General features: G+C 33.2%; 1 protein-coding gene and 1 long non-coding RNA gene across 2 annotated transcripts; both read right to left on the bottom strand.

The window, feature by feature from the left end:
* Positions 1-1,475: 1,475 nt before the first annotated feature.
* LOC139889983 (uncharacterized) lies at positions 1,476-58,271 on the bottom strand. Its single transcript, XM_071872893.1, has 4 exons — positions 58,152-58,271; positions 2,268-3,030; positions 1,863-2,218; positions 1,476-1,781 (listed from the first exon to the last, which is right to left on the bottom strand). The coding sequence occupies exons 1-4, from the start codon at positions 58,269-58,271 to the stop codon at positions 1,476-1,478; spliced, it is 1,545 nt and encodes a 514-aa protein (XP_071728994.1).
* A 4,531-nt stretch (positions 58,272-62,802) lies between these two features.
* Positions 62,803-63,810, bottom strand: LOC139893445 (uncharacterized). Its single transcript, XR_011774541.1, has 3 exons — positions 63,255-63,810; positions 62,991-63,175; positions 62,803-62,912 (listed from the first exon to the last, which is right to left on the bottom strand). It is a non-coding gene; the product is annotated as an uncharacterized lncRNA (long non-coding RNA).
* Between the last annotated feature and the right edge of the window lie 8,279 nt (positions 63,811-72,089).

A 72,089-nucleotide genomic window follows, 5' to 3' on the forward strand; every position in this document is an offset into this window, starting at 1 on the left:
ACACATACACACAGACCCACAAACGCAAAACAAACCACACCCCACTCGTCTATTCTAATTCTATTCCTCCACGTAAGCCTATCAGAAGTCATGTCCTCGGTCAATAAAAGCTCCTTCAAGTCGAGCTTAATTCTATCATCCCACCTACGAGTAGGTCTACCCCTTCTCCTAACATCGTCAACCGTAAGTGCCTCGATTCTCCTAACAGGGGCAGTAGGGGGTCGCCTCCTCACATGTCCAAACCATCAAAGTCGTTCTTCTCTTAGCTTGTCGATGATGCTTCTGACTTTCAGGTTCTCTCTAAAAACGCTATTTGGGATCCTATCTAACATTGTTTTACCGCATGTCCACCTCAGCATCCTCATCTCTGCCACCTCCATCCTTCTCTCTTGCGCCTTCGTCATTGGCCAACATTATGATCCATATAGCATAGCAGGTCTAATTGCCACCTTGTAAAATTTCCCTTTCAGCTTTAGGGGAATCTTCTTGTCGCATAAGACCCCAGTCGCTGCCCTCCATTTCATCCACCCTACTTTAATACGGTGTGACACGTCTTCATCGATCCTCCCCGATTTGTGTAGCATCGAGCCTAGGTATCTAAACGAGGTTTGCGGATGCAAGATCTGGTCTCCAATGCAGATGTTCCCTCCATCCTCTTATTCAATGATCCTATCAAAATCGCATCTAAGATATTACGTCTTTTGTCTACTAATTAGTAAACCATTACTTTCTAAGGCCACCCTCCATTGCTCCAGTCTTCTATTAAGCTCCTCCTTAGATTCGGCCACAAGCACAATATCATCGGCAAAGATCAAGCACCAAGGGATACACTCTTATATCCCTCCAGAAAGCTCATCAAGGATCAAAGCGAAAAGAAAAGGGCTGAGGGCCGAACCTTGATGCAAACCCACTTCTATTGGGAAGACTTCGATACTTCCCACTGTCGTTCGAACGCAAGACTTCACCCCATCGTACATATCCCTAATAGCACTAATATATGTACTCGGGATACTTCTACCATTAAGGGTCTTCCAAATCAAGTTTCGTGGAACGCAATCATAGGCTTTTTCCAAGTCTAAGAAAACCATCTCCAAGTTCTTTTGTTTTTCTATATACTTCTCCATAAGGTTCCTAATAATATGGATTGCCTCTATCGACGAGCGTCCTAGAATGAAACCAAATTGGTTTTCCGAAACATTTGTTTCGCTTCGCATTCGAGTCTCAATCACTCTCTCCCAAAGCTTCATAGTATGGCTGAGTAGTTTTATGCCTCTATAGTTGCCGCAGCTTTGAGCGTCCCCCTTGTTCTTATAGATGGGGATAGTCTCGCTCAATCTCCACTCCATAGGCATTTTAGAGCTTCGAAGCATCTTGTTGAAAAGGCAAGTCAACCACCTAACACCGTCATCTCCAAGGCACTGCCATGCCTCAATAGGGATCTAGTCTGGTCCCACAGCTTTATTTCTCCCCATCTTTCATAGTGCTAATCTTACTTCCTCTTCGTTGATCCTCTCACACTCTATGTTGTTCCGGGATTGTTCTCTATCAGAGCCTAGCAACTCTTCGTAACGCTGAGATCTTCCCCCAGTGAAGAGAGATGAGAAATATTCTTCCCATCTTTTCCTAATTTCGTCTTCCTTTACTAGGGTTTGACCATCTTCATTTTTGATAAACTTGATGTTATCTAGATCCATGCGCCTTCGCTCCCTAGCTTTGGCTATTCTGTAAATATCATTTTCTCCCTCTTTGGAGTCTAGTTTTTTGTATAAATCTTCGTATGCCTTTTCTTTTACATGAGATACAGCCTTCTTAGCTTCTCTTTTGACTTCTTTATATCTCTATACAACCCTAATTCTATTTACCAGGGTCCCCTCTTGACAAGAGATGAGCTCTCTAAACCTTAGTTGTTTGATCTCTACTTTGCTTTGAACCTCGTCGTTAAGCCACCATGATTCTCTATCAGATTTATGTCCTCTCGATGTTCTTACTGCCACACCTAAGGCTTCCTTAGCTACTTCTCTAATGGTGGACGCTAGACGATTCCACATCTGATCAGCATCATTCTGGGGTCCCATTTCCACTTCTGCACCAATTCTTTCTGCAACAGCAGTTTTAAAAGTCTCGGCCTTCTCTCCGCTCAGCTTCTTCCACCGGATTTTAGGTTGGACGATCCTGACACTCTTGGCGACTCGTCTCTTCCAGATCCATGACCACCAATCTGTGTTAGGAAGAGCGTGTCAATTCATTCAGGACTTTACAGTCCCTACATGTCCTAAAATCCCCTTTGCGAAGTAACAAATAGTCAATATGGGTGCGATGACCCCCGCTGTGAAAAGTCGCTAACTGAGCTTCTGTCTTCTTGAAACATGAATTCACAATAACCAGATCGTGAGCAACAGCAAATTCGAGAATAGAGAACCCTTCTTCATTTCTTACTCCATACCCAAAGCCTCCGTGGGCACCCGGGTAACCCTCGACATCCGTTCCTATATGACCATTTAGATCTCCACCAATAAGTAATCGATGGTCCGGGGGGCACATCCTCACAACCTCGTCTAACGATTCCCAAAAGAGTCTCTTTTCAGCTGCTCCAAGACCCGCATGAGGTGCATAAGCGCTTATGACTGTGTATGTCACCTCCTGGATAACTAACGTAATTGACATAATTCTATCGCTCCGTCTACCCACATCCACGACATTCTCATTATAGGGTGGGCCTATAATGATACCAATACCGTTTCTAGCTACTCTCGATCCCGAGAACCACAACTTGTAGTCCTTGACCTTAGCCACCCCTCGCCCCTTCCATCTAGTCTCTTGGACACACAAAATGTCCACTTTACGTTTGCGTAAAGTCTCCAGTAGTTCATACCGTTTGCCCGTCAAAGTCCCCACATTCCAACTACCTGTTCTAATCCTAACCGGTTTCGCTACCCTATTTCCTCTTCTAAGCCCTATAGACCTACTCGCCCCTGAACAAGAAGGACATGACCTCAAGTAACCATGAGAGCAATTAGAGTCTATCTTACCCTATGACACGATCACGAAAAAGAACGACAAAAGGATAAAAAACAACAAGTAATAATAATAGTAAAAATAATAAAAATATTAATAATAATAGTAAATAATAATAATACAAAAAGTGATAATAATTGTACGGAGTAATTAATAAGGGTAACACAATAATAATATAATAATAAAAATAATAATAATACTAATATTATTATTAATAATATAATAATAATAATAATAATAATAATAATATAAAAGTAGTAATAATAAAACTTACTATCACTAAAAAAATACTAATTAATAGTAGTAATAGACTAATAAACAATAACAATCAAAGGAATCAAACCAGAATCAATATCAAAAGGAAGTAACGGGCAGCAAGTAGCAGCGTAGAAAACACGGACTAAAATAAGTTACCATCCAAAAAGTAAGTTGCAGAAATTAAGCTATTAAAACACACACAGAAGAGCCGATCACATATTACTACTATAGATTGACTATATCGATGAATACGCAATAAAAATAGGCAGGGGATATGTATTTAAAAACTAAATTAACAGGTAAAAGCAAGAGATAAAGTGGGCGATGTAACCGGCCGGAGAGTTTGAGAAATTTTTCGGCAGCGTGGTCGGCGGCCGTCTAACAGTAGCGAATCGGGTAACCTGCACCAAAAAGGAAAGGCGTACGGAGACTGATTCGTTGGCTTTGCTGCAGCACACACCGGTTTCGACGTCGGGCTCAAACACCAAGACCTGCCGGAATATTTTCCGGCGCGTGGGTGGTCCGTTTTGTTGGAAGCTTCGACGAGCCCAACACACCCACTATAGAGGATCCAGACTATACAAGACTCACTACACCAACACTTTGGCGTTGTTTAGCCTTTAATTTTATAAATCCTTAGTGTACAATGTACTTAGGCGACAGTGTCGACCATATATCTTTAGGCGGTATAACAGACCATGTATTACTTAGGCGGCAGAGCCGACCATATAATAAGAACAACAAAAGTGTACTAAGAACTTAAACACAAACTAAGGCTTGATCGGGAAAGTTAACAAAAACACTTATATTAAATTACAATTACAATATTACTTACAAGCTTTCTCTTCTCTACTTTCGCTAACTCACACTCTTCTTCTCTTCTTCACAACTCACTTCTTATTTCACTCTTACTCACAACTCTCACAACTTACTTCACACTCTACAAATGAAATCCTCACCCTTATTTATACTACTCCATGGAAGTTTCTAGAAACTAGATATTTCCATGGATATATATAAATATCTAGATATTTTTATACATATAAATATCTAGATATTTCTTACACACATAAATATCTAGATTTTTCTTTACATTTTAATATCTAGATATTTTTCATATACATATTAATATCTAGATATTTTACCCATATACATATACTAATTCCATATTATTCTAAATTTGCATTGTATTTTAACACTCCCCCTCAATGCAAATTTTCTTTCAACGATGTCTTGCAGACCATTCCAAGTGCTTCTCTGAATTTTGTAAACTTCGGTTTACTTAGGCTCTTGGTGAATATATCTGCAACCTGTTCATCTGTCTTTGTTGGAATCATCTTGATCTCTCCTTCAAGGACCTTCTCACGAACATAGTGATAGTGCACTTCTATATGTTTTGTTCTCGTATGAAAGACTGGATTTTCTGCTAGACGAATAGCTGATAGGTTATCGCAGAAAAGCTTTACTTGATAATCTGTTGATTGATGAAGATCTTCCATTAGTTGCTTCAACCACATAATTTCTTGTGTTGCTGATGCTGCCGATCGATATTTTGCTTCAGTGCTTGACAAGGATACTGTTGGTTGTCTCTTGCTGCACCATGATATTACTCCCGATCCAAGACTAAACATGTATCCAGTTGTTGACCGTCGTGTATCATAGTCTCCAGCGTAATCGGCGTCACAATATCCAGTCACGTGACATTCTTTTGTTTTCTTGTATAAAATACCAAAGTTAATAGTGCCTTTAACATACCTTAAGACACATCGTACAACATCAAGGTGAGGCTTCTTCGGATTGCTCATGTATCGACTAACCACTCCAACTGCATAAGATATATCTGGCCGGCTTATTGTGAGATAAATAAGACTTCCGACCATCTTTCGATACATGGTAACATCTTGAAGACATTTTCCTTCATCTGCTCGTAGTTTTGTATTCGGATCCATCGGAGTTGAGATAGGTTTGAAATTAAGCATTCCGTACTTTTGTAAAAGATCTCGCGCATATTTCTGTTGTCCCAGAAATAATCCTTCTCTTTTCTGCTCTATTTCGAGTCCAAGAAAATGTTTATGTTCTCCAAGCTCCTTCATATGAAATCTGATAGACAGATTCTCCCTTGTTCTTTGGATCTCCTCATAGTGATCTCCCGTGATGATTAAGTTATCCACATATACTAGCACTATGGCTAGTTTTCCTTGATCTTGTTTCACAAATAAACTAGAATCTGAAGGAGCAACTGTGAAACCACTTTGTACTAAGAACTCGCCAATCTTCCCGTACCAAGCTCTTGGAGCCTGCTTCAAGCCGTATAGTGCTTTCTTTAATTTGCAGACATGCACAGGATGGATCTTGTTCTCAAAGCCTCTTGGTTGCTCCATATAAATGTCTTTGTCAAGTTCTCCATGTAAGAAAGCGTTCTTGACATCCATCTGCCATAACTTCCAAGATTTGCTAGCAGCTAAAGCTAGTAGAGCTCGAATTGTTGTGATCTTCGCCACTGGACTAAACGTTTCTTCATAATCCAGCCCATGTTGCTGAGAAAAATCTCTAGCAACAAGTCGAGCTTTATACCTTTCAATGGAGCCATCTGATCGAGTCTTCACCTTGTAAACCCATTTACAAGATATTGGTTTTACATATTTTGGCTTTGGAACTAAACTCCATGTCTGGTTTTCTTTTAGTGCATTAATTTCTTCTTCCATCGCTTTCTGCCATTCTTGACTTTGTGCTGCTTCTTCATAAGTGGAAGGCTCAATAGGTATTGATTCATCCACATGAGCAGCATTGGCATACCTCGGATTAGGTTTCCTCGACCTTGTTGATCTCCGTAATTCTTGCACATGCTCCTCGGCATCCATTTGGCTTGGACGAACCTCTTCGGATGTAGATTGATGTACCCCAGTTTTCCATGGACTCGTTTCCTTAGAGTACGATCCATCTCCTTCTTTAATTAGATCCGATATGTGCTCTTTATGTTCTTCTTTTTCTTCTGGACCTTCTTCTAATCCATGAGATTCTGGAAGCTCTATCTTTTGAGGTGACCACCATGAAGACGCTTCATCAAATACCACATTTCTTGAAGTATGACACTTTCCGGTATTTGGATCACAACATCTCCATCCTTTTCTTGATTCATCATAACTGACAAAAATGCACCGAATTGCCTTCTTCTCAAATTTGCTTCGTAGATGATCTGGCACGAAGACGTAGCATACACATCCAAAAACTTTGAGATGGTTGACGGTTGGTTTGATCTTCCATAATCTTTCATATGGTGAAATATATCCCAACTTTGTTTGTGGGAGTCTGTTAATCACGTACGATGTCGTCCTCATACATTCGGCCCAAAATCTGCCTGGTACATTCTTACCATGAAGCATACTTCGACAAGTTTTGGCAAGGTGACGATTCTTGCGTTCCGCCACTCCATTCTGCTGTGGAGTATTGGGACAAGTTGATTGTATTCTAATCTTGTGCTTCTCAAGATAGATATAGAACTCAGTCGATAAATATTCTCCTCCATTATCTGTGCGTAAGCACCGGATTTTAGTATTGAGCTCACTTTCTACCTTGTTCTTGAACTCTTTAAACTTCAGAAAAGTCTCCGACTTCTCCTTCATGAAGTAAACACACACATATCTTGAGAAGTCATCAATGAATGTCACCATATATTTCATACCTCCAAGTGATGTTTGTTTCACTAGGCCGAAGACATCTGATAATGCTAAAAACGAACATATATTTCATAGCATTATTCCTTAAGAAAGACAAGCTTTTAGTTGCAATTGTTCTATTTACAAGTGATATTCGTTTAAATAATAAAAGGTGAAGACAAAAGACAGATTCAACGAATTGAAGACGCAAACGACCAAAAAGCTCAAAAGTACAAAAGACAATCAAAGAGGTTCCAATTATTGATAAGAAACGTCTCGAAATTACAAGAGTACAAGATTCAAAACGCAAAGTACAAGATATTAAATTGTACGCAAGGACGTTCAAAAATCCGGAACCGGGACCAGAGTCAACTCTCAACGCTCGATGCAACGGACTAAAAATTACAAGTCAACTATTCACATAAATATAATATAATATTTAAATAATTCTTATAATTATTTATATATTATATAAATATTTAAAACCGTCGGTAAACAAAGAGCCAAACTTGTGTGAGCTGTAAAAGCAAACTCCGCGACTCGCTGAGTTTGAAGGCAAAAAATGCCGCGAGTCGCGGAGCCCCAAACTCTGAAACTCCCTATAAAGCAAACCGAATTCTGATCATTTTTAACATTCCTAATCTATCTCTCTTTTAATATATACGTAAAAATATATATATAATTTATATTTTAATTTTAATTTTAATTTTAAATCCTAATAATAAGGGTATGTTAGCGAATATTGTAAGGGTGTAAGTCAAAATTCTGTCCGTGTAACGCTACGCTATTTTTAATCATTGTAAGTTATGTTCAACCTTTTTAATTTAATGTCTCGTAGCTAAGTTATTATTATGCTTATTTGAGCCAAAGTAATCATGATGTTGGGCTAATTACTAAAATTGGGTAATTGGGCTTTGTACCATAATTGGGGTTTGGACAAAAGAACGATACTTGTGGAAATTAGACTATGGGCTATTAATGGGCCTTATATTTGTTTAACTAAATGATAGTTTGTTAATGTTAATATAAAGATTTACAATTGGGTTTCCCTATAAATTACCATATACACTCGATCGGACACGATGGGCGGGGTATTTATATGTACGAATAATCGTTCATTTAACCGGACACGGGAATGGATTAATAGCCACTAGAATAATTAAAACAGGGGTGAAATTATGTACAAGGACACTTGGTATAATTGATAACAAAATATTAAAACCTTGGATTACACTCAGTCGACATCCTGGTGTAATTATTAAACAAAGTATTAAAATCTTGTTACAGTTTAAGTCCCCAATTAGTTGGAATATTTAACTTCGGGTATAAGGATAATTTGACGAGGATACTCGCACTTTATATTTATGACTGATGGACTGTTATGGACAAAAACCAGACGGACATATTAAATAATCCAGGACAAAGGACAATTAACCCATGGGAATAAACTAAAATCAACACGTCAAACATCATGATTACGGAAGTTTAAATAAGCATAATTCTTTTATTTCATATTTAATTTCCTTTATTTTATATTTAATTGCACTTCTAATTATAGCACTTTTATTTGTTGTTATTATATTTAATTGCACTTTTAATTATCGTACTTTTTAATTATCGCAAGTTTATTTTATCGCACTTTTATTATTCGCAATTTCATTATCGTTATTTACTTTACGCTTTAAATTAAGTCTTGTATTTATTATTTTACGTTTGGTTTTAACTGCGACTAAAGTTTTAAAATCGACAAACCGGTCATTAAACGGTGAAAACCCCCTTTATAATAATAATATTACTTATATATATATATATATATATATATATATATATATATATATATATATATATATATATATATATATATATATATATATATATATATATATATATATATATATATATATATATATATATATATATATGTATTTTTATAAAAGTAAACTAATATAGCGTTAAGCTTTATTTAAAGATTTCCCTGTGGAACGAACCGGACTTACTAAAAACTACACTACTGTACGATTAGGTACACTGCCTATAAGTGTTGTAGCAAGGTTTAAGTATATCCATTCTCTAAATAAATAAATATCTTGTGTAAAATTGTATTGTATTTAATAGTATTTCCTGCTAAAATTAATAGCTATTTTATATACACCTCGCACGACATCAAGTTATTTTTGGCGCCGCTGCCGGGGAACTCTTAAAAGCCGGAAGCGCAACGCTAATATAAAAATAAAAAAAAGGATTTTTAGTTTACTTTTATTAAAATTCGTTTTTATAAAAATACGTTTTAAATATTCAAAAATATAAAAAGAAAAACAAAAATATAAATATTTTTAAGATTTTGTTAAATATTTAAGTTTTATAAAGTATCTTTAGTTTGTAAAAATATAAGTTTTTATTATATATAAATTTTAGATTATAAAACAGAAAATTATAAAACAGAAAAAAAAATATAAAAAAAAACGCGTCAATTTAAACTGTACCAGAGTTGAATTCTGGAACCCCGCGACTCGCGGGGTTTGTAGCTTAGGGAACCGCGACTCGCGGAGCCGTCTGACACGAACCTGGTCCAGCAATTAATACGAGTTAGGTTTTAATTATTTATTATTATTATTATTAAACCTAATTAGGTTTTATATATAATATTATTTAGTTTAAGTTTTTAATTAATTTGTAATATTAAATTTTAATTAGTTTTATTTATATATAAAAATTAATACTATTGTAAAATAAATAATATAAAAATAATATTTTTATAAAAATTGTATTTTTTACAACTTTTTGTATATTTTTATATTTTATCCCTTTTTAATCGTTTTAGCGTAATATTTGTATTTTTAGCTCATATTTAGTTTTAAACTTAGTTTTTGCCATAGTTATTTTTACTTCTAGATTTTTAGGCTTTGCCGTAGAATTCCTTAAGTGCTTTTTCTTTAGACTAAGATTTAGGTACTCTAGAATTTTGCGACGCCTTTTTAAGTTTTAGTTTCTTTTCAAGTTATTTCCATTTGGGATTTAGTTTTTCCTGTAAGCTTTAATATTTTTAGACGACTTTTACCTATGTATCAATTATCATTCCAATTAGTAATCTCAATTTGCGATTATAATTTTAAGTTAATTGTAGTAATAAGGTTAGGTTAGTCAATTGTTTTTAAGTTTTATAATTTCTTTTATTTTTCCGTCACCTTTTATTTTTCAATCATTTTTCTTTTTCGACCTTTTTCCGACGAACTCTTTTTCTTTCTTATTTCTCGCTATTCTAGTTTTTAGGACTTAGAATTTTCTCTACTTCTTATCTAAATTTCTTAAAATTACGAAAATTTATTTTAAGTGGTTAAATTGATAGACATCAAAATTTTCTAGGTTCGTAGTAATAGTTGGATTTGTACGTGGACCGGGTTATTGGAGCCAAACAGTCCTCAATTATATTGAGACCAAATGAATCCTGCCCCTCTGCTGCATCTTTTGGCTATTCGAAAAATGGGCAAAATCAGAAAAGTCTATTGATTGGATAACTTATTATAATTTTTCTTTCCTTTTAAAAACTAATAGGATATTCAGTGAATGCACCGAGCAAGACGTTCACCACCTTTTGTACGTTCACCACCTGTAACTAGATCAAGACATTTAGCAAATATTACTGCCGTTGATTTTTCTTTAGAATCGTCATCCAGTCGACCAAGTACTCCAGTTCAAATTTCCGATAATCCATTTTTTGAACCCGACCTCACAATTGAGAATCCGGAGAATATTCAGGAACGATTCGTAGATCCTGAACCACTAAACTTTCCTACGGAACCACCAATCATTCAAACAGAGATTGTTGAGGAACGAACCATTAAATCAGAATCCTCTAGTGATTCCGATTCAACAAATTCAATTATGGAGAATCTTGAACCTTTAAGTATGGAAGACCGAATGAGAGCTAAACGCACTGGCCAAGGTCACGCAATTACTCATCCAGACATTAATGCGCCAGATTATGAAATCAAAGGACAAATTCTACACATGGTGACTAATCAATGCCAATTTAGTGGTGTGCCGAAGGAAGATCCAAATGAACATCTACGTACCTTTAATAGTATCTGCACACTATTTAAAATCCGAGAAGTGGAGGATGAACAGATATATCTCATGTTATTTCCCTGGACTTTAAAGGGAGAAGCCAAAGATTGGTTGGAATCGTTACCTGAAGGGGCGATTGATACATGGGATGTTTTAGTTGACAAATTTCTTAAACAATTCTTTCCTGCATCTAAAGCCGTAAGACTTCAAGCAGAAATTGTTACGTTTACACAGAAGCCGAATGAAACTCTATATGAGGCGTGGACAAGATTTGGAAAGTTGTTGAGAGGATGTCCGCAACATGGTTTAGACACATGTCAAATAGTACAAATATTCTACCAAGGATGCGACATCACTACAAGAAAAGACATAGATATAGCAGCTGGTGGTTCTATTATGAAGAAAACTGAAACTGATGCTTACAAAATTATTGATAACACTGCTTCCCACTCACATGAGTGGCACCAAGAAAAAGATATCGTTAGATCATCTAAAGCAGCTAGAGCCGATTCTAGCCATGACTTAGATTCCATTTCCGCAAAGATAGATGCTGTCGAGAGACGAATGGAAAAGATGACTAAGGATATTCACTCAATACGAATTAGTTGTGAGCAATGTGGAGGACCACATTGAAATGTCCCGTTTTTATTGATTAAAAACGTTCCATATTAATTGATTTCGTTGCGAGGTTTTGACCTCTATATGAGACGTTTTTCAAAGACTGCATTCATTTTTAAAACATACCATAACCTTTATTTCATAAATAAAGGTTTAAAAAGCATTACGTAGATTATCAAATAATGATAATCTAAAATATCCTGTTTACACACGACCATTACATAATGGTTTACAATACAAATATGTTACAACAAAATAAGTTTCTTGAATGCAGTTTTTACACAATATCATACAAGCATGGACTCCAAATCTCGTCCTTATTTAAGTATGCGACAGCGGAAGCTCTTAATAATCACCTGAGAATAGACATGCTTAAAACGTCAACAAAAATGTTGGTGAGTTATAGGTTTAACCTATATATATCAAATCATAATAATAGACCACAAGATTTCATATTTCAATACACATCCCATACATAGAGATAAAAGTCATTCATATGGTGAACACCTGGTAACCGACATTAACAAGATGCATATATAAGAATATCCCCATCATTCCGGGACACCCTTCGGATATGATATAAATTTCGAAGTACTAAAGCATCCGGTACTTTGGATGGGGCTTGTTGGGCCCGATAGATCTATCTTTAGGATTCGCGTCAATTAGGGTGTCTGTTCCCTAATTCTTAGATTACCAGACTTAATAAAAAGGGGCATATTCGATTTCGATAATTCAACCATAGAATGTAGTTTCACGTACTTGTGTCTATTTTGTAAATCATTTATAAAACCTGCATGTATTCTCATCCCAAAAATATTAGATTTTAAAAGTGGGACTATAACTCACTTTCATAGATTTTTACTTCGTCGGGAAGTAAGACTTGGCCACTGGTTGATTCACGAACCTATAACAATATATACATATATATCAAAGTATGTTCAAAATATATTTACAACACTTTTAATATATTTTGATGTTTTAAGTTTATTAAGTCAGCTATCCTCGTTAGTAACCTACAACTAGTTGTCCACAATTAGATGTACAGAAATAAATCGATAAATATTATCTTGAATCAATCCACGACCCAGTGTATACGTATCTCAGTATTGATCACAACTCAAACTATATATATTTTGGAATCAACCTCAACCCTGTATAGCTAACTCCAACATTCACATATAGAGTGTCTATGGTTGTTCCGAAATATATATAGATGTGTCGACATGATAGGTTGAAACATTGTATACGTGTCTATGGTATCTCAAGATTACATAATATACAATACAAGTTGATTAAGTTATGGTTGGAATAGATTTGTTACCAATTTTCACGTAGCTAAAATGAGAAAAATTATCCAATCTTGTTTTACCCATAACTTCTTCATTTTAAATCCGTTTTGAGTGAATCAAATTGCTATGGTTTCATATTGAACTCTATTTTATGAATCTAAACAGAAAAAGTATAGGTTTATAGTCAGAAAAATAAGTTACAAGTCGTTTTTGTAAAGGTAGTCATTTCAGTCGAAAGAACGACGTCTAGATGACCATTTTAGAAAACATACTTCCACTTTGAGTTTAACCATAATTTTTGGATATAGTTTCATGTTCATAATAAAAATCATTTTCTCAGAATAGCAACTTTTAAATCAAAGTTTATCATAGTTTTTAATTAACTAACCCAAAACAGCCCGCGGTGTTACTACGACGGCGTAAATCCGGTTTTACGGTGTTTTTCGTGTTTCCAGGTTTTAAATCATTAAGTTAGCATATCATATAGATATAGAACATGTGTTTAGTTGATTTTAAAAGTCAAGTTAGAAGGATTAACTTTTGTTTGCGAACAAGTTTAGAATTAACTAAACTATGTTCTAGTGATTACAAGTTTAAACCTTCGAATAAGATAGCTTTATATGTATGAATCGAATGATGTTATGAACATCATTACTACCTTAAGTTCCTTGGATAAACCTACTGGAAAAGAGAAAAATGGATCTAGCTTCAACGGATCCTTGGATGGCTCGAAGTTCTTGAAGCAGAATCATGACACGAAAACAAGTTCAAGTAAGATCATCACTTGAAATAAGATTGTTATAGTTATAGAAATTGAACCAAAGTTTGAATATGATTATTACCTTGTATTAGAATGATAACCTACTGTAAGAAACAAAGATTTCTTGAGGTTGGATGATCACCTTACAAGATTGGAAGTGAGCTAGCAAACTTGAAAGTATTCTTGATTTTATGTAACTAGAACTTGTAAAATATATGAAGAACACTTAGAACTTGAAGATAGAACTTGAGAGAGATCAACTAGATGAATAAAATTGAAGAATGAAAGTGTTTGTAGGTGTTTTTGGTCGTTGGTGCATGGATTAGATATAAAGGATATGTAATTTTGTTTTCATGTAAATAAGTCATGAATGATTACTCATATTTTTGTAATTTTATGAGATATTTCATGCTAGTTGCCAAATGATGGTTCCCACATGTGTTAGGTGACTCACATGGGCTACTAAGAGCTGATCATTGGAGTGTATATACCAATAGTACATACATCTAAAAGCTGTGTATTGTACGAGTACGAATACGGGTGCATACGAGTAGAATTGTTGATGAAACTGAACGAGGATGTAATTGTAAGCATTTTTGTTAAGTAGAAGTATTTTGATAAGTGTCTTGAAGTCTTTCAAAAGTGTATGAATACATATTAAAACACTACATGTATATACATTTTAACTAAGTCGTTAAGTCATCGTTAGTCGTTACATGTAAATGTTGTTTTGAAACCTTTAGGTTAACGATCTTGTTGAATGTTGTTAACCCATTGTTTATTATAACAAATGAGATGTTAAATTATTATATTATCATGATATTATGATATATAATATATCTTAGTATGGTGTATATACAGTTAAATGTCGTTACAACGATAATCGTTACATATATGTCTCGTTTCGAAATCATTAAGTTAGTAGTCTTATTTTTACATATGTATTTCATTGTTAATACACTTAATAATATATTTACTTATCATTTAACATAATTAACCAAGTGTATCAATATCTTAATATGATTCATATGTACCTAGTAAGACGTTGTTATAACGATAATCGTTATATATATCGTTTTCGAGTTTCTTAAATTAATAGTCTCATTTTTATGTATATAACTCATTGTTAAAATACCTAATGAGATACATACTTATAATAAAAACATGTTAACTATATATATAACCATATATATGTCATTGTATAGTTTTTACAAGTTTTAACGTTCGTGAATCACCGGTCAACTTGGGTGGTCAATTGTCTATATGAAACATATTTCAATTAATCAAGTCTTAACAAGTTTGATTGCTTAACATGTTGGAAACATTTAATCATGTAAATATCAATCTCAATTAATATATATAAACATGGAAAAGTTCGGGTCACTACACACATTTGACATGTAATTTCAGGAATGCCTAGATATGCTAAATTCTTGAAAGATCTAATCTCAAATAGAAAGAAAATGGAAGAACTCTCGGCTGTTACTATAAACGCTAATTGTTCAGCAGTGCTGTTGAATAAGATACCAGAAAAATTATCTGATCCAGGAAGTTTCACAATTCCATGTTTTCTGGGTAGTCTTAGTTCAATAGAAGCATTGGCAGACTTAGGTGCTAGTATAAATCTAATGCCGTATTCACTATACGCTAAACTAGACCTTGGAGAATTGAAACCAACCAGAATAAGCATACAACTAGCCGATAGATCAATAAAATGTCCTAGAGGGATAATGGAGAACATGCTAGTTAAAGTTGGTACTTTAGTATTTCCAGTAGATTTTGTTGTTCTGGACATGGAAGAAGATTCTCAAGTTCCTCTCATATTAGGAAGACCATTCTTAAACACGGCTAAAGCAATGATAGACGTGTTCGGTAAGAAATTGACCCTAAGTATAGAGGACGAGAGTGTTACCTTTTCAGTTGATAGAGCAATGCAACAACCACAATCTGCAGATGATACATGTTATTATATTCAAACTATAGATGCACATGCAGAATTATTAGAAGAATTTCCAGAATTGCAAGGAACAGGAGAATGTTCTTTAGGAGAAGGTAATGAACCAATTGATGAAGCTGAAATGTTAGCTACACTTATAGCTAATGGATATGAACCAACAACAGAAGAAATTCAAATGCTAAAAGAAGAAGACAGATATCGATATAAATCATCGATAGAAGAACCTCCGAAATTAGAGTTAAAGCCACTTCCAAACCATTTGGAATACGCTTATTTACATGGTGAATCTGAATTACCTGAAATAATATCGTCTTCTCTTACTGAAAATGAGAAATCACAACTCATTTCTGTGTTGAAAGCTCATAAACCAGCCATTGCATGGAAGATTCATGATATTAAAGGAATAAGTCCTTCGTATTGCACACATAAAATCCTTATGGAAGAAGGTCATAAAACGTATGTGCAACGCCAACGAAGACTAAATCCTAATATGCAAGATGTAGTTAAGAAAGAGATTATTAAACTGCTAGATGCAGGTTTAATTTATCCAATTTCTGATAGTCCATGGGTAAGCCCAGTTCAATGCGTGCCTAAGAAGGGTGGCATGACTGTCATTACAAATGAGAAAAATGAGCTTATTCCTACTAGGACTGTAACAGGATGGCGTGTATGTATTGATTATAGAAAATTAAATGACGCCACCAGAAAAGATCACTTTCCCTTACCTTTCATTGATCAAATGTTGGAAAGATTAGCCGGAAATAGTTACTATTGTTTTCTAGATGGATTTTCCGGATATTTTCAAATTCCAATAGCACCCGAAGATCAAGAGAAAACCACATTCACGTGCCCTTATGGTACTTTTGCTTACAAACGCATGCCATTTGGACATTGCAACGCCCCTGCAACCTTTCAAAGGTGTATGATGGCAATTTTTCACGACATGAGAGAAGAATGCATGGAAGTTTTCATGGATGACTTTTCAGTCTTCGGTGATACATTTGAATCATGTCTAGTTAATCTGGAATGAATGCTAATTAGATGCGAACAATCAAATCTAGTACTTAATTGGGAGAAATGCCATTTCATGGTTAAAGAAGGCATCGTTCTTGGTCATAAAATTTCAAAAGAAGGAATTGAAGTGGATAGAGCTAAAGTAAATGTAATTGCTAAACTTCCACATCCCACCAATGTTAGAGGAGTTAGGAGTTTTCTAGGGTATGCCGGTTTTTACCGACGTTTCATAAAAGATTTTTCTAAAATTGCCACTCCTATGAATAAACTCCTAGAAAAGGATGCTCCATTCATCTTTTCAGATGAGTGTATCAAATCTTTTAATATTCTTAAAGAGAAACTCCCTAATGCGCCGATCATGATAACACCAAATTGGAATCTACCATTTGAACTAATGTGCGATGCAAGTGATTTTGCAATGGGAGCCGTTTTAGGACAAAGGATTGAAAAACGATTTCAACCTATATATTATGCTAGTAAGACGTTACAAGGAGCACAAACGAACTATACAACTACTGAAAAAGAACTCCTTGCTATTGTCTTTGCTTTTGACAAATTTCGTTCATATCTCGTTCTAGCAAAAACGGTGGTCTATACCGACCATTCTGCTCTTAGATACCTATTTTCAAAACAAGATGCTAAACCAAGATTAATCCATAGGATCTTACTCTTACAAGAGTTTGATATTGAAATCCGAGATAAAAGAGGAGCAGAAAATCTCGCCGCTGATCATCTTTCTCGTCTTGAAAATCCCGAATTAGAAGTTCTAAATGAATCGACCATACAAGACAACTTTCCTGATGAATATCTATTGAAGATAGATTATAATGAAATTCCATGGTTTGCAGACTATGCAAACTACTTAGTTTGTGGATTCCTTGAAAAAGGATTATCGTACCAAAGACGAAAGAAATTCTTCAGTGATATAAAACACTATTTTTGGGAAGATCCACATCTGTTTAAAAGTTGTCCCGATGGAATAATACGCCGATGTGTATTTGGAGATGAAGCTAGTAAAATATTAAACCATTGTCACACAGGACTAACAGGAGGGCATTATGGGCCTCAACTAACAGCAAGAAAAGTTTATGATGCTGGATTCTATTGGCCTACAATTTACAAAGACGCACACCTTCTTTGCAAATCCTGTGATGCTTGTCAAAGGGCCGGAAAAATAAGTCAACGTGATGAAATGCCACAAAATATCATCCAAGTATGTGAAGTATTTGACATTTGGGGTATTGACTTTATGGGTCCATTTCCAAAATCTCATAATAATCTATATATACTCATAGCCATTGATTATGTATCTAAATGGGCGGAAGCACAAGCTCTCCCAACTAACGATGCACGAGTTGTAGTCAACTTTTTAAAACGTCTTTTTGCAAGGTTTGGAACACCGAAAGCTTTAATAAGTGATCGGGGTACTCATTTCTGTAATAATCAACTTGAGAAAGTTCTTAAAAGATATGGAGTAACTCATAAAATCTCCACCGCATATCATCCACAAACAAGTGGACAAGTTGAAAATACCAACCGAGCTTTAAAACGTATTCTAGAGAAAACCGTAGGATCGAATCCGAAGGAATGGTCCATTAAATTGGAGGATGCACTCTGGGCTTTTAGAACAGCCTACAAAACTCCAATTGGAACCACACCTTTTAGACTTGTTTATGGAAAAGCATGTCATCTTCCAGTAGAAATTGAACACAAAGCATTTTGGGCTTTGAAGACATGTAATCTTGATTTACATGAAGCCGGACGTCTATGATTAAGTCAACTAAACGAATTAGAAGAATTAAGACATGAAGCATACGATAATTCGTTAATCTATAAAGAAAGAACGAAGAAATGGCATGATAAAAGAATCAGAAGTTCAAAAGAATTTAAGGAAGGAGACAGAGTTCTTCTTTTCAATTCACGATTCAAGCTATTTCCTGGAAAATTGAAATCAAGATGGTCTGGACCATTCATAGTCAAAAGAGTTTTCCCATACGGAACGATAGAATTAATAAATTCAAATGGGATTGAATTTAAAGTTAATGGTCACAAAGTTAAACACTACATAGATAGTCCGATGGAAGTCGACAACGAAGTTAATCACAATTTCGACACCACAGCTAACTAAGTGTGGGGAGAATCAAGTCTTTAAAGGATAATATGTATTTCTGTTAGAGTTAGATTGTCTATTTTCGTGTAGTTCTCGAAAATGGAACCCGAATGGTCTTTCCCTAGCAGACCCTAAAGAACTAGTCTTCTCCCCCCATTCTGAATTTTTATTTTTTTAGGAAATGAAGACTGCCTGTGAACTAAACCATGGTCTAATACTACACGCTTTGATCACTAAACGTAATAATGACACACTTCCGAGTGAAATAGTATCAGTAATCAGAGAAAGAATGGACGGAGTTAGAAAAGAATCCAGATGCGAAGATAATAAGTTACAATTTGGTAAAGGGAAATCAAAATCCGCAGCAAAAAGAAGAGCACGACACCTAGAAAGATGTCACAAATGCGGAAAATGGTCACATGGAGGTAAATGTTCAAATAATCAAACCTATTCAAATACCGAATTTGTTACTTTATGCAGAGACGGACCGTTCATATGTTTAGAAGAAAAGACACTGAATGCTCGAGGTTACGCCTATGTAGCTATGGAAAATGATAATGCCAAAAATGAACACATATTTTATAGCATTATTCCTCAGGAAAGACAAGATTTTAGTTGCAATTGTTCAAATTACAAGCGATATTCGTTTAAATATTAAAAAGAGAAGATAAAAGGCAAATTCGACAAATTGAAGACAAAAAGGTCCAAAGAGCTAAAAAGTACAAGATACAATTAAAAAGGTTCAAATTATTGATGAGGAACGTCTCAAAATGACAAGAGTACAAGTTACGGAACGCAAAATACAAGATATAAAATAGTACGAAAGGACGTTAAAAAATCCGGAACCGGGACCTGAGCCTAGAAGAAACGCCCGACGCAACGGACCAAAAATATCTACTCAACTATGCATATAAATATAATATAATATATAAATAATTATTAAAATTTTTTATATATTTATATTATTTATTTATTATGTCGGCAAGCAATCAGACAAAAGATCATGAGCTGGAATCTCTTGCCATGCGACTCGCATGGCTGGAAGGGGAAACTCATGCGAGTCGCATGACCCCCTTTTCCAGGCCACATTCTATTTAAAGCGACTTCTGGCATCCGTTTTCTTTACACCATAATATCTATCTCCCTCTATCTCAAACATATGATATAAATAAATATTTATAATTTTAATTTTAATTAATAATAATAATAAGGTTATGTTAAGGATTGTTTTAAGGGTGTAAGTCGAAATTCTGTCCGTGTAACGCTACGCTATTTTTAATCATTGTAAGTTATGTTCAACCTTTTTACATTAATGTCTCGTAGCTAAGTTATTATTATGCTTATTTAAAACGAAGTAATCATGATGTTGGGCTAATTACTAAAATTGGGTAATTGGGCTTTGTACCATAATTGGGGTTTGGACAAAAGAACGACACTTGTGGAAATTAGACTATGGGCTATTAATGGGCTTTATATTTGTTTAACTAAATGAAAGTTTGTTAATGTTAATATAAAGATTTACAATTGGGCATCCCTATAAATTACCATATACACTCGATCGGACACGATGGGCGGGGTATTTATATGTACGAATAATCGTTCATTTAACCGGACACGGGAATGAATTAATAGCCACTAGAATAATTAAAACAGGGGTGAAATTACATTCAAGGGTAATTGGTGTAATTGTTAACAAAGTAGTAAAACCTTGGTTTACACGCAGTCGATAACCTGGTGTATTCATTAAACAAAGTATTAAAACCTTGTTACAATTCAAATCCCCAATTAGTTAGAATATTTAACTTCGGGTATAAGAATAATTTGATAAGGACACTCGCACTTTATATTTATGACTGATGGACTGTTATGGACAAAAACCAGACGGACATATTAAATAATCCAGGACAAAGGACAATTAACCCATGGGCATAAAACTAAAATCAACACGTCAAACATCATGATTACGGAAGTTTAAATAAGCATAATTCTTTTATTTCATATTTAATTTCCTTTATTTTATAATTAATTGCACTTCTAATTATCGCACTTTTATTTATTCGCACTTTTAATTATCGTACTTTTTAATTATCGTAAGTTTATTTTATCGCACTTTTATTATTCGCAATTTCATTATCGTTATTTACTTTACGCTTTAATTTAAGTCTTGTATTTATTTTATATTTTACATTAGGTTTTAACTGCGACTAAAGTCTTAAAATCGACAAACCGGTCATTAAACGGTAAAAACCCCCCTTTATAATAATAATATTACTTATATATATATTTGTATTTTTAATAAAAGTAAACTAATATAGCGTTGAGCTTTGTTTAAAGATTTCCCTGTGGAACGAACCGGACTTACTAAAAACTACACTACTGTACGATTAGGTACACTGCCTATAAGTGTTGTAGCAAGGTTTAAGTATATCCATTCTATAAATAAATAAATATCTTGTGTAAAATTGTATCGTATTTAATAGTATTTCCTGCTAAAATTAATAACTATTTTATATACACCTCGTACGACATCAAGTATTTTTGGCGCCGCTGCCGGGGATTCGCCGAAGCGAAACGCCATATTTTTAATTTTTAAGTTATAATTAGTTTTTGTAAAATTTATATTTTTGTTTAAAAATTAAAAATATATAAAAAAAAAACTTTTAAAATCGAAAAAAAAAATATATTTTAAAGTGTATTTTAAGTTTTTCTTTATTATTTACAAAATATTAAAGTATTTGTATTTTATTTTAGTATTTTATTAAGTTTTTAGTTAAATTATATATTTATATCTTATATTATAAAACTGAAAATATAAAATAAATTTTAAAAAATCACGTGACCTATCAAATTGAACCTGTCAATTGAACCAGTCCAGTTCAGTCATGCGACTCGCATGACCCACCGGCTTATTTCATGCGACTCGCATAAGGAGTTTGACCAGGCCACCAATTTACCCTAATATCGCATTTATTACGGGGATTAATTAATTATTATTCCCTAAACCCTATTCTTATTATTAATATTATTTTTTAGTTTTTAGTTTAATTAATTATTATTACTTTTATATTTAGTTTTAAATATATATACTTAATATTTTATTATATAAAATATAAAATAATATTTTTATAAAATCTAATATTTTTATAACTTTTTATAACTTTTATATTTTTGTATCTTTTAATTGTTTTAGCGTAATTTTTATATTTTTATTATTCGTACTTAGTTTTTAGACATAGTATTTACCGTAGTAATTTTAGATTTTTAGGCTTTGCCGTAAACTCTCTTAAGTGCTTATTCCTTAGATTAAGATTTAGGTGCTTTAGAATTTTGCGACGCCTTTTTAAGTTTTAGTTTCTTTTTAAGTTATTTCCATTTGGGATTTAGTTTTTCCTGTAAGCTTTAATATTTTTAGACACCTTTTACTATGTATCAATTATCATTCCAATTAGTAATTTCAATTTGCGATTATAATTTTAAGTTAGTTGTAGTAATAAGGTTAGGTTAGTCAAGTATTTTTAAGTTTTTATAAGTTTCTTTTATTTTTCCGTCACCTTTTATTTTTCAACCATTTTTTTTCTTTTTCGACCTTTTTCGACGAACTCTTTTTCTTTCTTATTTCTCGCCATTCTAGTTTTTAGGACTTAGAATTTTTTCTACTTCTTATCTAAATTTCTTAAAATTACGAAAATTTATTTTAAGTGGTTAAATTGATAGACATCAAAATTTTCTGGTTCGTAGTAATAGTTGGATTTGTACGTGGACCGGGTTATTGGAGCCAAACAGTCCTCAATTATATTGAGACCAAACGAATCCTGCCCCTCTGCTGCATCTTCTGGCTATTCGAAACGTGGGCAAAATCAGAAAAGTCTATTGATTGGATAACTTATTATAATTTTTCTTTCCTTTTAAAAACTAATAGGATATTCAGTGAATGCACCGAGCAAGACGTTCATCACCTTTTGTACGTTCACCACCTGTAACTCGATCAAGACATCGTTTAACAAATATAACCGCCGTTGATTTTTCTTTAGAATCGTCATCCAGTCGACCAAGTACTTCAGTTCAAATTTCCGATAATCCATTTTTTGAACCCGACCTCACAATTGAGAATCCAGAAAATATTCAGGAACGGTTCGTAGATCCTGAACCACTAAACTTTCCTCCGGAACCACCAATCATTCAAACAGAGATTGTCGAGGAACGAACCATTAAATCAGAATCATCTAGTGATACCGATTCAACAAATTCAATTATGGAGAATCTGGAACCTTTAAGTATGGAAGACCGAATGAGAGCTAAACGCACTGGCCAAGGTCACGCAATTACTCATCCAGACATTAATGCGCCAGATTATGAAATCAAAGGACAAATTCTACACATGGTGACTAATCAATGCCAATTTAGTGGTGCGCCGAAGGAAGATCCAAATGAACATCTACGTACCTTTAATAGGATCTGCACACTATTTAAAATCCGAGAAGTGGAGGATGAACAGATATATCTCATGTTATTTCCCTGGACTTTAAAGGGAGAAGCCAAAGATTGGTTGGAATCGTTACCTGAAGGGGCGATCGATACATGGGATGTTTTAATTGACAAATTTCTTAAACAATTCTTTCCTGCATCTAAAGCCGTAAGACTTCAAGCAGAAATTGTTACGTTCACACAGAAACCAAATGAAACTCTATATGAGGCGTGGACAAGATATGGAAAGTTATTAAGAGGATGTTCGCAACATGGTTTAGACACCTGTCAAATAGTACAAATATTCTACCAAGGATGCGACATCACTACAAGGAAAGACATAGATATAGCAGCTGGTGGTTCTATTATGAAGAAAACCGAAACTGATGCTTACAAAATTATTGATAATACTGCTTCCCACTCACATGAGTGGCACCAAGAAAAAGATATCATTAGATCATCTAAAGCAGCTAGAGCCGATTCTAGTCATGACTTAGATTCCATTTCCGCAAAGATAGATGCTGTGGAGAGACAAATAGAAAAGATGACTAAAGATATTCACTCAATACGAATTAGTTGTAAGCAGTGTGGAGGACCACATTTGACAAAAGATTGTCTCAGTATTGAATTAACAATGGAACAAAGAGAGAATATTTCATACATAAACCAAAGGCCTGGAAATAATTATCAGAATAATTATCAACCGCCAAGACCAATTTACAATCAAAACCAGAATTATAACCGAAATATTCCATACAACAACCAACAAGGTCCTAGCAATCAACAAGTATCCAATAATACTTATAACCAGCAAAGACCGAATTTTCAAAACAAACCACCACAACAAACCGATGATAAAAAGCCGAATTTAGAAGATATGATGACGAAGCTAGTTGAAACTCAAACGCAGTTTTTCACATCTCAGAAACAAACCAATGAACAAAATGCTCAAGCATTTAGAAATCAACAAGCTTCTATTCAAAATCTGGAACAAGAAGTAAGTAACCTAGCAAGGTTAATAGGTGAAAGAAAACCGGGAAGTTTACCGAGCGATACAAATGCTAACCCCCGGAATGAAACAGCTAAAGCTATTACCACAAGAAGTGGTACAACACTTAAACCACCTGAAATACCTGTAACTTCTGATGAAACTATTCCTACTCCACAAGAACCACAATCCGAGCAAGAAAAGGAAAAAGAACCGGTAGTTGAAAAGGTTAATGAAGATAACACAGTTAAGGATAAACCTTATGTTAAACCATACCAACCACCACTTCCTTACCCGAGTAAAATGAAGAAAGAAAAACTTGAAGCCGAGCAATCCAAATTTTTGGATATGTTTAAACAGATAAATGTAAATCTTCCTTTCATTGATGTGATTTCAGGAATGCCTAGATATGCTAAATTCTTGAAAGATCTAATCTCAAATAGAAAGAAAATGGAAGAACTCTCGGCTGTTACTATGAATGCTAATTGTTCAGCAGTGCTGTTGAATAAGATACCAGAAAAATTATCTGATCCAGGAAGTTTCACAATTCCATGTTTTCTGGGTAGTCTTAGTTCAATAGAGGCATTGGCAGACTTAGGTGCTAGTATAAATCTAATGCCGTATTCACTATACGCTAAACTAGACCTTGGAGAATTGAAACCAACCAGAATAAGCATACAACTAGCCGATAGATCAATAAAATATCCTAGAGGGATAATGGAGAACATGCTAGTTAAAGTTGGTACTTTAGTATTTCCAGTAGATTTTGTTGTTTTGGACATGGAAAAAGATTCTCAAGTTCCTCTCATATTAGGAAGACCATTCTTAAACACGGCTAAAGCAATGATAGACGTGTTCGGTAAGAAACTGACCCTAAGTATAGAGGATGAGAGTGTTACCTTTTCAGTTGATAGAGCAATGCAACAACCACAATCTGCAGATGATACATGTTATTATATTCAAACTATAGATGCACATGCAGAATTATTAGAAGAATTTCCAGAATTACAAGGAACAGGAGAATGTTCTTTAGGAGAAGGTAATGAACCAATTGATGAAGCTGAAATGTTAGCTACACTTATAGCTAATGGATATGAACCAACAACAGAAGAAATTCAAATGCTAAAAGAAGAAGACAGATATCGATATAAATCATCGATAGAAGAACCTCCGAAATTAGAGTTAAAGCCACTTCCAAACCATTTGGAATACGCTTATTTACATGGTGAATCTGAATTACCTGTAATAATATCATCTTCTCTTACTGAAAATGAGAAATCACAACTCATTTCTGTGTTAAAAGCTCATAAACCAGCCATTGCATGGAAGATTCATGATATTAAAGGAATAAGTCCTTCGTATTGCACACATAAAATCCTTATGGAAGAAGGTCATAAAACGTATGTGCAACGCCAACGAAGACTAAATCCTAATATGCAAGATGTAGTTAAGAAAGAGATTATTAAACTGCTAGATGCAGGTCTAATTTATCCAATCTCTGATAGTCCATGGGTAAGCCCAGTTCAATGCGTGCCTAAGAAGGGTGGCATGACTGTCATTACAAATGAGAAAAATGAGCTTATTCCTACTAGGACTGTAACAGGATGGCGTGTATGTATTGATTATAGAAAATTAAATGACGCCACCAGAAAAGATCACTTTCCCTTACCTTTCATAGATCAAATGTTGGAAAGATTAGCCGGAAATAGTTACTATTGTTTTCTAGATGGATTTTCCGGATATTTTCAAATTCCAATAGCACCCGAAGATCAAGAGAAAACCACATTCACGTGCCCTTATGGTACTTTTGCTTACAAACGCATGCCATTTGGACTTTGTAACGCCCCTGCAACCTTTCAAAGGTGTATGATGGCGATTTTTCACGACATGATAGAAGAATGCATGGAAGTATTCATGGATGACTTTTCGGTCTTCGGTGATACATTTAAATCATGTCTAGTTAATCTGGAACGAATGCTAATTAGATGCGAAAAATCAAATCTAGTACTTAATTGGGAGAAATGCCATTTCATGGTTAAAGAAGGCATCGTTCTTGGACATAAAATTTCAAAAGAAGGAATTGAAGTGGATAGAGCTAAAGTAGATGTAATTGCTAAACTTCCACATCCCACCAATGTTAGAGGAGTTAGGAGTTTTCTAGGGCATGCCGGTTTTTACCGACGTTTCATAAAAGATTTTTCTAAAATTGCCACTCCTATGAATAAACTCCTAGAAAAGGATGCGCCATTCATATTTTCAGATGAATGTATCAAATCTTTTAATATTCTTAAAGAAAAACTCACTAATGCGCCGATCATGATAACACCAAATTAGAATCTACCATTTGAACTAATGTGCGATGCAAGTGATTTTGCAATGGGAGCCGTTTTAGGACAAAGGATTGAAAAACGATTTCAACCTATATATTATGCTAGTAAGACATTACAAGGAGCATAAACGAACTATACAACTACTGAAAAAGAACTCCTTGCTATTGTCTTTGCTTTTGACAAATTTCGATCATATCTCGTTCTAGCAAAAACGGTGGTCTATACCGACCATTCTGCTCTTAGATACCTATTTTCAAAACAAGATGCTAAACCAAGATTAATCCGTTGGATCTTACTCTTACAAGAGTTTGATATTGAAATCCGAGATAAAAGAGGAGCAGAAAATCTCGCCGCTGATCATCTTTCTCGTCTTGAAAATCCTGAGTTAGAAGTTCTAAATGAATCGGCCATACAAGACAACTTTCCTGATGAATATCTATTGAAGATAGATTATAAAGAAATCCCATGGTTTGCAGACTATGCAAACTACTTAGTTTGTGGATTCCTTGAAAAAGGATTATCGTACCAAAGACGAAAGAAATTCTTCAGTGATATAAAACACTATTTTTGGGAAGATCCACATCTGTTTAAAAGTTGTCCCGATGGAATAAAACGCCGATGTGTATTTGGAGATGAAGCTAGTAAAATTTTAAACCATTGTCACACAGGACCAACAGGAGGGCATTATGGGCCTCAACTAACAGCAAGAAAAGTTTATGAAGCTGGATTCTATTGGCCTACAATTTACAAAGACGCACACCTTCTTTGCAAATCCTGTGATGCATGTCAAAGGGCCGGAAAAATAAGTCAACGTGATGAAATGCCACAAAATGTCATCCAAGTATGTGAAGTATTTGACATTTGGGGTATTGACTTTATGGGTCCATTTCCAAAATCTAATAATAATCTATATATACTCGTAGCCATTGATTATGTATCTAAATGGGCAGAAGCACAAGCTCTCCCAACTAACGATGCACGAGTTGTAGTCAACTTTTTAAACCGTCTTTTTGCAAGGTTTGGAACACCGAAAGCTTTAATAAGTGATCGGGGTACTCATTTTTGTAATAATCAACTTGAGAAAGTTCTTAAAAGATATGGAGTAACTCATAAAATCTCCACCGCATATCATCCACAAACAAGTGGACAAGTTGAAAATACCAACCGAGCTTTAAAACGTATTCTAGAGAAAACTGTAGGATCAAATCCGAAGGAATGGTCCATTAAATTGGAGGATGCACTCTGGGCTTTTAGAATAGCCTACAAAACTCCAATTGGAACCACACCTTTTAGACTTGTTTATGGAAAATCATGTCATCTTCCAGTAGAAATTGAACACAAAGCATTTTGGGCTTTGAAGACATGTAATCTTGATTTACATGAAGCCGGACGTCTACGATTAAGTCAACTAAATGAATTAGAAGAATTAAGACATGAAGCATACGAAAATTCGTTAATCTATAAAGAAAGAACGAAGAAATGGCATGATAAAAGAATCAGAAGTTCAAAAGAATTTAAAGAAGGAGACAGAGTTCTTCTTTTCAATTCACGATTCAAGCTATTTCCTGGAAAATTGAAATCAAGATGGTCTGGATCATTCATAGTCAAAAGAGTTTTCCCATACGGAACGATAGAATTAATAAATTCAAATGGGATAGAATTTAAAGTTAATGGTCACAGAGTTAAACATTACATACATGGTCCGATGGAAGTCGACAACGAAGTTAATCACAATTTCGACACCACAGCTAACTAAGTGTGGGGAGAATCAAGTCTTTAAAGGATAATATGTATTTCTGTTAGAGTTAGATTGTCTGTTTTCGTGTAGTTCTCGAAAATGGAACCCGAATGGTCTTTCTCTAGCAGACCCTAAAGAACTAGTCTTCTCCCCCCATTCTGAATTTTTATTTTTTTAGGTTTTTACGAAATGAAGACTGCCTGTGAACTAAACCATGGTCTAATGCTACACGCTTTGATCACTAAACATAATAATGACATACTACCGAGTGAAATAGTATCAGTAATCAGAGAAAGAATGGACGGAGTTAGAAAAGAATCCAGATGCGAAGATAATAAGTTACAATTTGGTAAAGGAAAATCAAAATCCGCAGCGAAAAGAAGAGCACGACACCTAGAACGATGTCACAAATGCGGAAAATGGTCACATGGAGGTAAATGTTCAAATAATCAAACCTATTCAAATACCGAATTTGTTACTTTATGCAGAGACGGACCGTTCATATGTTTAGAAGAAAAGACACTGAATGCTCGAGGTTACGCCTATGTAGCCATGGAAAACCAATTAAACCGACTATCTTATGAATGGGATAGATCATATAACTAAGAAATCTATTTCACAGGTATGTCTGTACAGTTTTTATTTTTATTTTTATTTTTAACCTTTTGATAATAAACGCTAATTTGTTCGCTAAAAAGTATTAAATTGGTATTGAATAAAATTAGGTTTGGCGACCGAAATTATTGATATCATTCAAAAATTTATTACATCACTGCGAAATTTAACGTTTATTCTTAAGGTATAAATATCTTTAATCAATCAAACCAAAATATTTCAAAAATTCGTCATGAGTTAAATTAGGTCTTGGAACCGAAATTACTTTACCGAAAAGAGGGGCGCATATTTTTGATAATATTTGATTGATTAAAGTGGGATAAAAAAAAAAAGATTTTTAATTTTATTTTTACCATGTTTTTAAAATTAATATTTAAATCTTAAATTAATATTGTAAACTTTATAAAAACAATATATTTAAAATTGTAAATATTTGAAAAATTAATATAAGTTTGATATGAATTTATAAATTTTTAAATTAAGTTTGGTGTGAATTTTTAATTTTTAAAATATTAATTTTTAATTTTATGCATTTCAAATTTTAAGTTTGGTGTGAATTTTTAATATTAATTTTGAATTTTATATTTAAGTTGTGTGAATTTAAAAACAAAAAAATTTACTTTATCTCATTAAGTTAAGAATATGATTTTTAAAATTCGTCGTAAGTTGAAGACTAGGTCTTTGAACCGAAATTGCTTTACCCGAGGGAGGGACGAGAACTTTTATTATCATTATTTTTAATCTTATTGATTTAAAGTATGCCAAAAACATTAAAAAAACCCAAAAATCTTAGCTTTTAAAACAATCGCTACAAAAAGACAAATTTTAAAATTTTGTCGAAGGACGGACTAGGACATCGATCCGAAACGACCTCGTCCTAAATAACAAGGGAAATAAAATTTTAAAATTAATTTCTTAATTGTTTTCAAAAGTTAATGATTAAAAAAAAACAAAAAAAAAAAAAACAAACTCCGCGAGTCGCGGAGTTTGAAGTGCATTTCGCCGCGACTCGCGGAGGGGTCGGAAATCAGAAAAAAAAAATAAAGAGCTGCAAACTGATCAGTCCAACCCCCAACTCAAAAATAACTGCGAAAAAAAGAACCCGAAAAACCCGAAAAACACCCCCAAAAATCCCAATTTTTAACCGTTAATCACCAAATTTTTTGCTAAAATCATGTTGAGAAGGATGCTATCTAAGAATTACTCAAGAAAAACGGTAAATTTCTACACCTAAACACCATTTAATCCGAAATTTGGTGTTCTTGAGCTATTTTTTCCCCAATTTGATTTTGATGCTTTTTAGTGTAATTAGGCTTAAATTGTTTATGTATTATGCTTGTATAACCTAGATTGATGCTGTTTAACATGATTAGAAGCCTTAAACTTCAAATTTTGAATAATCTAGGGTTTGTGTTCTTGAGCAAATTTGGGGCTTTTTGATATAAACATGTTATGGCCGATTTTTGTCATGAATTGTTGCTAAATTAAGTAGTGTAACATGTCTAGGTAGTTAAATGATCCAAACTTTAAGCCTAAACATGATTTTGAGAATTAAAGTGGACTTTTTCAAGTCTAAAATTCATGAACTTGATTTTGAAAGATAATGCCATTTGAGACTTGTTTAATTGCTAGTAATGATTATTTTGATATGTTATTTGAGTTGAATGTTTATGAACTTGGCGAACATTTTCGTATATGCTTATTTGAAAAAGTGTAGATTTGGCAAAAATGTGAAAATGAGCTTAAGTTTGATATAAATTGATAATGTCATTGTAATTATTTTGATTGATGATTTTGCTGACACTAATGCATATTTGGATGCACAAAAATTGTGTTTGATGTGTTTTGCAGAATGAAAGGGGTGAATCTTCATCCCAAGCCCGCAATGCTCCTGCTGAAAATTTGGAACAACAGGAGGTGGATAACTACTACAAGCAGGATGTACCTCATCCAGTCATGACCTTTTCCGATATGCACTTGGAAGAGTTGCACCCGAACCTGAGATTTGACAGACTTTGGATAGATTATCCAAAATATCAAAGGGGTTTGCATACTCTTCATTCTAAGGTTGTTGAGGTACCGAGGGTCATAGAATGGGGACCCTTAGAAGCTGTAGAATTGGCCGGGCCAATTAGGGAATTACTTGTACAGAGGTATGGTAATTCTTCTTTTAATGACTGGATATGTTTATTCACCATACGTAGACCTGTATATAAAGTATGGTGTGAAGAATTGTTATGTAGTATAGAGTTGAATGATCGGGTAGCTAGTTTAACCGATCGTTCTTTTATTAGATTTTTGTTAGGCGGTTCGATGCGCCACATGTCTTTACTGGACATGGCTCAGGCTTTACGTATATATACGCCTGAGGAGTTAGCGTCTGCCGATTGTAGAGGATTGATACTAAACGGTAGAAAGATAGATGAGAATTTTGATACACACGGTGTGTGGAGTCAAATGACAAGCCATCACCGTTTCAAAGGGGGAAATTACTCTTATTTGGATATAGATAGAGTCGAATTAAGAGTGATACATAGGTTTTTAGCTAATTCGATTACACAAAGGGGTAAAAACAAGGAAAAAGTAAATGAACAGGATTTGTTTTACCATATGTGTATTCGAGACCCACAAAGCGCTGTAAGTATACCATATTGTGTGGGTTATTATTTATCAGCTATGGTTCGGGGGATGCGACCACATAGCATAATAGGAGGTGGTATTTTTATTACTTTGATTGGTGAATATCTCGGTGTGGATATAAGTCGGGGGGGATTATTAGTAGAAGAACCAGAACTCCGCGATACTATAGGTTTAAATGTATACCATGGTGCGAAAGTTTTGAAGAGGCGAAATAACGCCGCAGTACGATACCATGGTAGACATCCACAGGTGGAGAGAAACCAGCAGCAAGGTAATGTAGGAGGGGGGAATGAGATGCAAGAAATGCATAGGTTTATAGCTTCTCAGGAATACGAAAATGCTAGACAGAGAGCATTTGAAGATTGGCAAGTTCATCAGAACCAGATCATAGCTCATTGCCAACATATAGGTAGAAACTATATTCCTACACCGAAACCCATCTTCCCTCCTTGGTCTATAGAGATGCAGCCACCATATCCTACGTATGACCCTGCCGAAGCATTCTATAGCACTTATGGTTATGCCTGGAACCCCTATTGGTACCAATATCATCCTTAGTTTACTTATTATTTTTTTATTATTTTGTAATTTGTAATTATTGATACGTTTAATACTTTTGTTAATATTGTAATCATTTTTATAATTATCTAACTTTTATTCTTAGACTTTAATAATTTTTGAATGTGGGGTAATATACCAAACTTCAAAAATATGTATATATGTTTGCAGTTTATCTTATGTACACAACAGGGTAAAACAACGCATTTTCAAAGACTGGCATTAAGTTCAGCAAAAGCAACTAATTTTGACGACAAGATGCAAAATATATGTGAAATAACAACAAGACGGAATGAACAAATGATGTGCACCATTTATCATTCAGCAAACAAACGCCAATATATTTGGAAACTTTGGTAAAATTTAATCATTTTCACACAAATCACCCTCAATAATTTAAATTGTTACTGATTTCTTGCAAATGAGGGCATTGCAAGATCTTAAGTGTGGGAATGGATTAAATTCTTTCGAATTTTAAAATTTTAAACACTTGGTTACCATTAAAAATACTAGTAAAGCAGTAGTTGTATTAGAATCTAGTGCTCTCTGATAAAAAAGAACAGCCCTAGTCTTATATACTGACTACCCAATTCTAGTAAAATTTTTCAAAATTTTCAATTAAATGAATTCAAAATCATGTTTATACATATTTATGAACGATAAAACTAGGTTTTAACACCGAAATTATTGTTACCTCGGAAAGGACATAAATTAAGAAACAAACTAAAATGTTAAAATTCATTTAAAATGGAATAGAGGACGATAAAAAGGAAAATAAAAGCCAAGTGTGGGAAAATTTACCAAGTTATTTTAAACATATGTCACATATATCTGTAACAAATAACTGAAAATACTTTTGCTTTGGACTAAACTAAACTGTTTTACCCGATGAAAGAAAAGAAGAGATGGATCTACACGATGAATCAATTCCATCATTAAAAGGAAGTAAAGTCTTCCGAAAAAGACACGCGCTTCTTGATTTAGGTCATGAAGTTGTCATCCAGACCAGCTGTAGGTTGACGAAAAATCTAGAAAAGTCATCACTAAAATCAGCAGGAAATCCACGGACCTCAGCATCAAACAGGGTCGCCAAGTGGTCAGATTTATCCTAACCATGAGAAGGATTTATCTCGTACAATGGGGAGGCACCGTGCAAATTAGCTGGATAAGACTAATGAATCAGATCCCCAGAAAGGATAATCTCCTTAAAGATTAAAAATCAGCTTTTAAGCCTGATATTACTCAATCCTTGAGATTGACCTTAAAGATTGAGAATTCAAACTCATGGAATTCAATGATATCTAAACTCGAGCTTGAACGAGAAAATATTTTGATCAAAAATACAAACCGATTTGTTTTCTGAAAACCCATTTTCAATGCGTTCATTACCATTGAACGTAAAATCCTAGGAATTCACCTGGAATTCATTAGGTCACCTGAACCAAATCGGGTGTCAACCGTAAGAACGGTGGTTGCATAGCATGGTCGGAGACAGGACCTTGTGCCAGACCGAAAAATCATAGGATGATCTTTACTATCGCTCCTACCAAGGATAGTTCTAGCATCCGACACGTTTAAAAAGACCATAATCATCTGCATGTCACAAGACATTGCCTTAACAGTTTCTTGTTCATCGCTTTCCTTTACAACCGGACGGTAGTTTACCGAAAGGTAATATACGGAACAAGTAAACTGGATGTGTGCTATTTGATACCGGGATAGCAGTGGATTACACGAGCCTAAAAGTTTTCAGCCAAAATATTGATCCACAAATATATTTTGCAACACCGATGATGGATCAAATCAGAAAACTTGTCTAGGGTAAAATCTAGCTTGAATTTTCAAAAGATCAAATGTTTTCATAAAGATCCAATTTCCTAAAGGATCTAAATTTTTATAGTCATGTGGGACTGTAAACCGCCTTTCAAATGTGCACTTTGCTTTGGAAACCGAAAGTAAATCGGCTATTTGATTGCCAGTGTCGTTGACCTAAACCCGAGGCAACCATAAAAAGACACACCCACCTTTAACCACATCGTTACTATCATTGTTTATACCGCCGTATTGAAGTCACTAATGTACAAAGTGTGAAGAATAAAGAAGTGATTCAAGTGTTTCAAGACTATATTGCTTGAGGACAAGCAACGCTTAAGTGTGGGAATATTGATAATGCCAAAAATGAACACATATTTTATAGCATTATTCCTCAGGAAAGACAAGATTTTAGTTGCAATTGTTCAAATTACAAGCGATATTCGTTTAAATATTAAAAAGAGAAGATAAAAGGCAAATTCGACAAATTGAAGACAAAAAGGTCCAAAGAGCTAAAAAGTACAAGATACAATTAAAAAGGTTCAAATTATTGATGAGGAACGTCTCAAAATGACAAGAGTACAAGTTACGGAACGCAAAATACAAGATATAAAATAGTACGAAAGGACGTTAAAAAATCCGGAACCGGGACCTGAGCCTAGAAGAAACGCCCGACGCAACGGACCAAAAATATCTACTCAACTATGCATATAAATATAATATAATATATAAATAATTATTAAAATTATTTATATATTTATATTGTTTATTTATTATGTCGGCAAGCAATCAGACAAAAGATCATGAGCTGGAATCTCTTGCCATGCGACTCGCATGGCTGGAAGGGGAAACTCATGCGAGTTGCATGACCCCCTTTTCCAGGCCACATTCTATTTAAAGCGACTTCTGGCATCCGTTTTCTTTACACCATAATATCTATCTCCCTCTATCTCAAACATATGATATAAATAAATATTTATAATTTTAATTTTAATTAATAATAATAATAAGGTTATGTTAAGGATTGTTTTAAGGGTGTAAGTCGAAATTCTGTCCGTGTAACGCTACGCTATTTTTAATCATTGTAAGTTATGTTCAACCTTTTTACATTAATGTCTCGTAGCTAAGTTATTATTATGCTTATTTAAAACGAAGTAATCATGATGTTGGGCTAATTACTAAAATTGGGTAATTGGGCTTTGTACCATAATTGGGGTTTGGACAAAAGAACGACACTTGTGGAAATTAGACTATGGGCTATTAATGGGCTTTATATTTGTTTAACTAAATGAAAGTTTGTTAATGTTAATATAAAGATTTACAATTGGGCGTCCCTATAAATTACCATATACACTCGATCGGACACGATGGGCGGGGTATTTATATGTACGAATAATCGTTCATTTAACCGGACACGGGAATGAATTAATAGCCACTAGAATAATTAAAACAGGGGTGAAATTACATTCAAGGGTAATTGGTGTAATTGTTAACAAAGTAGTAAAACCTTGGTTTACACGCAGTCGATAACCTGGTGTATTCATTAAACAAAGTATTAAAACCTTGTTACAATTCGAATCCCCAATTAGTTGGAATATTTAACTTCGGGTATAAGAATAATTTGATAAGGACACTCGCACTTTATATTTATGACTGATGGACTGTTATGGACAAAAACCAGACGGACATATTAAATAATCCAGGACAAAGGACAATTAACCCATGGGCATAAAACTAAAATCAACACGTCAAACATCATGATTACGGAAGTTTAAATAAGCATAATTCTTTTATTTCATATTTAATTTCCTTTATTTTATAATTAATTGCACTTCTAATTATCGCACTTTTATTTATTCGCACTTTTAATTATCGTACTTTTTAATTATCGTAAGTTTATTTTATCGCACTTTTATTATTCGCAATTTCATTATCGTTATTTACTTTACGCTTTAATTTAAGTCTTATATTTATTTTATATTTTACATTAGGTTTTAACTGCGACTAAAGTCTTAAAATCGACAAACCGGTCATTAAACGGTAAAAACCCCCCTTTATAATAATAATATTACTTATATATATATATTTGTATTTTTAATAAAAGTAAACTAATATAGCGTTGAGCTTTGTTTAAAGATTTCCCTGTGGAACGAACCGGACTTACTAAAAACTACACTACTGTACGATTAGGTACACTGCCTATAAGTGTTGTAGCAAGGTTTAAGTATATCCATTCTATAAATAAATAAATATCTTGTGTAAAATTGTATCGTATTTAATAGTATTTCCTGCTAAAATTAATAACTATTTTATATACACCTCGTACGACATCAGAAAACCAATTAAACCGACTATCTTATGAATGGGATAGATCATATAACTAAGAATACTATCTCACAGGTAAGTCTGTACAGTCTTTATTTTTATTTTTATTTTTAACCTTTTGATAATAAACGCTAATTTGTTCGCTATAAAGTATTAAATTGGTATTGAATAAAATTAGGTTTGGCGATCGAAATTGTTGATATCATTCAAAAATTTATTACATCACTGCGAAATTTAACGTTTATTCTTAAGGTATAAATATCTTTAATCAATCAACCCAAAATATTTCAAAAATTCGTCATGAGTTAAATTAGGTCTTGGAACCGAAATTACTTTACCGAAAAGAGGGGCGCATATTTTTGATAATATTTGATTGATTAAAGTGGGATAAAAAGCCAAAAAGATTTTTAATTTTATTTTTACCATGTTTTTAAAATTAATATATAAATCTTAAATTAATATTGTAAACTTTGTAAAAATAATATATTTAAAATTGTAAATATTTGAAAAATTAATATAAGCTTGGTGTGAATTTATAATATGAATTTTTAAATTAAGTTTGGTGTAAATTTTTTATGTTTAAAATATGAATTTTTAATTTTATGCATTTCAATTTTTAAGTTTGGTGTGAATTTTTAATATTAATTTTGAATTTTATATTTAAATTGTGTGAATTTAAAAACAAAAATTTACTTTATCTCATTAAGTTAAAAATATGATTTTTAAAATTCGTCGTAAGTTGAAGACTAGGTCTTTGAACCGAAATTGCTTTACCCGAGGGAGGGACGAGAACTTTTATTATCATTATTTTTAATCTTATTGAATTAAAGTATGCCAAAAACATTAAAAAAACTCAAAAATCTTAGCTTTTAAAACAATCGCTACAAAAAGACAAATTTTAAAATTTTGTCGAGGGACGGACTAGGACATCGATCCGAAACGACCTCGTCCTAAATAACAAGGAAAACAAAATTTTAAAAAAATTAATTACTTAATTGTTTTATAAGTTAATGATTTTATAAAAAAAAAAAAAACAAACAAACTCCGCGACTCGCGGAGTTTGAAGTTTCAAACACCGCGACTCGCGGAGATATCGAATTACAGAAAAAAATATAAGAGCTGGAACAGATCAGTCCCAACCCACAAACACACCAATACTGCGAAATAACTGCAGAAAATACACGAAAATACACCCCCAAAATCACAATTTCTAACCGTTAATCATCAAATCTTTTGCTAAAATCATGTTGAGAAGGATGCTATCAAGGAATTACTCAAGAAAAACGGTAAATTTCTACACCTAAACACCATTTAATCTGAAAATTAGTGTTCTTGAGCAATTTTTTCCCCAATTTGATTTTGATGCTTTTTAGTGTAATTAAAATTGATGCTATTTAACATGATTAGAAGCCTTAAACTTCAAATTTTGAGTAATCTAGGGTTTGTGTTCTTGAGCAAATTTGGAGCTTTTTGATATAAACAGGTTATGGCCGATTTTTGTCATGAATTGTTGCTAAATTAAGTAGTGTAACATGTTTAGGTAGTTAAATGATCCAAACTTTGAGTCTAAACATGATTTTGAGAATTAAAGTAGACTTTTTCAAGTCTAAAATTCATGAACTTGATTTTTGAAAGATAATGCCATTTGAAACTTGTTTAATTGCTAGTAATGATTATTTTGACATGTTATTTGAGTTGAATGCTTATGAACTTGGCGAACATTTTCGTATATGCTTATTTGAAAAAGTGTAGATTTGATAAAAATGTGAAAATGAGCTTAAGTTTGATATAAATTGATCATGTCATTGTAATTATTTAGATTGATGATTTTGCTGACACTAATGCATATTTGGATGCACAAAAATTGTGTTTGATGTGTTTTGCAGACTGAAAGGGGTGAATCTTCATCCCAAGCTCGCAATGCTCCTGCTGAGAATGCGGAACAACATGAGGTGGATAATTACTACAAGCAGGATATACCTCATCCAGTCATGACATTTTCTGATATGCACTTGGAAGATTTGCACCCGAACCTGAGATTTGACAGACTTTGGATAGATTATCCAAAATACCAAAGGGGTTTGCATACTCTTCATTCTAAAGTTGTTGAGGTACCTAGGGTCATAGAATAGGGACCATTAGAAGCTGTAGAATTGGCCGGGCCAATTAGGGAATTACTTGTACAGAGGTATGGTAATTCTTCTTTTAATGACTGGGTACGTTTATTCACCATACGTAGACCTGTATATAAAGTATGGTGTGAAGAATTGTTGTGTAGTATAGAATTAAATGATCGGGTAGCTAGTTTAACCGATCGATCCTTTATTAGATTTTTGTTAGGAGGTTCGATGCGCCACATGTCTTTACTAGACATGGCTCAGGCTTTACGTATATATACGCCTGAGGAGTTAGCATCTGCCGATTGTAGAGGGTTGATACTAAATGGTAGAAAGATAGATGAAAATTTTGATACACACGGTGTATGGAGTCAAATGACAAGCCATCACCGATTCAAAGGGGGAAATTACTCTTATTTGGATATAGATAGAGCTTAATTAAGAGTAATTCATAGGTTTTTAGCTAATTCGATTACACAAAGAGGTAAGAACAAGGAAAAGGTAAATGAACAGGATTTGTTTTACCATATGTGTATTCGAGACCCACAAAGCGCTGTAAGTATACCTTATTGTGTGGGTTATTATTTATTAGCTATGGTTAGGGGGATGAGACCGCATAGCATAATAGGAGGTGGTATTTTTATTACTTTGATTGCTGAATATCTCGGTGTGGATATAAGTCGGGGGGGATTATTAGTCGAAGAACCAGAACCCCGCGATACTATAGGTTTAAATGTATACCATGGTGTGAAAGTTTTGAAGAGGCGAAATAACGCCGCAGTACAATACCATGGTAGACATCCACAGGTTGAGAGAAACCAACAGCAAGGTAATGTAGGAGGGGGAAATGAAATGCATGAAATGCAAGAAATGCAAAGGTTTATAGCTTCACAGGAGTACGAAAATGCTAGACAGAGAGCATTTGAAGATTGGCAAGTTCATCAAAACCAAATCATAGCTCATTGCCAACATATAGGTAGAAACTATATTCCTACCCCAAAACCCATATTCCCTCCCTGGTCTATAGAGATGCAACCACCGTATCCTATGTATAATCCTGCAGAAGCATTCTATAGCACCTATGGTTATGCTTGGAACCCCTATTGGTACCAGTATCATCCCTAGTCTACTTAGTTTTATTTATTTTGTAATTTGTAATACGTTTAATACTTATGTTAAATTGTAATAGTTTTTATAATTTTCTAACTTTTATTCTTAGATTTTAATAATTTTTGAATGTGGGGTAATATACCAAACTTCAAAAATATGTATATATGTTTGCAGTTTATGTTATGTACAAAACAGGGTAAAACAACGCATTTTCAAAGACTGGCATTAAGTTCAGCAAAAGCAACTAATTTTGACGACAAGATGCAAAATATATGTGAAATAACAACAAGACGGAATGAACAAATGATGTGCACCATTTATCATTCAGCAAACAAACGCCAATATATTTGGAAACTTTGGTAAAAATTTAATCATTTACACACAAATCACCCTCAATAATTTAAATTGTTACTGATTTCTTGCAAATGAGGGCATTGCAAGATCTTAAGTGTGGGAAGGGGTTAAATTCTTTCGGATTTTAAAATTTTTACTTTATACACTTGGTTACCATTAAAAATACTAGTAAAGCAGTAGTTGTATTAGAATCTAGTGCTCTCTGATAATAAAGAACAGCCCTAGTCTTATATACTGACTACCCAATTCTAGTAAAATTTTTCAAAATTTTCAATTAAATGAACTCAAAATCATGTTTATACATATTTATGAACGATAAAACTAGGTTTTAACACCGAAATTATTGTAACCTCGGAAAGGACATAAATTGAGAAACAAACCAAAATGTTAAAATTCATTTAAAATGGAATAGAGGACAATAAAAAGGAAAATAAAAGCCAAGTGTGGGAAAATTCTCCAAGTTATTCAAAACATATATCACATATTTTTGTACAAATAACTGAAAATACTTTTGCTTTGGACTAAACTAAACTGTTTTACCCGATGAAAGAAAAGAAGAGACGGATCTACACGTTGAATCAATTCCATCATTAAAAGGAAGTAAAGTCTTCCGAAAAAGACACGCGCTTCTTGATTTAAGTCAAGAAGTTGTCGTCCAGACCAGCTGTAGGTTGACGAAAAATCTAGAAAAGTCATCACTAAAATCAGCAGGAAATCCACGGACCTCAGCATTAAACAGGGTCGCCAAGTGGTCAGATTTATCCTAACCATGAGAAGGATTTATCTCGTACAATGGGGGGGCACCATGCAAATTAGCTGGATAAGACTAATGAATCAGATCCCCAGAAAGGATAATCTCCTTAAAAGATCAAAAATCAGCTTTTAAGCCTGATATTACTCAATCCTTGAGATTGACCTTAAAGATTGAGAATTACAAACTCATGGAATTCAATGATATCTAAACTCGAGCTTGAACGAGAAAATATTTTGATCAAATTATAAACCGATTTGTTTTCTGAAAACCCATTTTCAATGCGTTCATTACCATTGAACGTAAAATCCTAGGAATTCACCTGGAATTCATTAGGTCACCTGAACTAAATCAGGTGTCAACCGTAAGAACGGTGGTTGCATAGTGGTCAAAGACAGGACCTTGTGCCAGACCGAAAAATTATAAGGGTGAGCTTTACTATTGCTCCTACCAAGGATAGTAATTGCGTCCGACACGTTATAGACCATAATTAAAAGCATGTCAGGGGACATTGCCTTAACAGTTGCTTGTTCAACGCTTTCCTTTACAACCGGACGGTAGTTTACCGAAAGGTAATATACGGGACAAGTAAACTGGACGTGTTGCTTTCCAAATACAAGGTTAGCAAGTGGGTGACACAAAACCATAAGTTTTGAGCTAAAATTTTCAAATCTGAAACCCACCAAACCCACAAAAATATTTTGCAAACACCGGTAAAGGGTTATCCCGGAAAACTTATCTAGGGTAAAAACTAGATTTAATTTTCAAAAGATCAAATATTTTCATAAAGATCCAACTTCCTTAATGGATCTAAATTTTTATAGTCATGTGGGACTGTAAACCATATCGTTACTACCATTGTTTATACCACCGTATAAAAATCACTGATGTACAAAGTGTGAAGAATAAAGAAGTGATTCTAGTATTTCAAGACGATATTGCTTGAGGACAAGCAACGCTCAAGTGTGGGAATATTTGATAATGCTAAAAACGAACATATATTTCATAGCATTATTCCTCAAGAAAGACAAGCTTTTAGTTGCAATTGTTCTATTTACAAGTGATATTCGTTTAAATAATAAAAGGTGAAGACAAAAGACAGATTCAACGAATTGAAGACGCAAACGACCAAAAAGCTCAAAAGTACAAAAGACAATCAAAGAGGTTCCAATTATTGATAAGAAACGTCTCGAAATTACAAGAGTACAAGATTCAAAACGCAAAGTACAAGATATTAAATTGTACGCAAGGACGTTCAAAAATCCGGAACCGGGACCAGAGTCAACTCTCAACGCTCGATGCAACGGACTAAAAATTACAAGTCAACTATTCACATAAATATAATATAATATTTAAATAATTCTTATAATTATTTATATATTATATAAATATTTAAAACCATCGGTAAACAAAGAGCCAAACTTGTGTGAGCTGTAAAAGCAAACTCCGCGACTCGCGGAGTTTGAAGGCAAAAAATGCCGCGAGTCGCGGAGCCCCAAACTCTGAAACTCCCTATAAAGCAAACCGAATTCTGATCATTTTTAACATTCCTAATCTATCTCTCTTTCAATATATACGTAAAAATATATATATAATTTATATTTTAATTTTAATTTTAATTTTAAATCCTAATAATAAGGGTATGTTAGCGAATATTGTAAGGGTGTAAGTCGAAATTCTGTCCGTGTAACGCTACGCTATTTTTAGTCATTGTAAGTTATGTTCAACCTTTTTAATTTAATGTCTCGTAGCTAAGTTATTATTATGCTTATTTGAGCCAAAGTAATCATGATGTTGGGCTAATTACTAAAATTGGGTAATTGGGCTTTGTACCATAATTGGGGTTTGGACAAAAGAACGACACTTGTGGAAATTAGACTATGGGCTATTAATGGGCCTTATATTTGTTTAACTAAATGATAGTTTGTTAATGTTAATATAAAGATTTACAATTGTGCGTCCCTATAAATTACCATATACACTCGATCGGACACGATGGGCGGGGTATTTATATGTACGAATAATCGTTCATTTAACCGGACACGGAAATGGATTAATAGCCACTAGAATAATTAAAACAGGGGTGAAATTATGTACAAGGACACTTGGTATAATTGATAACAAAATATTAAAACCTTGGATTACACTCAGTCGACATCCTGGTGTAATTATTAAACAAAGTATTAAAATCTTGTTACAGTTTAAGTCCCCAATTAGTTGGAATATTTAACTTCGGGTATAAGGATAATTTGACGAGGATACTCGCACTTTATATTTATGACTGATGGACTGTTATGGACAAAAACCAGACGGACATATTAAATAATCCAGGACAAAGGACAATTAACCCATGGGAATAAACTAAAATCAACACGTCAAACATCATGATTACGGAAGTTTAAATAAGCATAATTCTTTTATTTCATATTTAATTTCCTTTATTTTATATTTAATTGCACTTCTAATTATAGCACTTTTATTTGTTGTTATTATATTTAATTGCACTTTTAATTATCGTACTTTTTAATTATCGCAAGTTTATTTTATCGCACTTTTATTATTTGCAATTTCATTATCGTTATTTACTTTACGCTTTAAATTAAGTCTTGTATTTATTATTTTACTTTTGGTTTTAACTGCGACTAAAGTTTTAAAATCGACAAACCGGTCATTAAACGGTGAAAACCCCCCTTTATAATAATAATATTACTTATATATATATATTTGTATTTATATAAAAGTAAACTAATATAGCGTTAAGCTTTGTTTAAAGATTTTCCTGTGGAACGAACCGGACTTACTAAAAACTACACTACTGTACGATTAGGTACACTGCCTATAAGTGTTGTAGCAAGGTTTAAGTATATCCATTCTCTAAATAAATAAATATCTTGTGTAAAATTGTATTATATTTAATAGTATTTCTTGCTAAAATTAATATCTATTTTATATACACCTCGCATGACATCAACATCTGAGTGTATGAGCTCTAGTGGTGTCTTGGACTGATGCTCTGACTCCTTGAATGGCAATTGGTGAGCTTTGCCAAATTGACATCCAGCACATATTGTATCTGTTCGGATATCAATTTGAGGAAGGCCATTTACTATGTGTTTCACCATCATCTCCTTTAACTTGTTGTAGCCCACATGCCCAAGATGTTCATGCCAAAGATCAGCCGTTTCATTCTTTCGAGTCTTATCGACATATGCCGTTTCAGCAGATAGTACATAGACCGACTCTATTCTTCTTCCTTGCATAATTGGATTGCCAACCACCTTCACTCTCTTGAATACGGACACATCTTCTGGTCCAAAGAGCACATAATTCCCTTCTGCTGTCAATTGTGGTACTGATAGTAAATTCTTCTTTAGGCCAGGGACAAGATACACCTTCTCGAGTTGGAGCTTATGAGAGCCGCCTTCATTTGGAATTATTGTCTTTCCAATGTGAGAAATAGACAACCTTGAATTGTTGGCTGTAAACACGACTCTCTTTCCTTTGTAATCCTCCATTTCTTGCAGCTTTCCCATCGTTGGTCATATGATTTGAGCACCCAGAATCGATGATCCAATCATCTTTGTAGTTTATTTTTGACTTTAAGGTTGTTGCAAGAGCTTGATCATCCATGTCAGCTTCAACGGAGAGTCCTGCTTCTGCATCCCATGTTTCCTCATTAATGGTTGCTTCGAATGTGACCTCTTTCTTCTCATCTCTTACGGTGGCCACATTTCCTTCAAAAGTTCGCCTTCTGGGGAATCTACAATCTCGAGCAAAATGACCCTTCTTGCCACAATTGAAGCATTCACCATTCTTTCTCTTATCATTTTCCCCGTATTGTTGGCGATGATCTCTTCTTCCTTGTTGAGCTCCCCCTGAAGCGTTGCCTTTTGATTTTGGGTGACCCTTCCACCCATATGTCTTACTTTCTTTCATCGCCTCTTGTTTTCGAGATGTTGCTTTCTTCTTATTTGTGAAGAGTGCATCTTCTCTGTCTTTTATGGTTACTTCATTCATCTGCTTGGCTAATGCCTCTTGATTAGCCAATAAATTCTCCAGCTCTATTAATGATGGTTGAGTAGGCCATCCTCTTACAGCGGCTATAAATCCATTATACTCGGATCTTAAGCCATGGATGATAATTCTCTTCATCCTTGCATCACTCACTTTCTCTTCAGGAGCAAGTTGAGATATCTCACGACAAATAGATTTCACCTTGGTGAAATACTGAGAAATAGATAGACTTCCTTGTGAGATACCTGCGAGCTCATTTTCCAAGAGCTGGAGGCGTGCTTCATTCTTCTTTGAAAATAATTTTTCAAAATTTTCCCAAGCTCCCTTTGGTGTTTTCTCGTCACGGATGTGCTCCAATAGATCCTCCTCGATTGTAGTCTTCAATATAAATAAAGCCTTCCCGGCCTTGATGTTCCATTTTCTTAAGGCTTCAGCATTTTCTTTCGGTGGAGGCGTTGTGTCACTGCCAGCAACTATTTCCTATAAATCATGTCCTTGTAGGTAGGATTCTATACAAGTCCGCCAATAACCATAGTTGTGGTTATTGAGACTCTTGATTCCACTGCTCGTACTTGCAAGATCTGCCATCATGATGTCCAACGTCCAATAAGCTTGGTCCCTGACCGATGAGCTTTCACAGTTCCTAACTATGCTCCGACAGAATCTCCCTTAGAGCCTTGGTGAAAACAAGTCGATGTAAATGTCCAACGTTTACCGATTTCCTCCACTAGAAATGGTCCCGAACGACCCGCTCTGATACCAATTGTTGGAAGCTTCGACGAGCCCAACACACTCACTATAGAGGATCTAGACTATACAAGACTCACTACACCAACACTTTGGCGTTGTTTAGCCTTTAATTTTATAAATCCTTAGTGCACAATGTACTTAGGCGACAGTGTCGACCATATATCTTTAGGCGGTATAACCGACCATGTAGTACTTAGGCGGCAGAGCCGACCATATAATAAGAACAACAAAAGTGTACTAAGAACTTAAACACAAACTAAGGCTTGATCGGGAAACTTAACAAAAACACTTATATTAAATTACAATTACAATATTACTTACAAGCTTTCTCTTCTCTACTTTCGCTAACTCACACTCTTCTTCTCTTCTTCACAACTCACTTCTTATTTCACTCTTACTCACAACTCTCACAACTTACTTCACACTCTACAAATGAAATCCTCACCCTTATTTATACTACTCCATGGAAGTTTCTAGAAACTAGATATTTCCATGGATATATATAAATATCTAGATATTTTTATACATATAAATATCTAGATATTTCTTACACATATAAATATCTAGATTTTTCTTTACATTTTAATATCTAGATATTTTTCATATACATATTAATATCTAGATATTTTACCCATATACACATACTAATTCCATATTATTCTAAATTTGCATTGTATTTTAACACGTTTCCGACGAAAATTGTTGTGGTAGGTTCGTAGAAGAAAATTGCAAAATATGGAGATGGTGGTGATTGCAACTTCACAGTATGCTAAAAATGGAGAATTAAAATTGAAAGTTGAATAATTGATAGATTGAAAGTTTATTTAATTATTTATTATTAAGCGATAAAAGTTTTTTATAAATTACATATATATATATATATATATATATATATATATATATATATATATATATATATATATATATAATTAAATACTTAATTCTTTTTCTAGATCTCATTCTAAAATAGTTCTTTAATCCTTAGTTAAAAATTATATATACTTATTTATTTAAAATCTTAAAAAAAATATGAAAGATTCTGGGTTGAGCATATCTTCGGTTTCTAACAAAATTAAACGACCATTAAAGAGGAAATAAAAAAGAACTGTTTTGAAACTAGCGGATGACATGATTAAGGAGGCCGAGGCTACTAAGCAAGAAAGGATACGATCGATGTCAGAATGAAATGGGTACATGAGACAATTGAAGGATCAACGGGAACTTATGTTCAGGGAGGAAGAAACGGATGATGAGGAGGTAGAGGAAATTGGGGTTAGCACTATAAACATGTCGATGGAGAGAGGATGATAGTCGAAGATTTGTGCATGTGTTTTTATAGATCTTTACAATGTTGCACAAATTCAGACGTAAAACATTCGAGTCCCCTACATACTACACAACTTCCTTATGATCCATATTCAGCTTTGACTCCTTACCCAGAACATCTAAGTATGCCAGAGTCTATTCCAATTCCACAACCCGTAGATCCCAACCTACCATTTCACCACCTATTTCAGTAGTCCCGATTAGTATTTTCAACGATAAAGTTATAAATAAGAAACCATCGGGTATAGATTGGGACCTTTCAGATAAAGAACACGATGAGGAGTTCCATCTGATATAATGGGCCTCTTCGGATGATGAATATGAAGATTCTTATCCAAATTTTGAGGTGGACACGTCGCTAGAAACCACTAGGTTAGTTGAGAGTGATAAAATTTTGAGGATAGATTCTCTGGTTGTTGAAAATCCTACTCATTTAGATCCACTTTCAGAGATTTTACAAGATTTTCCCGAGTTACATCATTACTCTTTTGGTAATGTGGATAAGATTATGGTGAATGAACAAGAGGGTTTGTTATCTGCTTTGATGAATAATGGTTATGAGCCTACGACTGAGGACTAGGTGAATTAAGGATTCTAAGACCCTCAGTTATATTGTAGCTGAAGCATCTATGAACTTGGTATGGTTGGAGTTCCTGACAGGCATCTAATGCGGTATTAAGACATGGAACTTAGGAATTGAGACAAGAATGACTTAGTATGCCCGTTAACTGTTCCCAAGAGACCTCTTAGGGAATGTTATAACTTATCTAGTTGTATCTAAATGTATGATCTAATCCTCTTGCATGTTCTTGTTTGATTGCCTTAGGATTGTTCTTACTAAACATTGCATACACCTTGTAGGTTCTTATCTATTTTACTATCAATCTAAAGCTGTAATGATGTATAATGATCAGGATAACATGATTCTTTATAGTATAATGAAAGGTTTATTAGTTACCTTAAACGTTTTGTTAACTTAACCCATCACGCTCCTCCTGTTTGTGATTGTGGTTACTCAACACGACATATTGTTACTATGTCGCTCGACAGATAACTAGGGTTAGGATTAGAACATAACCTCTAACAGTATCTAGTGCTTTACCAAGGATAACCTTCGAGGTTCAGTCACCCTCTGATAGTGCAACCTTAGTGACATATATTCCTTTGCTAAAAGAGAACTCCGAGAGGTCAAAGACCGATAGGTTTGTACAATTTGCTCATCCGATCAGAACCATTTTATCTTAGTAAAGGGTTTCTCTTTAACATAACTACCTTTTCCCAATCTAAGAGGATATCATGGTCAGCATTTCCAAACTCTAAATATCTTCCCACATTTTACTTTTTCGCAACTAGAATCATAATTTAAAAACCAAACTACTATCTTTCTGTCCAGTAATTTAATAAAAGACAACTATACCCTTTTCTTTCAATTCGTTACACCATTTAAGAACACAACCTACCTTATGAAGTTAAAAGAGATTTAGATACCCGCTCTTAAAAACCAGTTAGACTACCACTGCTGAGACTCATTTGGTCAACCTCGTTACGCGACATATAAAATCGACTTTTCAGGCGATATCAGTATGCCTTTAGTATTTAAGTGTATTCGTTTTATATGTTTTACATTTTTGAACAATGAAAATTCTAAAAAATATATATTCCATCAAATAGTAATTAAATTGGTGCATTACATGTTATAACTACTAGGCTTTTTTATCTTTCAAATATAATATAAGCCTTAGAATATTAAATATGTTTTATTAAGAAATTTTTTATTGATATTTATATAGCACATTGTTACGTAAGAATCACATACTATACATAAAATTTGAGCTCGGCTGTTTCGGTGAGTTAAATGTGATGTTGTTGGCATAATAGTTATCGTCGTACAAAACTATATGGTTGTCATTAAAATATCTCTTATTGTGCTTAACAACAAAAACAAAAACAAAAAAAATCTAGTTAAACTTACCAAATTCGCATAATTTATTTATTTACATTATTTAACAATTTAAATCCAAATAATTTACGTGTTCAAATTATTAGCACAAAAAACAATAATTATTATATAAAAGTAAAAAAATAATTGTTATGTACAACTCATATATGCTCATTAACAACATTTAATAGCTTATCGTTAGAAAAAAATAAAAGTTGAAACTGCAAATTAATTAATATGTAAACCCCTTTTTATAATTAAATACACAAGGAGAAAAAAATAGAAAAACAATCTATCTAACTATTATACAATTTTGGGCCAATGACATTAAAAGTTGACTTACATATCCATTTTACAATTTTGGATCAATAGCATTAAAAGTTAACTTATGTGTTTTTGAAGTAGAATATAAATAAACAGGGACACCTCATTTTTTTAATACATCACACGTGTACATGCAATTATTATTAATATAAAAGTAATTTAAAAACTAACTAAAACCACTAACTATAAAACGAAATAGGATAACATTGTTGTAATTTAGTTGTATTTAACAACTATTATGGCCTAAACTTCTACCAAATATTTCTAGTATTATATAAGATCAAAAGTGAGAGTATATATATTAGGAAGTAAATTGAAGAATAGGTATAATTTTCGTGCTTGATCTATCATGTATTTATACTACTAAAATTGCCATCCATTTATGACTTTCTATACTTATATATATTATTATAACATGCATTCCATTTATGACTTTCTATACATATTACATATATTATTATAACACTCCCCCTTAGATGACAATTTTATTAGAGAGCAACTAGTACTGCCTCGTTAAAAATCTTGCTAAAGAAAACTCAGTGGAGAAAAAACTTTAGCTAAGGGAAAAAGAGTGCAGCATAGAGTTAAATCCCCCTCAAGTAGACATCGCTTCAGTTGTTACATCTTTTGAACATGTCTCATGCCAATGTTATGAACGTGTGTTCTGAAAATAGCAGTTGGAAGTGATTTGGTGAAAAGATCAGCAGAGTTTTTGCTGGATTGAACATATCTCATTTCAATCTGGTTGTTCTTAATGAGATCTTGAGTGTATGAGAAGAATCTAGGAGGTATGTGTTTTGTTCGGTCACTTTTGATATACCCTTCTTTCATCTGTGCTATGCAAGCTGCATTATCTTCATAGATAGTTGTTGGACTTTTATCGCATTCTAGTCCACAAGAATCAGTAATGAGTTGTGTCATTGATCTTAACCAAAAACATTCCAGAGTAGCTTCATGTAATGCAATCACTTCGGCATGATTTGATGATGTTGCAACAAGTGTTTGTTTTTTAGAACGCCATGATATTGCGGTACCTCCATTTAGGAATACATATCCATTTTGAGATTTAGCTTTATGTGAATCAGATAAATAACCTGCATCTGCATAATCAACCAAATCTTGTTTTGATTCGTTAGAATAAAATAATCCTAAATCAGTAGTTCCTCGAAGGTATCGAAATATGTGTTTGATCCCATTCCAGTGTCTTTTGGTAGGAACTGAGCTGAACCTTGCCAACAAATTAACTGCAAAAGAAATGTCAGGTCTTGTACAATTTGTAAGATACATAAGAGCTCCAATTGCGCTAAGATATGGTACTTCTGGTCCCAGGATATCTTCATGATCTTCACAGGGACGAAATAGATCAGTGTCAACATTAAGTGATCTAACAACCATAGGAGTACTTAATGGTTTTGCCTTGTCTATATTGAAACGTTTTAAAATCTTTTCCGTATAAGTTGTTTGATGTACAAGTAGACCATTAGGCATATGCTCAATCTGCAAACCAAGGCAATGCTTGGTTTTTCCGAGATCTTTCATTTCAAATTCTTTCTTTAGAAGTTGAATGGCTTCATGGATCTCTTTATTTGCACCTATGATGTTAAGATCATCGACATAAACGACTATGATCACATATCCGGATGTTGTCTTCTTAATGAATACACATGGGCAAATAAGATTATTGGTATACCCTTTGCTTATCAAGTAATCACTTAATCGTTTATACCACATGCGACCTAATTGTTTCAACCCATATAAAGACCTTTGTAACTTGATTGAGTACATTTCTTTGGGTTTTGCATTTGTTGCTTCTGATACCTTAAATCCTTCAGGTATCTTCATATATATATATATATATATATCACTATCAAGTGATACATATAAATAAGCAGTCACAACATCCATGAGATGCATTTCTAAATTTTTAGAAACTGCCAGGCTGATTAAGTATCTAAAAGTAATTGCATCCATAACAGGAGAATAAGTTTCCTCATAATCAATTCCTGGTCTTTGAGAAAAACCTTGAGCTACAAGTCTAGCTTTATATCTTGTAACTTCATTTTTCTAATTTCTTTTTCGCACAAAAACCCATCTATATCCCACAGGTTTCACATCTTTAGGTGTGAGAATAATAGATCCGAAAACTTTTATTTTATTGAGCGATTCAAATTCAACTCGTATTGCTCCTTTCCAATGATCCCAATCATGTCTATTTTGACATTCCATGATAGAGTTTGGTTCTGGATCATCATCATCATCATTCATGACGTCATATGCAACATTATATGAAAATATCTCATCAAGATTTTTCATTTCATTTCGGTTCCATAATATTTTTGAATGTGCATAATTGATTGAAAATTCCGTATTGACATCATCAATCTCCTCTGCAGAAGGAGTATTGATTTGTGGTTCTTCTTGAACACTTTCTTTTACCTCATTATCAGCTGATTTTCTTTTTCGAGGATTTTTATCTTTGGAACCAATTGGTCTCCCACGTTTTTGGCGTGGTAAAGACTCAAGAGTGACATTATTGCCAGCTTTTGGAATTTCAATTCGAGCTGGAGCATTTGCTGCTGGTATATATGATTTAGTCACTCTTTTCGTATCTGTAAATGCATCGGGTAATTTATTCACAAGTTCTTGCATATGCATTATTTTTTAAACTTCGGTCTCGCATTCTTTTGTGCGAGGATCAAGATACATTAATTGAGGTTCACACCATGAAACATCATTTTCTTTATTTGTTATTTCTCCCCCTAATCTAGGGAACAATGTTTCATTAAAGTGACAATCAGCAAAATGTGATGTAAAAACATCACCCGTCATGGGTTCAATATATCTTATGATTGAAGATGTTTCATATCCAACATATATTCCCATCCTTCTTTGAGGACCCATTTTAGTGCGTTGTGGTGGTGCGATAGGAACATAAACCGCACAACCAAATGTTCTAAGGTGGGAAATATTTGGCTGATGGCCAAAAGCAAGTTGCAAGGGAGAATATGTATGACTTGCACTTGGTCTAATGCGAATTAATGATGCAGCATGTAAAATTGCATGACCCCATACAGATACTGGGAGTTTTGTTCTCATTATCAATGGTCTAGCTATTAACTGCAATCATTTAATTTGTGATTCGGCTAAACCATTTTGTGTATGCACATGAGCAACAGGATGTTCAACAACAATCCCAATAGACATGCAAAAATCATTAAATGCTTGAGATGTAAACTCACCAGCATTATCCAATCTCACCCTTTTAATAGTATAATCAGGGAAATGTGCTCTCAATTTAATAATTTGAGCAAGAAATTTTGCAAATGCCATGTTTCGACTTGATAATAGATAAACATGAGACCATCTACTAGATGCGTCTATTAGGACCATGAAATATCTAAATGGTCCACATGATGGATGAATTGGTCCACATATATCACCTTGAATTCTCTCAAGAAACATTGGTGATTCTTTTTCAACCTTAAGAGGTGATGGTCTTATTATCAATTTTCCAAGTGAGCATGATGTACATGGGATAATTGCATCATGAGGGATCTTTTAATCCGTCAATGGATGTCCATGTGTATTTTGAATTATTCTTTTCATCATTATTGATCCTGGGTGGCCTAATCTTTCATGCCACAGATTGATCATTACAGGATCACATGCCTTTTCATTAACTACCATGTGTGTTTCTGGTACATTTATATATGTATAATGTAAACCAGAACTAAGTCTTGGTAGTTTTTCAATCACATGCTTCTTGTCAGTGATACTTAAATATTTATCATTTTCTGTAGTCACTGACTGATAATCATATCTATTTTGGTATATGTCAGAGAAGCTTAACAAATTTCTCTTTGACATGGGAGAAAATAAGGCATTTTTTATCAGAAAATTTGTACCGTTTGGTAACATGAATTTTGCTTTTTCCATTCCTTTTATTAAATTCGCAGGACCTGATATAGTATGTACTGTTCCTTCTGTTGCTTTAAAATCAGTGAAATATTTTTTAGATTTGAGTATAGTGTGTGTGGTACCACTATCTGCAATACAAAGATCCCCACCATTTGACTGATTTTGCACTCCATTAGTGTACATCATGAACTTCAAAATATGAGAAACAAATAATGAGTACATAATTCATCAATATATTACATTCAAAAATATGTTATAATGAAAATACATAATAAGGAAACATATAGTAAAGTAGATATGGTATAGATCGTAAATCTACATCCATTTATTTGATATGGACATATAATAGGAAATTTATTCATTAAAGTAGTCACTTGTTGGCTTAGTGATTTTTGTATCAAGGTCATCTACAAGGTTTGCCTCTTTTCCTTTTCCTTTTAGGGATTCCTGATATTGATTAACAGAATATTGATTTGTTCGATAGTTTTTAGACCAATGTCCAATTTTACCACATCGATAACAAGAATCTTCAATATTCTTTGAAGAGCTTCCTTCAACATTATGATTTGTCGGATTGTATGGTGGTTGAAATTTATAACTTTGTGGATTATTATTTCTTTGTCCACGACCACGACCACCGTAACCATTACGACCACGACCACCACCACGACCATTACCATAAGGGTGATTTCGAACATAGTTATGATTTTTATTATTGTTATGGTAATTTCCATGATGATGGTTTTGGCCAATATGACCACGACCTCGCCCACGTCCTCGTCCAGGTGCATTTCTTTTTTTATTGTTATTGTTAATAGCATTAGCTTCAGGGAATGCTAGCGCACCCGTAGGACGAGATTCTTGATTCTTCATCAGTAATTCTTTATTCACTTCTGCAACTAAGAGATAAGTTTGAAGTTTGGAAAAAGTTTTGTAATTCTGCAATCTTAAATTTTCTTGTATAGTAATGTTTGCAGAATGCATTATGGAGAAAGTTTTTTCCATCATATCAGCATCACTTATTTCTTGACCACGGAATTGAAGCTTTGAACGGATCTTGAACATGGCCGAGCTGTATTCACTTACCTTTTTAAAGTCTTGGAACCTTAGATTTCTCCATTCTTCCCTCGCAGCTGGGAGTAATATTTCCTTTTGATTATCGAATCTATTCTTGATACTTTCTCATAAAATATGTGGATCTTTGATAGTGAGATACATATGTTTTAAGGTGATATCAATATGTTTGAGAATAAAAGCAATTGATTTTAATTTATCTTGATCAGAACAAGTATTGTTTTCTTTTAAAGTTTCTAGAATATCCAATGATCCAAGATTTATTTCTACATCCATGACCCATGATGTGTAGTTTGTTCCCGATACGTCTAGGACATCAAACTCAAGCTTTGATAAGTTTGACATTTTCTATTTTCAGAAAGATGAACAACATAAATTATAATCATAATCAATTTCTAATCATAGACAAATAATAAAATGTAATTAGAATTATTTTAAATTCATAAGTAGCAAACAACAGAATAATGGCATGATTACAAATGATAAAATCACAAGAGCAGGATAGAATATAGGTTCACCACGTGGTATATTAGTAACAATGATGATAGTTAGTATGACCAATAGAATAGGCAAAATCATCCTTGTGTGAATCATCTTTACAAAAAAAAAAAAAATTTGATGGTGGTAATCTGAGAAAATGAAGATTGATTTGTGAAAATGTGAAAACGGAAATGTTTATTTTATATTTGAAAAATATAGTCGTTGTAACGTCGTCAGTTGACGTTAACAACCGTTATGTATATATGACCGTTGTAACATCTTTAGTTGACGTTAACGACCGTTATGTACTCGTTGTATTAATAATAATTTTTAATAAAAGAATTTTATTAGTACAAATACGATTACTATAAATATATTTAGTATAAATACGTTTAGTATAAATATGAAAATTAAGAGAATAAACATATTATGCATAAATAATAAATTTTAAGAATAAATATTAGTATGCATGAAATAAATAATGATTAATTGCATAAGTAATCATAAATGTTAGATAACATAAATATAAATGTTAGTGAAGTTAATAAGAGTTAGATTACAGAAATATAATTCAGGCGGTATAACCGACCATATATAACTTAAAGAACATAAATATAAATGTTAGTGAAGTTAATAAAAGTTAGATTACATAAATATAATTCAGGCGGTATAACCGACCATATATAACTTAAATAACATAAATATAAATGTTAGTGAAGTTAATAAAAGTTAGATTACATAAATATAATTCAGGCGGTATAACCGACCATATATAACTTAAAGAACATAAATATAAATGTTAGTGAAGTTAATAAAAGTTAGATAATTTCTTACCTTGATTAGTGACGTGTGTTTGCTTAGATAAACCTTGATTATACGGAGCACTTCGTGCTGATAACGTGTTGTAATTTAGTTGTATTTAACAACTATTATGGCCTAAACTTCTACCAAATATTTCTAGTATTATATAAGATCAAAAGTGAGAGTATATATATTAGGAAGTAAATTGAAGAATAGGTACAATTTTCATGCTTGATTTATCATGTATTTATACTACTAAAATTGCCATCCATTTATGACTTTCTATACTTATATATATTATTATAACATGCATTCCATTTATGACTTTCTATACATATTACATATATTATTATAACAAACATCAATTTTTCAAACAAAACAAAACAACCTTAAAATTTTGCCCGGCCCGCTTCGCTGGACCAAAGGGCATTGCTACTGGCAGAATGATTATCATTGTACTAAACTATATGTTTCTCGTTAAAATATCCCTTATTGTGTCTAATAACATAAAAATACTTAACAAAAAAAAACCTAGTAAAACTTACCAATTTCGCGTATTTTTTTTCTCCACAATTTAACAAATCAAATCCAAATAATTCAGTTGTTCAAATTGTTAGCACATAAAATTATTATTAAACAATAGTAAATAATAATGCATTTCAAAAAAAAAGTAAATAATTATTGTAATGTACAACTCATATATGCTCATTAACAACTTTGAACAGGTTATCGTTAAAACTACAAATTAATTAATATGTAATTAAATACAAAAGGAAAAAAATAATAAAAAGATCTCACCATTTTATAATTTTGGACCAATGGCATTAAAAGTTGACTTACATATCCATATTATAATTTTGAACAAATGGCATTAAAAGTATTTTTTCATAATTTAACAAATTAAATCCCTTGTTCAAATTATTAGCACAAAAGAATATTTACTATAAAAAATTAAAAAATAATTGTTACATACAACTCACATATGGTCATTAACAACATTTAATATTTTATCGTTAGAAAAAATTAAAATTTGAAACTATACAATATTTAATATGTTTTTTGTAATTAAATACACAAGAAAAATAAATTAAAAAAAATCTAACTATTTTATAATTTTGGGCCAAAGGCATTATAAGTTGACTTACATATCTATTTTACAATTTTAGACCAATAGCATTAAAAGTTGACTTATGTGTTTTTTAAGTAGAAATATAAATAACTAAGGACACCTCACTTTTTCAGTACATCATAGGTGTACATGCAATTATTATTAGTATAAAACCAATTAAAAAACAAACTAAAACCACTAACTATAAAATGAAATAGAATAGCATCAATTTTTCAAACAAAACTACAAAACAACCTTGAAATTGTGCTGGCCCGCTTTGCTGGACCTAACGGCGTTGCTGCTGGCAGGATGGTTATCATTGTACAAAATTAAATATGTTTCTTGTTAAAATATCTCTTATTGTGTTTAACAACATAAAAATAATTAACAAATAAACATCGTTAAACTTACCAATTTCACATAATTTATTTTTTCATAATTTAATAAATTAAATCCAAAAAATTTAGGTGTTCAAATTGTTAGCACAAAAAATACTATTAAACAAAAGTAAATAATAATTGTTAGGTACAATACAACTCATATATGCTCATTAACAACTTTTAATAGGTTATTCTTAGAAAATTTAAAATTTAGAACTACAAATTAATTAATATGTAATTAAATACAAAAGGAAAGAAAAAAAAAATCTCACTATTTTACAATTTTGGATTAATGGCATTAAAAGCTGACTTACATATCCATTTTACAATTTTAAAAACCACTGGCATTAAAAGTGACTTATGTGTTTTAGAAGTAGAAATATAAATAATTAAGGACACCTTATTTTTGCATACATCACATGTGTACAAGCAATTATTTACTAGTGTAAAATCAATTAAAAAACTAATTAAAACCACTAACTATAAAACGATATAGGATAGCATCAATTTCAAACAAAACTACAAAACTACAAAACAACCTTAAGCTGTTATTATTATGTATAATGTGTAATCTAACGAAGCCTTTAGAGTTGTCGTTTACACGTTTTAATGTGTTATCAAATTTGATAACCGTAATTTTAAAGCGTGATTAAAAGTATTAAATATATTAAATTACAAGATTTAAGAGTCATGCGTTGCACGACAACTCTAAAAAATAGCATTCGAATTGAGACTGATTAGCTTAGGTGTATGATACAATTACGATGAAGAAACACTTCAATATTGATAACATTTGTACTGGAAGTAAATGTTGGAAAATTCTTTCACTAATTCCCAACACACGACCAATGAAAGACAGTAAAGATTAAGAACAATCTACTACACTAGAATTTAACATGAATTTAACATGGAAACTCCAAAACAGGAGAAAAACCGCAGGCACCCAAAGAGAGAAATTCGTTGTATCACATGCTGTGACAGTGACATAGACGACTCTCTTAAGCCAACTACACTCTCCAAAATATTTAACTAATACATCTCTCAAAATGAGTAAGAAAGAAAGAAAGAAATAATCAATTAATTAAAGTGTATTATTTGGTACAAGTTTAAATGAAGACTTAGCCCTACTTTTATAATCAAACAAGTCTTCTCCAACTTCTTCCTCTCACCTACGTGGGATAACATCTATTCATCAATGTGACATTTAAGCAACCATATCAATTCTTCTAAGCAAAATTATAACCAACAGTAAATGTATTGAAACTATTAGTATCATAAATGTTAATGAATACAATTACAGTGTAACAATCAATTGTTCATTGTCATAGAAAAGATTTAAAGAAAGTACAATACAAAATTTGATGAATGAAAACAAAAAAAAGGCATTAATTCGTTAAATCTTTTTCTTTTATTCTAAAGTAATGCAGAAATATAAATAAAAGTTACAATGACCTAAAGAAAATTCAAATCAAATTTATTGTAGTAATTCATACATAAAAAATGACAAAGATGTCACGTTGATGTTTTAAGTTGTAGTAGTGGAACACATACAAAGATATAGATATCGCATTGGGCCATTTGGGTACCCCTATTTTGACGGGTGATTCCTTCATTATTGCGACAAAGTTCTTGTATATAACAGACATCGAGTAGGGGTGGTGCGGTTGTGTCGACAGTAGAAGAAGTGACGGTTAAAGATGGGGCTTCGAAAGGTATTATGGAAGCAGTTTCGGGTCAAGACAATGATGTGGTTGTTGTTGAATCGACCGAGGCGAGTTCGGGTAGGATTGAGGTGAATGATGAGACTACATGTTTAACTGATACATGTGCTGTTGAGAGGCCTAATGTGACTCAAGGAGTGGAGTGTTCAGGTAATGTTTTGGTGGGTTCAAAAGGAAAGGATGTTAATGTTCATCCCGGGTCAAAGAATAAGATATCAAGTAAGGTTGGAAAAAGCATGTCGTTTTGTCTGCATGATTCGGATGATGATGTTGAGTTTGGCGATACGGTTCAAAAACATTTCCAAGATGCTTCTAATGGTAGCGAAGATGAAGATGGTGAGTTGGGTCCTCTCGTTGTTTATAAGGGTGGATCTTCTTCAAGTAGAAGTGTGGGTTTTTTTTGAAGTTGCAACGTAAGGTTTTGAACATATTCGTGTTGAAGGAAAGTGTCTTAAGCCCGCGCCAAAAGCGAGAAAGGTTAGAGGTAGAGGAAGAAAGGTTCATGGTGCCGAGCTTGCAAGATTTAATGTCTGACGGTATTTAAGTTTGTGTAGGTTGTGTGTTTAGTTTGTAGTTTGTTTTTTGGGTTCGGGTTGGTTAGTAGAGGGTAGGCTCTATTGAGTCGACAGCAATCGTCGATTTATTGGCGACTTGACTGACTCTTAGAGCCTAAATTAAATTTCAGGCATGATTTAAAACCCATGGAAATTTGATTCTACCATTTTCATGGCATCTACTTATTTTTTATTTTATTATTTTTTATTTTTATTTTAAAACTTTTTCCTACTTAAAGGCCGGAGGTCTTCTCGGAAGCAATTTCTTTATCCGTCGAATAGAGAGAGAGATGACTTTCTCTACTTTTGAGAGTGTTTCACTATGGGTGGAGAAATGACTTGTCTTTATTCTCGGATAGGGGAAGGATCGTCTACATCTCACATCCCCATACACCACTCATGTGGTATTGGGTTTTGTTGTTGTTGTTGTTGTTGTTGTTGTGTTGGTTAGTAGAGGGGTTGGAATCGGACCGGATGGTTTGGATATCTTGCTCTCTTCTTTCCTTTTAGTTGTGTTGTTTGTGTGGTTGTGGTTTCGGTTTCCTTAGTTTAGTTTCGTTTGTGTTGGTATTTTGTTTTTGTAACCCCTTGTTTTTGGTATAAAGTTATCCTTATTTGGCACCAAAAAAAAAAAAAAAAAAAAAAAAAAACAGATAAAGTTATAATATTTGTGTTGCATCAAAGTTCTTGTTTTCATTTTGTGTATTGGACCAACCAACTAAGGGTGTGTTTGTTTGGATCTGAAAGGGACCATTCAGATCTGATCACTAAATCGGTCAGTGTTCAGAGCGTTTGATACGTACCTCTGAATAAAAGGTTAACTCTGAATAAACTCTGAACGGTTCATATAATGGAGTATCTCTAAATGGTTCAGTTCTCACTTCTTTCCCTACATACCCTTTTATTTCTCTTATGTGTTTTCTTCTCTTTCTCTTCACATCTGTGTTTCTCAAATTCTTACACCGATTGATTTTATTTCTCCAGGTAACTTTTCTTCACTTTCAATAATCTTCTACCTTGAAACCCTAATATCTATTTTTTTTTTCTTCTTCTGTCATGTATATCTATTTATCATAATTATTCATATGATTCTAATGGATTTTTTTAGCCTCTGTTTTAATTTTTAGGATTTCTCACTTTATTTAGGATAAAAAAAAGTTTTTGAATCAGATTACCTCTGTTTGAATGAGCCATTTGAACGAAGAGAAATCGACGATGATGAGGATGAAAAGATTGAAGATGGGCTTGAATTATGTAGATCTAGTGTGAACACATTTAAGGAGAGCAGATGTAATTGTTTATAATGTGATGATGACGATGAAAAGATTGGAACTTTGGTCTATGATTGTAAAAAAAAATTTACGGCAAAAAAAGAAATACTATTAATAAACCTCAAGAAAAAACAACATGCAACATAATTTGTTTTACACTCCGTAATTGTTTATAACCTTTGATCTATAATTATTGTTGTTCTAAAAGTCTAAAGCCTAATTGTTTATAATGTTTATGAATTTTAAAATTATATTAAAATAATCTAGTTCACAAAAAATAAGACCCAACGATAAATTATACTCAAGGTCATAATGGTAATTTTAACTCATTCAGAGTGTTGATTCAGAACTATTATCAAACAGTGAATTTTCATTCAGAATCATACTGATTCAGAGCTTCTGAACCATTCAGGACTCTGAACCATTCAGTGCTAAATCATTCAGTTTTATCAAACGCACCCTTAGTTTGATGCTCTTATGAACATCATTCTTTAATATAAGAATTAATGGTGAAACATTTTAACATGTGCTCAGCCACTATTATTTTATTATCACCATTAATTTGATTCTACTAATATCTCACATAAATGATTTATAATGGAAACATGTTGTAATAATTACTATTCGAAGATCAACAACAATAATGTGTTGCTTGCACACCTTCATTTGGAAGATCTTAAACTAAAGATCTTAAAGCAAGATAGATGATAGGTGCCTCCCAAGTCGTATCTCATCCACCCACATTTTCAAGTGTCCATCATATTTAAAAAAAAAAAAAAAAAACTCTTGTTATTTTTCAATTTGGGGCTCATCTAGAAGCGCATAAAATGTACAGCAGCTGCCGTATAGATGACCATTCAAGTGGCCCTACTTATAAAATACATTAAGTAAGAATGAATAGAGACCAACATTTGAGTCCATGTTTTTAAATTAATGTACAAAAAACTGATGGTTAAAAGGTTCTATGACTCAGATTGCATAATGCGATCATTGATTATGCGATCATTGATCTTGACTCATCTCAAATTTAACAAAATTTATGATGCGACCAATCTGTCTCAAATGCGAACCAGCAAACTTAAGGAAATAATCAAAAATTTATGTTCTTAACATACACAATTGATACATTATAACTCCGTTATACAATTAATGTTATACACGAATGATATCACAAATCAAATGTTATTCTAAAACTACACACGTGATACAGCAGACAAAATCACCTCATCTAAGCTAGTCAAAACAAATCCGAATTTGAAGACCTTAACTAAAAGAAAACTTGACCTACACCCGAAAGTAGCTCTTCGCCTTCACATTTCTCCATTAGAATCATATCATCGTAAGCATACAATTGTTTATATAGATGTGAGGATGATTTATACAATCTTACAGATATAAGCCTATAAACATGAGAAAGCTTGGCAAACGTCAAGGAGTTGAAGACAAAGAAGGTCAAGTTGAACTTAACATGTTAAAACTTTTTTCCTTTATATTTTACTCATACATGACAAAATCATTAATTGTAAGTAAAAATATATAATAAAATTGAATAATATATCTTTAAAATATTACATTTAGTAGCTCCCATTATCTTTCAAGATATAATGTAAGTTACCCAACCCACCTTCTTTCTCTAGAAGCCATAGCAATAACAGATATCTAAACGCAACTCCCATGATAATTTTAAGTCTCTTAGCATTGTACCATTTATCTTTCAAGATTAGATGATTAGTTGTATAAAAACTAATTACCAATAAAGTGCCCAACAATAGTTAGAGAAACGACATACCATGGAGTTGTTCATTGTTATATGGACAACACAACATAAGAAGCCATTAAATGATTAATGGTTATGGAATGTTATATAAGAGCGCTCCCAACGGCCCATCCACGGAACCGCCCACAAGCCCGCCCAGGTGGGCGCCGATGGCACCACCCCCGCCCAGCTCCCGCCCAGCTCGTCGCCCAGGTGCTCCGTCTCGCTGCTGTCTATTTGAATCAGAATTGAGGACGGAAGAATTAAGAAATAAATGTAACATAAATTTTTTTTTTTTTTTTTTTTTTTTTTTTTTGAACTTGAAAGCCATGAAAATGGCTATGAAATTGGATCTACAAATATGAAGGTAGAGATGAAGGTGTGAAATTGGATCTGCAGAGATGAAAATGGGTCCCAGATGGTTGGTAGTGTTTAATAGTAACAATTAATAATTACTCCGTATAACTATACTATTAGGAGGATGATTCTAACACACCCTTTTTTGATCCTCACACACCTATTTTAACCTTTTACTCTTCTAATAATACTCCATTTCTTTATATTGGTGTGTGAGGATCAAAAAAGTGTGTGTGAGAATCATCACCCATACTATTATAGTAATAATAATAATAATAATAATAATAATAATAATAATAATAATAATAAAAGTAATATAAATTATGTTGTTTATTTAAAATTTATGGAAGGAGGAGTGTCATTGTTGGTAGTGTTTAGTCCTGGGTTTAGTCCTAGGAAGGAAGTGAAATAGAAGTGCTGATGTGGCGCTGAATGGTTGGTTAGTTAGCCGTCCTGAGAAAATGTTGTCATGGTTGGGAGCACTCTAAGTATGTACATGCATTATGTACTCAGTTAGCCGTCCTTGTTAAATAAGCAAAGCATCAAGTGCAAGCACATCATAGGATCTTTTGATGAATTGATTCCACATAGTATGCTAAAATATTCAAGTAAAAGATTTAAATTAGGGAATCATTTTGAAATTTTTATTGTAAAACGAATGAATGAGAAGTACCTCTGTGCGGAAACGAAGATTTTGATACTTCTTTCTTATTGTGCAGAAACACAATAGAGCAAGCAGGAAAACCTTTAAATATCATACGTAACCAAATCATAAAGAGGCTTGAGCATCCAGTTAAAAGGAGATTATTTATATCAGACGTGTAAATTCTTAAAATGAAAAGATGAGTGTCCATATCGCTACAAAACAAATTAACAAATATCAGTAACTAAAATTACATTTCAGTAAGGTAAGAATATAAATTTTTTTATAAACTACCATTTTTGCATCTAAATGGACAAAGCTGGAAGGAACTCGGTACCAAAGCCAGAGTTCATATATATGTAACTTGATTATGGACTCATGGTGTTCTTTGTCAAGTGCCTTTTGGGTCTAGCCCGATCAATACCCAGCCGAGCCTATTTTTCTCTGAATGAATCCCTAGAGTAAGAAGTCAAAAAGATGGAAATACTTCAATCATACAAACACATTCATATGTGGATTTTTTACGACTTAAAAACTTGACAGTTTTAAGTGTCTTTTTTTTTTTTTTCCGCAAAGCTTTTAAGTGTCTTTTATTTATACCTGACATGTGGGCCGAGTTGGGTTGGGTTTTGGTCAAAATGGGTTCAGGTACGTATGGGTCAGATCTTTTAAAAGGGTCAGGTCAAATTAAGAATGGCTCATGTTTGATTGGGTCAGGCCTACTTTTTTTCTTGAATTTTGTTTCTGTGAACTGAGACACAATATGATCTTTTTAGTTATCAAAGATGACTATCATGGAATACTCAAAATAAGCAAAAAGAGGAAAACACAAATGGTCATAACAACCAAAGATTTTGCCCTTAGGTACCCGATAAGCTTCATAACAGTCTCTTTTTCACACCTTCACATATCTTGTTCAACAAAAAATCGAAATTTTCTAGAAATAAAGGTCTGATCGATTAAATTCACATAAAGACAGCATTTTTAATATACATTAGTAAACATCAAAGTTGGTAACTTCAAGCAACAATCATATAAACAGGTCAACTTAGAATCCTTGGAATATTTCTAAGAGATCAACTGATAAATTAAAATAATAGGCCAGAGATAAAATGGAAAATGGAGTTACTCCCACTAATAGATCCCATCACCAATAAATTGAAAATCAACAATTGTAAGCTCTTTATTATTATAAAACAAAATTAAAAAACCCATTCTCAGTTACGTGCAACAAATGGATTCCTCGAAATTGAAACCCTAATCCGAGTAAAAAGACATTAAAGTAAATATTTTTTTATTTTATGTTGAACATACCTTGCACAACTGTAACCACGAAGCAATTTTCAATACTTACATCATGAATCGATAATTGAATGAATGTTGCGGAATTTAGAATTTTGAAACCCTAATAAACTGAATACAGACAGATTAATCGTGCGGCAGCTGTAGGGCATGCATAATTTTTACATTTTTTGAGTATTGATTCAGATTAATTATCTGATGTTATAGATTATAGAAGATACCTTTAATTTAATTTAATTTAATTTAATATTTAAGTTTTATTTTATACGTAGTTTGTAAGCAATCAATAATGGAAAATCCTAAAATCTTGAAATTAAATTGATCTATTACCGTTTATAATGATTTGACCTTTTGATATCTATCTATCAATCACAAAATAGACATCTTTTTTTAATTGCAATTTTTGTCATATCTGACTAAAAACCAAACAAAGGGAAACGCTCCCAAACCTTTTCCCCCGAAATCCCTATTTTTTGAATTTCAAAACTTCACCCTTTACCCTCCTCTTACATCCGCATCAACTCCACCTCCACCTCCACCTCCACCACCACCTGTCACCGTTCCACCACCACCACCTTCACCACTGCCACCTCCACATCCCGCATCGGATCTGCCAAACTCTCCATCCACTCGTTCGCTATCTAAAACCTTTTCGTTTGTGACACTGCTTAAAAACATTGACGAGACTTCACGCGGTCCACCCGTCATAGACGATGTACCAGTTTCCGGCGGTCCACCTGCTACTAGGTCTTTTGAGTTTCGTAACCGTCACTTCCAGGGGTTGATAACGGGATGATTTTCATAGGCAGGTTACCTTTATGTTATGATAAGATGGGTCTTCAAGATGCGTTCGTTTCTTACGATGGCATATCTGAAATCAAAGCGTGGCCAGATCGTAAATACGCCTTCGTGAGGTATGATTCCTTCTTGACAGCGGAGGAAGCCATTCGTAAAATGAACGGTGTTACACTTTTTGGTAAGAAAATTTTTGTCGGAAAAGCTTCAAGAAAGGTTCCTGTTGGGTCTCATTCTCCCTCTTCGGGTCAGGGTAAAAACTCTGTTTTTCGTGCTAATCTAAATGTTAACTTCGATTTATTGAGTATGACGCGTGTTTGTGCTTTGTTGGTGGATCAAAGACCATTATCTAGTGAAAAATTGGTGTCTTGTTTAACCCGTAGGGGTGTTCTTGTTAATCGTGTTTTTAAATGGGGTTCTTTCGGCTTCATAGTCATGTCATCTGATGAGACTAATTTGGGTAGATTGTGTGCGGAACACCCTAGCAAAGATGGTTTGATTTATATCGCCCCCTTTTCATCCCGTGTCGATCGTTTCTTCTGGTTTACTTGGATTGACATCAACGGGATCCCGACCTACTTTTATTTAGAGGAAAATATTAAAGAATTCGCTGCGGGTTTTGGAAATGTTATTCACGTGGCTCGCTCGTCAGCTGGTCTTAAACAAATGGGGGTTGCATATGCTTTTATTGAATTGGAAAGCCCCTCTTTGATTGTTGATTCTGTTAAACTCGTTAAAAACAACTTAGGCTCGAAAACTTTTTTTATCTGTGAGGTACCTTTGGGTGTGTTGGATCGGGTCTTAACTGACGACTTCCCTTCATTGATTTTGGTTCATTTAATCGTGCCGTATGTGAAGGTGATACTATTCCATTGAGTGATGGACCTTGTACTAATGGTGTTGATTTATCTTCGGAAAATCTGGGTGTCTTTCTTCAGGGTAATTCAGATGGATTGCCTTTGGGTAATACGGGTCTTGAGACTTCTTATCCCATTAACTGGGACAATGTTTCGTTGAAGGTTAACCAAGCCATGGTTAATGCCAATCGATCCTCTGAAGTTCCTGCAGCTGACCCTGTTTCCTTTGAAGCCCCTGCAACAAATTCCGTTTGTCCTTGTATCGGAAAACCTTGCTAGAAGAAATACGTGAAGGCTTGTAAGTCGGAGGAACAACGTCATGCTTGAGTGCTTAGCTTGTAGGTCTCGTGTTAATGTTGTTGAAGAGAATGATTTTGTCCTTCATGCTTCACGTATTGTGGTAACGAGTTCGAATTCGCCTGAGGTTAACGAATTGTTTGCTGGTAGTGTTCTCATCCACACACCGGTTGGTTGTGAGTCGAAAACGGAGGTCGATAATCGGGCTTTGCTTACCCCTGTTGATTCTAATCTCCCGGTTTTTGATTGCGTTGATGATTTGGATGTTGATTATGAAGGTATCGTTTCTGATAATATAGCGGCTACAAGTTCTAATGCACTAAATAATTCACGCAATCAGGATGTGGCTTTAGTTTCTCCTGTTGGTCCTGTTGATGCGTGCCCTTCTTCCTTAAGCCCACTAATAGTGAGGCCCAAGTCTAGTGCTTCAAATGGGTCGATGGAGGGGCGTGTGCAAGGCTCAATTTGTTTTGATTCCGTTGCTTCCAAATTTGACAAATCTATTGGTAAAGAACCTTTGGATTTTGTTTCTTGTAAGGATGGCAATGTTGATTTTTTTGCGGATTTTAATGATGTGATGGATAATATGGACGGCGTTCAAAAAGGTGTCGTTAGTAATTCTTGTAAACCACCCTCCGACTCGGAGCAAGTTAAAAAACCGAAAAATGAAAGAAAAAAGAAGTTGACTCACGCCGAAGAGTTGGAGGTGTTTGGCGATTTCATCAAAGACGCTTGAGCGTTTTTGTATGGGAGTTGGTGGTTTTCCTTTTAGTCTTTAGATGTTTCTTAATCTTCCGGTAATCGGTTAGATTAGATTTCATCTTTTGTATCGAAAAGGTTTCTTTTGTATCTCATTGGTCTTTGTCTTTATAGTTGGTGTTTCGAGCTTTGTTTAAGTTTCGTTTAGCGTCGCTCGGTTTTCATGGTTTGTAAGTTTTAAGGAGGTTTCATTCTTTGGATGAACTTTCTTTTGTTATATTAAAGTTATTTGTTTTTCCGCTGAAACAAAAATAATAAAAAAAAATCTATCCAACACAATAAAACACAATTGGTTTTCTAAATTATTCGTATAATTACTTTTTTAGTTAACTTAGAAAGTTTCAAATTACAACGCTAAGGGTTGTCATTAAATATTTATTACATGCAAGTTTTTATTACATCGTGTATTTCAGTGGTGTTCCGTACAACCAATAGTATTAAATTACATCTGCCCCTGCTTATATTTTTTTATTCCAAGACTGTAATGATGAAAGTATGTTAATATAGTTTAGAAGGAGAAAAACTTAATCATATCTTGGCAGGGCAACGTAATAGTTGCAGTTTTAATGATTCGTTTTCTCTTGCTGAAATATAAGACTATAGTGATGGGGGAGTTATGTATGATCTATATAAGATATATAAGAACAATTAAACACGTGCTATGTAGAGACCCGTCCTAATCTATCTGGACGAAGTCATCAACATTTGGTTACATCGCGAGGTACTTGACCTCTATATGATACATTTTACAAACATTGCATTCGTTTTTAAAAGACAAACTTTCTTTACATCGAAAGTTGACAGCATGCATACCATTTCATAATACAACCAACTATAATTGACTTAATAATAATCTTGATGAACTCAACGACTCGAATGCAACGTCTTTCGAAATATGCCATGAATGACTCCAAGTAATATCCTTAAAATGAGTTAATGCACAGCGGAAGATTTCTTTCATACCTGAGAATAAACATGCTTTAAAGTGTCAATCAAAAGGTTGGTGAGTTCATTAGTTTATCATAATCGATCATTTTCATCATTTTAATAGACCACAAGATTTTCATTTTCATTTCTCATAAATATACGTCCCATGCATAGAGACAAAAAAATCATTTATATGGATTGAACACCTGATAATCGACATTTACAAGATGCATATAGAATATCCCCATCATTCCGGGACTCCCTTCGGACATGATAAATTTCGAAGTACTAAAGCATCCGCAACAACGGATGGGGTTTGTTAGGCCCAATAGATCTATCTTTCGGATTCGCGTCAATTAGGGGCTCGGTTCCCTAATTCTTAGATTACCAGGCTAAAAGGGGCATATTCGGCTTCGATCCATTCAACCATATAATGTAGTTTCGATTACTTGTGTCTATTTCGTAAAATATTTGTAAAAGCGCATGTATTCTCAATCCCAAAAATATATATTGCAAAAGCATTTAAAAAGAGAGCAAATGAAACTCACAATTCTGTATTTCGCAGTAAAAATACATATGACGATATTGAACAATGCAGGGTTGGCCTCGGATTCACGAACCTATATCATTTATATATATATTAACACATATAATTGTATTCGAACAAATTTATATATCATTATTAGTGATATAATTGTTATATTTAATATTTTATAGATTTTATTATTTAACTAAGTATATTTATTTTATATATACTTTTAAAAATATTATATAGTTATGTTATATGTATTAAATATATTTTAATATAATAAATATTTATTTGTTATAATATTAATAATAGGATTAGTATTAATAATAACGATACTTATAATAATAATGATAATACTAATAATAATGTTAATATTGATAATAAAGATGATAATATTACTAAAATATATAAAAATGTTAATAATTATGGTAATAACAATAAGATAAAAAGGTTGTACTATCTTTACAATAAAAACACTAATTTTGATAAAAATTCTTAATACTAATAATACTTAATAATAATATTTATTAATAAATATATTAATGTTAATAGTAGTAATAATAATAATAATGATAATAATTATTATAAAAATGATAGTAATAATAATATTAATGATAATAATAATAATAAAATGTATTATTTTTATAATAATAATAATAATAATAAAAATAATAATAATAGTAATGCTGATAATAATACTTATATAATATATAATAATAATAATAATAATATCTCTAATAATATCAATAATAATAATAATAATAATAATAATCATATTAATTATTAATAAAAGTAATAATAAAAGAGTACAACCTTTGAAGAAAGGAACTCTAAAAATAAAACGCTACTGCCCGGGCTCGAACCCTCGACCTCTCGCTCAACGCCCACTACCCTAACCATTCCTCTACTCGTTCTTTCTGTTTTTAATTAACAACCTAATCTACTTAACCAATTTATCCGTCGTACATCATCATCATCATCATCATCATCCATTTATCAAAAATGTCGCTGTTTTATCATCTTAATCATCACGAGACACGATCATCATAGTACATCATCACAATCCATCAAAAATCAACAGCAACCCATAAACATTTACTTATGATAATTGTTAGAGAATCAGCCCAAATAACAAAACAAGAAGACTTGGCCCAAGTTGATTTAAACGACCCAAAGCAATCAATATCCTAAGTCCACCTAGAATAAGCCCACGTAACAAAAAAAAATGCAGAAACAGGGTTAGTGATTCCCTCGTTTCATACCCGACTGAATAATATCACCAACAACTTTTATCATGATCATCGTAAAGCATATCTTCCTCGTGATTATCATCTAATATCGTTAGTCATCACCACAGAGTCATCGTCTTACTCGTTTAATCGTTACAGTTACAACATCTTTTGCAGGTTGATCATGGGTGGTCTTCGACCATCGACTTAACAGTCAAAACACGATGGGGTTTGGATTAATAAACAGAGAATCAACAGCAGTCGATTATCACCATCGTTATCATCATAACTTTATCATCGTGAATACTATTCATCGTCTTCTTGGTGTATTATCTTCCAGTCGTCATCATCGTTTAGTAATCATGATCGTTCATCCTTACATCGTGACTTTCATCATCATCATAATCGTGTAACGTTATCATCTTTATCATCACCACTGATTATAGTTTAAACAGAAAATAGTTGCAGGTGGTTTGGGGTTTTCGATGGTTTTGTTTTGGGTTATGATAAATAACAGCAACAGCAAGTAATAATTAAAGTGGTGATTGTGCTTCTGTTGTGATAGAATTAGAAAAATAAACATAAAGAGTTCATACGTATATCAGAGATGGAAAATGGGTTTTTGAGTACGGTTCATGAAACAAGAAGAAATATCAAGAACATAGAAGCTGTAGCAGTTAAATCTTGAGGTGATATAAGTTGTACCCGTCACAGTAGCAGTATCGTTGATTGATATAAGGGTGGAGGTGATCGGTTTGGTTGTAGTTTCATGATGAAGAGATATATAGAGAGAGATAATTGATAGAGAGGGAGAGGCGATGGAGAAGGGTGGTGATAGTGGTGTGTGGTGGTGTTGACAGGTTGTAGGTGATGGCCGGTGGTTTGATGGTGGCGGAAGGCCTAGGATGATGAAGGTTGATCGAGTAAGTGATAATATGAATTTGCACTCATCTATCCATATGTATATGATATATATTTAATATATATGCTATGTGATTGTTAAAGATAGAACAAAAAGGAAAACAGTAATTCTCATGAATGATTAGGCTCATTTTCATTATTGTTGTGCCGACACTCAGCACAGTTATTGTTTCGTGCTCCCTTGCTAAACAGTTACGGATAAAAGTGTTCCTAAAAATTCCCAATTTTTCAGATTAAATATATTTAATTTTTTCACTCATTAACTGTTTGAAACCTGATCAAAAAGATTCAATAATTATTTATTTTATGTTCCAATTTATATGTACGGAGTACTAATATTTAAACTTAAAAAGGTAAAAAAATATTTTTAACAAATCTAGAATCTTCGAAATCAATTTACACTCCAACTTTTATTTTAATCCTTCATAAACTCATGTTAAATCTATATGAATGCTAACGAAATGTCAACCGAGTAATACAAACTTTGACAAATTAAGATCGAAATCAATTATATTCAATATACTATACAAATACATTTTAATATCAGGTTTTATTATATAACTAAATATATATATATATATATATATATATATATATATATATATATATATATATATATATATCTTCAAATAGATTTAATATTTAATCTTATATATTTACAATTTATATTCATGTATATATATATATATATATATATATATATATATATATATATATATATATATATATATATATATATATATATATATATATATTTGTATTTAATAATATTTCTCATTATATCGCATTTTATTTCAAATTATATTTCAAATTAAGATATAAATATCTATATATATATATATATATATACATATTTAAATATATATGTATCTATTTACAAATAGTTGTTCGTGAATCGTCGGGAATAGTAAAAGGGCAAATGCATTCATGTAAACTGTTCCAAAGTTTTCGAGACTCAACCTTACAGATTTTGCTTATCGTGTCAGAAACATATAAAGAGTGAGTTTAAATTTGGTCGGAAATTTCCGGGTCGTCACATGCTAAGAGATAAGACTATAAGAAACCAATAATAAGAAAAAAGACTTAAAGAAAACACTATGTGCTTTTATTTCTCAAACTTGGAATTTATTTATAATGGAAATGACACCTCTATTTATGGGTGAAGAAAAGATGTCATCTTGATCTCACACAACACATTACAAAATACATAAAATTTTACAACCCACATAAAATAAAGTACGTAATTATTACATAAAAGAAATGAATCATGGGTGGTGACGTAAGTGCTTGCATCACTTGATTCTTTTGTAATAAGCTATTACTTACTTTCACCATGATTTAGCTTTTTTAGATTAAAAAGACTACAAGTAACATAGAAATCAACAATGTATAAGCGATGCCTTGATCAAAATGAGTTCCTGCAATTATTCAACCATCAATGCATAAATTTAAACAGTTATTCATATGCATTCTATTGAAACTATAAACAGATAGTGAATTTAAAAGTTAGCAT

This window comes from Rutidosis leptorrhynchoides, chromosome 2 (genome assembly GCF_046630445.1).
Source record: "Rutidosis leptorrhynchoides isolate AG116_Rl617_1_P2 chromosome 2, CSIRO_AGI_Rlap_v1, whole genome shotgun sequence".
Taxonomy (NCBI): domain Eukaryota; kingdom Viridiplantae; phylum Streptophyta; class Magnoliopsida; order Asterales; family Asteraceae; genus Rutidosis; species Rutidosis leptorrhynchoides.

Bases quoted from the DNA above. Each gene is read 5' to 3' on its own strand.
- LOC139889983 (XM_071872893.1), bottom strand. From the start codon at position 58,271: ATGAAGGAATCACCCGTCAAAATAGGGGTACCCAAATGGCCCAATGCG. The intron at 2,219-2,267 runs GTAGGGACTGTA...TTCCTAACACAG, and splicing joins CAAAGGGGATTTTAGGACAT to ATTGGTGGTCATGGATCTGG. The intron at 1,782-1,862 runs GTAAATAGAATT...GTAAAAGAAAAG, and splicing joins CTTGTCAAGAGGGGACCCTG to GCATACGAAGATTTATACAA.